Source organism: Dasypus novemcinctus, chromosome 2 (genome assembly GCF_030445035.2).
Source record: "Dasypus novemcinctus isolate mDasNov1 chromosome 2, mDasNov1.1.hap2, whole genome shotgun sequence".
Lineage (NCBI taxonomy): Eukaryota > Metazoa > Chordata > Mammalia > Cingulata > Dasypodidae > Dasypus > Dasypus novemcinctus.
The window spans coordinates 152,214,993-152,287,081 of record NC_080674.1 but is presented as its reverse complement, the minus strand read 5'-3'; the positions used below and the strand labels follow the sequence as shown (position 1 = coordinate 152,287,081).

General features: G+C 38.9%; 1 pseudogene; it reads right to left on the bottom strand.

The window, feature by feature from the left end:
- Positions 1-21,301: 21,301 nt before the first annotated feature.
- Positions 21,302-64,067, bottom strand: LOC101437649 (ras-related protein R-Ras2 pseudogene; annotated as a pseudogene).
- Positions 64,068-72,089: the final 8,022 nt, after the last annotated feature.

Genomic DNA, 72,089 nt, shown 5'->3' with positions numbered 1-72,089 from the left:
GGGGAAATAGGATCTGTTATGCAAAACCAGACCACTCAACTCAACCATGAGTCTATTTATAATCACCTCATCATTGAATGAACTCTTTTGGAACTTAAAGCTATTTTTTTCCCGATTTTTCCTTATTCCCAGCTTTTTAATATTTTCTTACATCTCTTGTCTTTGTCAGTTTCATAGACAGAGTGAAAATAAATTTGGAGAAAAAACATTTCGTGAAAAAGTTTCCTGTGTATTTAAAATAGCAGAGGCCATGTATGATTTGGGCGCCTCAGTGTATTACTTTTGATTTTTAAAGCTGCATCAGATTGGACCTCCTGGGATATTTCTCCTGAAGAATAATCACAGTGAATTATTCAGATGTTGAGCACTGAGGACTCTGACCTAGAGTTTGATATCTCTCTGTCTCTTTCCGTCTGTCTCTCTGTCTGTCTCTCTGTCTGTCTCTGTCTCTCTCTGCCTCTGAACAAAGATTTTACACAGAGCTAGAGAATGTTACCTCGAACAGACTGAAAGATTCTGGGACACATGGGCAATTTTTTCCTTTTTAAAGAGACAGAATATTTGAAGTGTTTGTAGTTTTCTTTAATGTGCCCAATCTTTTCTTCTTTTTACTTTATATTTTTAACAGTTGACTTTGATTCTTCAATGGACATACCTATTCCAAATAAGGCACTAGATACCATGGAAAGCTTAAAAAGTAGAGCTATAGAGCACCTCATGAACCTTTCTTCCCCTTACAATTCCATTGTAATTGTTATTCAGCCCCAAGACTGGAGTCCTGTAGCTTCAAGTCACCATTGCTCACTCCGTCCTTCTTGCATGCTTGATTGTATGAATTTAAGGTGCCATCAAGTCTCAAAGTCCCATTCTTCTGTCCATTCAAGACCATCTCCTTCACTTCTAAACCTCAAAGAGTTCAGGTAGAACAAAAGAAGGAATTAAGCATCCTTCCCCTATGAATCCACAAAGGGAAGGACCTGCCACATAACAGCATTTGACTTAGCCAGTAGAAATATCCCTAGAAACCTCACTTAGATCTTTTGATGGCCTGTACAAATTTCGCATCTCCTTTCAGCTTATAGGGAAGTTTTCTGATAACTGTCCTATGGCCACACATGGTCCTGTCAGATGTAAGCATGTGGATTCAGTTACCTCTATAAGCACTGTAATGAATAAGCATTCTAGGTGTCTGTGACAACACCTGATTTCTCCAGAATTGCATCATTGCAGTTCTCTACCCAAGAAGGTGGTTGTAGAGCAAAGAGAAGTTGAACTAAAGGAACAACACCAAGACAAACTCTGCAAGGCATTGTTTTGACAGCTTGGGAACAACTCGTGCCTTCAGTGATGTGGGCAAGCTTCTGATGGGTTGTCTAGATATCTGGCCATCAGCTGCCACTCTCCTTGATCCATAGTGGGATTCTAAAGGGCTTTATTTATAACTGAAGAAGTTCTTTCTTATTCTCTCTCTCTCTCTCTCTCTCTCTCTCGCGCGCGCGCTTTTACACACACACACACCACATACACACCAGAAAGAATAAAGAAACAGTTCAAGGAATTTTTATAAATGATATTCTTTAATGGACATAGCGCTTCCCGCCATTCTCCAAGCTCTGTTGAAATGGTTTAGTGTTATCAACCGTTCACCAAATTTCCCACATAAAGAGAGGAGCACTCAAACATCTTGTTTAAGAAAGACTCCACAGCTGTGTAAACACAGCCTGCCTGAACATTAATGTCTCTGTCAGGTGAGATTTTCTTCTTCAAATAGAAAAGATTTCAAGTGGGGTAGATTAGAGTCTGCTCTGTAAAAGTGATCAGCTCTGTAAATCTGAGTTGTGGTAATATCCATTCAGGATCCTCTGGGAATTTCCATTCTGGTTTTCCTGGTAAACACTGGACAGTCCTCTCTAAGCTGTTTGGCCCAAGAGCTTCAAAATTATATTTAATTCCCACAAAGCAATGAAAGCTTCCTTAATATTTCTAACCAATACTCACTTATTCAAAATCATTAGGGGCTTATGTGCCAGGCACATGCTAAGTGTCAGGGAAACAAAGATTTTAAGAATCAATAATCGCCTTCAAAGAGCTTGCAGTCAAACAGAAGAACAGACATTTCAACACAATGTGATATACTGTGATACTTTGTGATACTTCGTGATAAAAGATAGTGTTGCTCCTTTTAGGGCAATGTGGTCAACTTTTGGTGGAGAGGCATATTTAAGGATGACTTCTCAGAAGACGAAATACCCAAGCATAGGGGCTAAGGAATAAGGAGGAACTGGATGGATAAGGGATAGAAATTCCAAGCAAATGGGCCACTGTGCATAAAGACATTGAGAGGGAAAGAAATGTGGAAAATGAAACTCTACGTAGTGTAAGAGAGCCAGAGTAAAGGGTGTACTTGGCAAGCTTGAAAGGAGTCAAATCATGTAGGGCCTTATCGTTCATTCTAATGGGTGGTGTCATTGGAGGCTTGTGATCAGTGAGCAACCTGAGCTGATTGGTATTTTAAAAAATTCACTTCTGTTTCCAGTATGGAGAATGGCAAATCACATTTTACTTATTTCCTATATATCAAACAATTAGTAATTTATATAGCTTATCTTCCTTATTAGTCTGTTACAGAGATGGTAAATATATGCTGCCAATTCTCCCTCTTCCTTTCAGCTGAGACTGCTAATCAGTTTTAGCATCTTTCTCCCTAAATCCAGATGCAGATGAAAACTGCTTTTCAACCTTAATATCCAGACATTCACCACAAACTAATTGGAGTTGGTCCTGAGTTGAAATGTGATCTCCATCCCCGGCATACTATTTGCAGGGCCTCATTACTCTGTATTACTCTGTGTGCCATTTAGATCCCTGTCTTCCTCATACATTCATCCTATCCTCAGTGCAAGGCAACTTACTCCTGGTGCAGTATGATCTCTCTCCTTCTCTCCCTTTTTCTCTCTATCTCAGTATTACCTCCTCTCATCCTTAGCTTTCTTTGGCATGAGAGGAGCAAATCCATTATGTTTCCAAAATGCTAGGAGAAGCATATCACGGTGTCCAAGTGGTCCTCTCACCAAGAACCCTTGCTTGGCTTGAGTTGAAGTGGAAGCACTTCTCCACTTGTGTCACAGGCTAGATGCCCAGGAAGCTAATTCTGAGACAGAGTTTACTGTGTAGGATGAGTCTTAAGGAGTGCCCGTGGAATGGACACCTGTGGAAGTGACGAGATAGAAGCAGAGGGAGAAGCAGAGCAGTCCTGGGGGCCCAGTGCAGGGAGCCAAGCCCACAAGGAGATTTCACGCTCTAGAAGTCCTTCAGAGTTGTCTCAAGGTGGTCTTCCTTCATATTCCTGTGTCAATCAGTCCCTGGATGAGGAAGGGGGCATGGTCTTAGACAGGTAGTAGTTCACTGCTGCTGAGGCAATCTAAAATCAATTTCTCTCTCCCTCCTCCAGCCTCTCCAAATTCAACTGTCTGCAGAATAAAGGATAGGATCACTGGGACTGGTAGATCTGGTTGTAGAACTTTTCCACATGCCTCACAGAAGGGGCTTTAATGATAATTTTTGTCAACTTACAATTTTTATTTTCAGGTTTTGGGAACTGTTTTAGTTTTCTAGCCACTAAAACAAATACCAGGAAGTGGGTTGGCTAAAACACTTTATAGGATAATGGTTTTGAGGCTAGGAGAAGTCCAAAATTGAGGCATCAACAAGGTGATGTTTTCTTCTTTAAGACTGGAATTCTAGGACTGGCTGCTGGTGATCCTTGGTCCTCAGCTTTTCTGTTACATGGCAGTATTCATAGCAGTATCTCTCCTGGTCACCACTGACTTCCAGCTTCTTGCTTTACTTTGTGGCCTCCAGTAATAGGATTAAGACCCATCCTGATTCAATTGGCCACACCTTAACTGAAGTAGCCTCATCAAAAGGTTCTATTTACAATGGGTTCATGCCCACAGGAATGGATTAAGATTAAGAGCATGTTTTCCCGGGGTACATAACTCGAAGCCACCACAGAAACTCAGCTAAAATTAATACACAGAGTTCCATTTTACCATCTTGCTACATGTGTATGACTTGTTACGTTAACTAGATTGCCATATCTGGGGAGTAAACACCATAACTTATGTTTTTGTAGCACTCCATGGCACAGCAGTTACAAAATGACCTAAATTTCAAATGATCTTTTCTGTGGTTATATCATTTGCTTTAGTTTGGAAAATATGGTCACTGTACACAAGGGGCATAGCATTAGGCTGGGCACATGCAGTACCCCCCAGATATTTGGTGCTGATTCTGTGGCTTTTCACCTTGGAAGTTGTAATTGAGCTAATTGGTGAATTTGAGTCAGGGATATTCTCCACTTCCAGGAAGAGCCTTATTGCAAGTAACTTGGCTTCTCTTTTTGTGCCAGTTATCATTTATCCCAACAAATAGCAGAGCCTATTACTGCTTCCTTTTTTTATTAGGATAAATGAAACAAACTGTTCTCTTTAGCTCTTCCAGTTAACTTTTCCCAGGTGAATTCCTACATAGGAAATTATGGCTCTCACTGGGGTCATAAAACATACTTCAAGGTTGGGTCTACTTTGTATTTCTGCTATTATCAAGCCAAAAGTTTAAAAAGAGAGAGAGAAAGAAAAGAAGAGGAAAGAAATATGCCAGGAAATTGGTGGATTTCTGATCTTTGTCAAGCTCTGGGATTTTAAGTCAGGAAGTTTATATTTCAGGTTCAGAGACCATCAGGACATGCCACTTCCTCACTCTCTCTGCCTTTGTTTCCTCACCAATAAAACGATAAGCCCATTCCTCTTTTCTCCCAAAGTTCCTGTAATTCTATGCAGGGGTTTTGCTACTGTACCTCATGTTCTGTTCTCATGACAGTGTGGGATATTTCTACCCCTCAAGGTAAAATCATGTCATTAAGCAGTTCAAAGACAAGGACTCTTCAGCTGAGAGTGAGAGGATGATGCTTGTCTTGGGACATTTAATTATTCACATCGGATCTTGTCTGTTTGCAAAACTTACAAGAGAGTTGTCTTTCCTTAAACCAGCCCCACTTCCTTTCACCCACCAGAATCATGCATGCATAGTGCTCATGAAGTATATATGAAACAACCTTAACATCTAGGTACAATTCTATGTACTTGGCAAAATTTGATACTGCATTTGGCTGAGGAGGCTCACAGGAAGTACTATACAAAATGATTAGACTTGGAATCCTGGTTTATTAAAAATTATTTGTTTTGATTTTTGGCTCTCCTTAACTCTCTCCTTACTCCCTCAATTCAGAACCCTAATTCCTGATACTTCTGCTTCTACTTATTCTGATATAGATTTTAGTATAATAAGAATGGTTTTCTTCTGATAGACTTAAATTATTGCCCAGACCAACAAGAAGTAGGTATTCTTTTGGCATAAAAACTGTGAGTCTTTTGTTTATTGATATATTCATTCCTTCAGTTATTCATTTGCTCAATCTTTACCAAGAATACTGTACTAGATATTGAACAAAACATACTGTTCTGCCATCACAGAGCATACTCTCTAGCATGGAAGATGATTTAAAAAGTAATTTCAATTAAGACTGCTAATTGCCATAACAAGGGAAGTACAAGGTGCTATAGGATTATGTAACAAGAATAGTCAGAGGTGGCTTCTCATAGGAAATGATATTAATTATACAGAAATAGCTGTTCCTAGCCAGGTAAAGAAGAGGGGGAAAGTGTCAGGATAAGATAAGCATGGCATATCAAAGGAGCTGAGGAAGTTAACATGGCTGAGCCACGTGATAGAAAGAGTAGAGAGGCAGGAAGGAGGCTTGGGGGTAGGAGGCATGGGAGGGTAGAGAGAGCTCAGTCAGTAAAGGCTTATAAGATATGGTGAACAGCCTGGGCTTCATCTTTAGGACAATGGGAAATCACTAAGTGTTTCAAGGAAAAGGAAGTGACATACTTGAAGAAGATTGCTCTTATTGCAGTGTGGAGATGGATTGGAAGAGAGCAGCATGGGGTCATAGAGAACAGTTAAGAGCCTGCTATAGAAATTCTGCTATAGTAATCTCATGGTAATGGTGTTGAAATAGGTGAATTTAAGGAATATTTGGGAGGTATTTTTTAAATGTAATTAGATAAAGGAAGCTGGCTGATAAGTGTGAGTAAGAGGAGTTAAGAAACTACTAACAGGTATCTGATATGGGCAACTATGTAGAAAACTAGAGGAAAATCCGGTTTGGGGTACAGGGAGGAAGTGATGAATTTTGAACATGAGTCTGGTCAGTGCAAGAAAGAAATATCCAGGGGTTGCTGGGAAAGAGTCCTGCTCCTCAGGAAGGAGGTCTGGGATAGAGTTACATATTTTAGAATCATCAACAAGTAGTTACCAACTGAACAAAATGAGAGACAATGTGAGCATGCTGGAGAGTGTATATTCCAAGAACATAAGGAGCTAGGACTAGAGTGCTCGACACCCGGATTTGTCCTGAGACACTGCATAGGACAGAATCCTGAGGGAGGCAGGTGGCAGAGGCAGAGGGGCATAACCACTACTGGGAAGTAATGACCAGAAAGATAGGAGGGAAATCAGAAAAGGAGACTATCACAGAAACCAAGAAAAAAGTCTTAAGAAGGAAAGATTAATAATGTCCAATATTCCTTAGAGGACAGTTAAGGAATATAATAACTGAAAAGAAATGGATATTTGATTTAGCAATTCACAAGTAGGCTGAAGAGTGATTATATATGAGGTTAGAGAGAAGTGTGGAAGGAAATACCGCGAACTATTATTACTGGTTCCTTTGTGGGGAGAAGGAGAAAATTGGAGAGTAAGGCAACAGCAAATATTAACTTTTTGTTAACTCATATATTATTTGACTCTGCATTCGTTTCATAATTAATTTTTTAAAAATTAAAGGATTTAATGAGTGGTGAAAAAATGAAGTTATAAACTTCACTTCCAAGAAGGTTGTCTAAATAAATATAGATGTCTTACACAAGGTTTTGTGACCAAACAAAAGAAGCTAAAGTAAAAACAAAACAATAGGAACATCAACAGGCAATTTTTCACATTTGATTCAAATTTTCCTATTCCACCACCATCTTTACCACTGATAAGTGTGGGTAGGAGGAGTTAATTCTTAGCTCTTATGTTCTTTAGTTCTCCCAGGTCTTCCCAGCCCCTCCTCCTCTTTTTCCGGGTAAACTCACCTTCCTTCAAGGCCGCAGACCTAGCTGTTCCTGATGACTGGACATCTCCACTGGAATGCGTCATAGACCATTCAGACCCAGTATATCCAAATCTGAACCTGATGCTGTCTCCCAACTCACATCCAACTGAACATGCTTCTCTTCTAGGATTGTTTCCACATCTGACTAAATGGCATCATTTTTCCTCATGTTACCTTATCCACAAATTGGGAGTCATCCTTGACACCTTCTCCCTCAATTCCTCCTATTCTAATTCTTCCTCCAAAATAAATGCTAATTCAATCCAACAGCCACTACCTCCTAATTAACCTTTCAATCCAGCCACTTTTCTCCATCCCCGTTGCCACCATCATATTTCTGCTATATTATTATAGCAGTATCCCTGCTTCTAGTCTGGATCCTCTTTAATTTACCACACTGCAACTCATAGCACATCATAACAAGCCCTTTGTCCAGTTATTCATCCTTAACTTATGAAACTCTGTCCAGATATATTCATCCTCAACTTATGTCACTCTCCTCTACTACTCAACGTTGTACTAATTTTAAGTTCTCCTCATTCTGTGATTCTAAGCTCTCTCTTAGTTTTCCCTCTACCTGCAGTCCATATAGTCCTCCTAGAGGAAGTCGGTCAGGATAGAAGAGTTATCTCTCCCTACTCATTTCTATGTACTCCCTAGTCACTTGTACTTCCTATGTCATTATTCTTACATTTTTTGGCATTATTTAAATGGCATATCTTCTCTGCTGAAGTGTAAGCTTAGAAAAGGTAAGAACAATATTTACCTTCTTTTCCACAGTATTTCCTAGGACTAGAATAGTGTCATATTCATTGAAGTTGCTCAATTTGTTGAACAATGGGTAAACGAATGAATGAATGAATAAAATAAAGGCTAGAAAAGTATTTGCTCATGGAGCAATGGTTTTAGTTCAAGTCATTCTACTAAAATAGAATAAAAGAAACATCTCATTTTTAAGAAAAACATAAGCCTAGAATTTTCCCATCTCAACTAAACACATCCTAAGCCTTTCTCATTAGCTACCAGTCATGTGTACTATATTCTACAAGGGCCGTTGATATCTGAAATAAGTTTGAGCATCCTAGCTCTTTGTCCAGAAATATAGTCTCTGTCTGCTGATACCCTCTGCCTTCCAAACCCTACCTATAGCAATAGAGACTATGCTCTGAAAAAAGGTATCCAGTCAGGGAGATCTTGGGGGTAAAAAATCCAGCCTTAAGCCCTACCCTGATGTAAGGGTATAGAGAATCCAGAGAAAGGGGTACCATTTTGTAAACTGTGTGCCCAGAATGGGCACCTTTTTATAATTCTTGCACAGACTGCCCAAAATGCTAACTGCTGACTTGTGCCATTCTACCCAGAAATTTCTTGAACTCTCAGTTCAAAATTCACCCTGATTCATGGAAATAGCCAAAAAGTGGTCTTGCCAAACTGGCTTTTACCCTATTGTCCAATGTGAATAGTCTAAAAGATTGATTAAATTGATCACTAAGAAGCCTCACTGTTTAAACACACTTAAATCAGACACAGTTAAATATTTTGGATATGGGTTAAAGTGTCATCTTCTGCTCCAGAAAATCATATTACCTCAGCAGTTTTTCTAGGGGAAATTTTAGTAAACAAATCATATCAGATTTAGCAAAGGCAACCAACAATTGTCTATTGATTTGTAAGATCATTTGCAAATTTTTTAAAAAGTTTTTTCTTTTGAAATAATTTCAAATTTACAGGACCGTTGCAAAAATAATACAAACCTTATACAGAGAACTCTAGCATAGCTCCGCTATTCCAGGTATGCAGAGCCAACAGTTTTAACTTCCTTCCTTCCTTCCTTCCTTCCTTCCTTCCTTCCTTCCTTCTTTCCTTCCTTCCTTCCTTCCTTCCTTCCTTCCATCCATCTCTTCAAAATATTTAAGAGCAGTTTACTCACATAAAATGTTTCCTTGTACATTTCCTACAGGCAAAGATATTTACTTTAAGTAATCCCCCTAAGGAGTGCATTTCTCAAGTTCAAAATATTTAACATTGATTTAAAGCTTTAATTCTATATTCCAGTTTTTTATTGAGTCCCAATAAAGCCCTCTTTTTAGAGAGCACATTTTTATAATTATACTATTTACTGTAGTCCATGCTTTAACTTAGGGTTCACTGTTTGCCCTGTTTGTGTTGTGTAATACCATGGATGTTTTTTAAAATGTTTTTTTTTTTCTAGTAATATATATACAACCTAAAATTTCCCCTTTCAACCACATTCAAATATATAATTCAGTGCTGTAAAAATGTCCTTTTTAGCCTTTTCTCCTCTATTCTATTTTTTGTAATTTATTTTTTTATCAATGTTACAAGAAGTTACCGAGTTAAGACATGATACATAATAACTACAAAAACAGTAATTCTGCTTTAGTCAGCAATTATATTCCTCCCTTATTATTGTTCATTCCTAAACCATGAGGGATTTGGGATGATGTCCACTTTTGACTGCTTCAGGTGAGAAAAGGCATAGTTATTGTGGAGCGCAGGAATGGAATTGTTTTGCTTGCAGTTGAAGATGCTTCTCGCTTTCGGGATGGGGCAGTCCATCTCCAGGGTTTTGTTCATTGTCCAGGGCATGTCCAAAGAATTGCAGTAGGTGTTGGCTGCATATCTGCTGGGTTTTGGGTCTCAACCAGCAGAGGATGAATCTAAGGGCTTTAAGTCACTGAGAAGTATACTTACCAAGAACAATGAAAATTATATGTTTGGATAAAAGAAGTAGAAGAATCATGATTAGGTGAGTTGCAAATGAGTGTAACACATCTATATTGGGTAGATAACTTCTCATACATTTACAGATAGTGCCCTCCTAAAGAGTGTTCATTTTATGTGGTCAAGTGACTCTAGGGCCCTCAGTGGCGCTTTTGTTTGTCGCTTTGTTTACTGTGGTATTTTGTGAAGTCTTCCTGAGTCTCCTCCATTCTTAGATCCCATTTAATATCAAGTACTGCATTTAATTGTCATTATTTCTTTAGTTTATATTTCTTTCTCTGTATTTTAGCTGTGGAAACATATATAGAATGTAAATCTCCCATCCTCATCTCTCCCAAGCATATCATTGAGTGGGATTAATTACATTTCTAGTTTTGCAGTACCCTCCCACATCCATTACTTGAACTTTCCCTTCACCCCAATCGAAACCTTGCACTCATTTTGCGTTAACACTCCATTGCCCCTTCCTCCCACCCCCAGTACTTGTACTCTACTTTTTGTCACTATAAACTTGCATATTGTCTGATATTTTCTTTGTAGTTACCATGGGGCTTAAATTTAACATCTTAACTCTAAAATAATCTTGTTTGCTTTGATAACACAACTTTAATATCATACATACACTATGTTCCTATAACCCTCCATCCCTCACTTTTATGTAGTTCTTGTCGAAAAAATTACATATTTATAGGGGAGCTGATATGGCTCAAGTGACTGAGCACCTGCTTCCCATGTGGGAGGTCCTGTGTTCAGTTCCCAGTGCCTCCTAAAAACAAAACAAACAAACAAACAACAAGCAAACAAATGAAAGAAAACAATTCAGGGGCGCTAATGTGGCTCAGTGGTTGAGTGTGGGCTTCCCACATATCAAGCTCCAGGTTCAATCCCCAGTCCCAGTACCTAAAAAAATAAAATAAAATAAAAAATTTACATATTTATAGATTATGAGTCCAACACCATTGATTAATTATTATATTTTATGCATTTTCCTTTTATATCCTATAGCAAGTAAAAAGTGGGATTACAAATCGAAATACAGTAGTACTAGTATTTATATTTACCCATGTCATTATCTTTACTGGAGATTTTTACTTCTTCATGTGGCTTAATTCAAATGTCTAGTGCCCTTTCCTTTCAACCTGCAGAACTCTCTTTAGCAGAGCTTGTAGAACCAGTCTAGTGGTAATGATCTCCCTCAGCTTTTATTTATATAGGAATGTCTTTTTTTTAAATTTATTTACTCCCCCCCCTTTGTTGTTTGTGCTCACTGTCCGTTTGTCTTCTTTTTTAGGAGGCACTGGGATCTGAACCTGGGGCTTCCCATGTGGGAGGGAGTGTCTAATAGCTTGAGCCACCTCTACTTCCAGGAATGTCTTAATTCCTCTCTCTCATTTGAAAAAAAACTTTGCCAGATATAGAATTCTTGATTGGCAGTTTTTTTGCTTTCAGCACTTTAAATAAATATGTATTCCTACTGACTTGCTCTCTCCATAGTTTCTGAAGAGAAATAAGCACAATATCTTATTGCAGATTCCTTGTATGTGACACAGTGCAGCTTTTAGAATTCTCTCTTATCTTCCGCATTTGGCAGTTTGGTTAAAATATGCCACAAGCATGGTTCTGTTTGAGTTTATCTTGTTTGGAGTTCATTGAGTGTCTTGAATGTGCATATTCATGTCTTTGTCTCAGCATTTACCCTGTTATTGCAGTCCTTTACCTGTCTTCTGGAGCTTTGGGAAAGATGTTTCTGTCAGTTTTGCTAGTTACAGAGTCCTGAAGCTTCTCATTCATCCTCTGTTAGGAGCCAGGGTCCATCTGCAAATTTTTGCCTGATTTCAGGGGTAGGATGAGGGGAGCAATGGTGGATTCAGCCCTAGGAATTGAGCTAAATGACCCAGCAAGTTGGGAATGTGCTCAGCCTATTTTAAGGAGCCACCTAAATGTGACTCTTCTTTTCAATTCACCAAAATGCAGTGCAAATCATGAATTCTTTTCTTGATTTTTACAGACTTTTGTTCTTTAGTTGTTTAAATGCATTATCTAAATTGTTCTTCTTGGGATGCTAATATATATTGCATGAATAAAATATGGTCCACAGTGGATTTGAGAAGTGCTGGATTAAACATCATCAAACAGTGTCTTTACTTCAGTACTTATTGAAGTCTTTATGATCTTAATGTAAATTGGTAATCTTCAAGGTTAGGAAATTATAATATGCCATATTCCCAAATGTATTTGGCCAAGAAACCCCCTTCAAAGTGCAACTGTTCAAGGACTGATGTTCAGTACTTACTCTGGAAAACACTGGTTTAGGTATTGGCTTCCAGAATTAGTTCTGCAACATTTTCCTAAATTCCTGGACTATGATCATACCCATCATTAGACATATTTTTCAATTCTCATACAATGGAATCCAACTAAAAGATACTTAAAAAGTTTAATTTCACTAAAACTAGTAGTTGATTCTCTTTATTTGATGGACAGAGACACTTAGCTTTGGGTATTCAAGCAGGATAAAGTTTAAACTCTAGCTGGAGCTAGGAGGACCAATATGAAAAAAAACAACAGATTTGGAGGTAAGTTCCAAGTTTGGTTTAAATAAGATTTTTTTGTTAGCTTGCTTATTTTTAATTTTGAGAGATTTGGGTTTTCTGCCCCCAAATTCTCTATGTTGAATATAATTGCCTTTCTTTATTCTCTTAATTTTAGGAAAACTACCTTTAAGATTTCCTCCAAACTTCGGGTCCTTCGTTTCAAAACTTAGTATATATTAGAATCGTGGATGTGGGAGACAGAGAGGTTTAAAAATGCTGATGCCCAATCTGCATCTCAGACCAATTATGTGGGAGTTGGGACTCAAGGATTAATATTTTTTAGTCTCTCAGTCACTTCCAATGTATAAGCCAGGTTTGAAAACCAGAGTCTTAGAGATACTTTCCCCTACCCTATTCTAGTCCCTCAGTAACTCCTTCCTGCCTTTAATATGTGATCAAGTACCTTACTTACTTTTATCAGGCCCATTGCTTCTCTAATCTTGTGCTGTGTCTTTCTTCTTCATTATGATTCTTGAGTAAACTAACTGTTTTACAAAGTAACACACTGAATTCAGGCAATTGAATCCTTAATGTTTGGGCAAGGAAAAAATACATCTTTATTTGACCAAATTATTTCCTTAATTGGCTTTTCTCTCAGAGTTAAAAGGTATCACGTTGATCTTGAACATTTTTAATAAGTAGATTTATATTAGAGGCCAAGTGTTAAAATTGTTTAAACTTGAAAGGCCCAGATTGCAATGAAATAAAACAGATTCTGGTAGATGTTCCTGAGCTGCCAATAAGGATTTATTGAAACTCAAATGTACTTCATTGTTCATTAATTATGTAATTGTTATGCATCCAACCTTCTTGATTTTCTATGTTAAATAATCAGGCTTGTATTTCACCCCAGTCTCTCTGTTTAGTTAACCAATTAATTAAGGATGGGGATATTTTGCATTTATTAGCATTCTAATAGGCAGATTGATTCCCTGTGTCCCAAACATCTACATATGTTCAGGTTGAGCTTTGCTTTATCCCCTCTTAAGTGATTATCATCCTTAATTGCAAGTGCTAGAAATTGAAAAACATGGCCTTAAACTGCATGCAGCCAAATCCACCTAATTAGAACTGCCCCTTGAAGACTAAGGTCAAGTGCTGGATCAAGCATCAGAAAGGAATCACTCCATGCCCAGGCAAGATGGCATACTAGCCAGGGTTTGCTGCTGTCTTTGCTTTTCCTGCCCCAGAGATCCCAAGGATCAGCAATTTTGTAGGAGCATCTACTGGCCTGAGGATCATGGAAATCCAATTTTTCCGCCCAAAGAGGCTTGTAAGTAAAAGCTTTAATCAACATTTGTTGGGTTGAATTGCATCAAATATTAAAAATCAGGACCTTTTCTCAGAACTAAATACATATCATCTATGTTTTAAAGAGCCTCAAGAACGTCAGCTACAAAACTTTGCCTTACATTCAATTACTCATAGCAAATCAAATACTAGTGAAGGGAGCTCTCTGGTTCCTAACTGGGGGGAAACCATTTTAAATAGTAGTAGGTAGAAGAATGGCTGGTTGCTAGTTACATGTATATTTCCTTATCTCCTCTGCTCAAAAGAATACTCCATTATCTCATAGGACTTTGCTTATAAAACACAAGTTCAAAGATAAAATTAAGATTGTAAGGCAGTAACAGCAGAACATTAAGCTACGTGGGGGGGCGGGGTCCTTCTAAGTGTGAGTTCCTCCAAGACTGCACAGTTCACTTGTCCATGACCCTGGGCCTGGGAGGAACTGAGACTCTTATCCCCTTTGTGTTGGGAGAAAGCTCTGATACCAAACTTTTTTTTGTATCATGATAGGTTTCTTTGGAAATAATGTTTTTTATATTCAAGGATGCCAAAAGCATCACCTGGATAAACTGTCTCCACATTAATACCTCCAAACAGGCATTAATAAGTTAATGCTGACTTTGTATGACTTTGGTTCCCATAAGGGATCACATCCTAAAAAAAGGCTTATTTAAGACTAAGACATTAGAGGAGGTGCCCAGTAGTGAAGCAGCAGAGTGGCATAGTTAACATGGGCGCTGAAATCACACAAAGCTGAGTTCAAGCCAAATCTTTTTTCACTTCTGGCTTAGTGTGACAATAGCAAGTTTCTTAAACTTGAGTTTCCTTTTGAAAAACATAGATAATGATAATATTCTAGGGTTATTGAACAGATGAGACCTAACCTAATGGCCACATGTAATTCAGATACCTTTGGAGTGTGTCAAAGAGCCTTTGAAGATTTAGCTAGGTAGATCCCACCTCCCATTCCATGCCCAGTAGACAGTTCAATGCCCTTTTCACTGTTTCCTTGAATTCTCAGAAGACTTAAGTTTTCATGGTCTGCTTTGACTGTAAGATTCTACTTGTTCTTAGTTCAGTTTAGGTATCACCTCATTTTCCCAGAGTGCTCTGGCTGGATAATCTAGACATAGAACTTGGCTCTAGGTCTAAATTTGTAAACACGTACACAAAACTCACCAAAACCTTTTTGTGTGTAGCCAATAGCAGTTTAGGAAGGTAGAACATATTTATAGTTTAGAACTCTAAATAACTTGTAAAATATTTTTCTCCATTCTCACTAACTTGGCCTCCATTTTAGGAAAAAAGAAAACTCAAAACCACCTTCCTTGTTCTAGTCTTATTCAGACCAGTGGAGGCTTCCTTTTGTCCCACCCTCTAATTTAGACCCACACTCATATGGCCCTGTGTTAGGTGTTCTCTTAAACAAAGATTCTTCTTTTCACCATTTTAAAGGTGAGGAGACTGAATTTGAATATTTTGCCAAAGGTCACACAGCTAGGAATTGGTGAAGTTAAGATTCAAACCTGCGTTTTTTTCTGACTGGGGTGCCCAAGTACTTTGTCACTACATTATGCTTATTATTAAAAATTGAGGATATTCATTAAATGTTAATTTTATACCAGATTCTGTGCTAAGACCTTCATATAATATTTAATCCTGACAAAAACCTTGCTATATATTATTCACATTTTATGTGAAAAATCATAAGAAGATTTATTAACTTGCTCAAGTTCACATAGCTAGTATGGTAATTTGAATTTCAAATCAAGGTCTCTAGGTCTTGGGCTCTTAATGATTACTAAGCCAATGCACTGCTCAGTCATTAAAATCAGGGTTTTTGCTCTTTATTTGAATTGAAAATTTGGGTGTGTATTTACTCACATCCTCATCATTGGTGAATCATAATATCCTCTCTTTTCCCTTCCCTTCTTGCCTATAGAATTTCAGTACTGCAGTTGTGTAACCATGACACATACCAGAGTCCTAATAATTCATAAGGGGAAGAAAGAAAAGGGAAAAATGAAATAAAGCTAATCCTTAAGAAACTTAACACATGTGATAGGGGAAGAATAAAATAAAAGAATAAAATTTGGCATTTTAAATTCATTTGAAAGAATTTTAGTTTATTTTAGTGTTTTGTTTTTTTAAAAATCATCTATATATTTACGTAGGTCAGTAGGAAGGGTAAGAAGGGAAAGAAGGAAAACCACTGGAAAAAGGGAAACAATTTGATTTCTTTCTTTTGTTGCTGGGGATGAACAACTAGGAGTGAAAGACCCATACCCCACATCCTGTGTCACATGAGCATTTTTATCTCACAGAAAATACCTCTTGTATCTAAGGAAGTATAATTTGCTCTGTGATACGTCATGCCATATGATATCCTTTGGACTCAGGATATCTTTTCAAAAGAGCTCAGACACATCATTCTGAAAGAAGTAGATTACGAAACATAATATTTAAGTTTTTTTTTTTATTCCCTACCCCCATGCACCTTATTTGCTCTCTGTGTCTATTTGCTATGCGTTCTTCTGTGTGTCTGTATTTTTATTTTTTTTTATTCCCCCCCCCCCGCCCCCCGCCCCCCGCTTGTGGTTTGCTTGTTGTTTTTGCTCTCTGTGTCCATCTGCTGCATGCTCTTCTGTGTTTTTACTTGTCTCCCTCTTTTGTTGTGTCACCTTGCTGAGTCCGCGCTCCTCAGGGCTTGTGGGCTGGGCTAGCCTGCCTTCACCAGGAGGCCCTGGGACACAAACCCAGGGCCTCCCAGATGGTAGCCGGGAGCCCAACTGATTGAGCCACAGCCATTTCCCTTTAATACTTAAGTTTTAGCTTACATATTTCACTTCCTTGACTTGATCCTCTCTATTTCCCCCACTTCCCTGTCATTCAGTCATTCATTTATTCATTGACTTAGCTGAGCCAAGCACTGTTCTAGAATCTGGGGATAGAGTCTTTTGAGGAGATGACATTTAAGCCAAGATCCAAAATGAGAAGAAAAGGTGAGGGTCTAGGGAAGAGCAATGCAGACAGAGCATGGACCAGGGGCTTAAGGGCTCAATACTGGTGGTTTCCACTTTTCCTTCATGTAATTTCTCCTCTGAAATCTGTTGTGATGTCATCAGACCTGAGAGGTCCTCTGAAGTCTTGGTAGACATAGTTAAGTGCGTACTTGGCTTTACCAATATTCGTATCCTCCCCTTCCTCTCATTAGGTCTTAATGGGCTTAGGGGCTTAATGGGCCAGAGATTAAATTGTGATAATAATAAAATAAAATATCATAATGAATGTTAAAAAGTTATCACAGACCTGACATTTTTATTTTTTATTTTTCAACTCTTTATTGTATTTTCAAAAACTAACAAAATTAACAGGGCTTTGCACAGATGTATATTGCTGGCAGACCTTCTATACAGAAGATAAGAGAAAGCAGTGTGACATTGGCAGTACCAATTAAATATTTTCAAACGTTTATGTATTATCCTACTTACAGAAAAGAAAAAGAAATTTGTATGGGAAAGAAAAAGTTATCAGGAAATGTGATTGGGATGAAGAGAGAACCTGTATTAGTCAGATACATGCTGTCCTGGTATAAGAAAGAGTTTCAGAAACAGAGTGTCTCAACAACAGGATAAGTAATGTCCTTGGATATAGCAATGCAGATCCACTGACTGGGGTTTGTGGATAACACTTTTCCATGAGTTAACCCTGAGTCCTAGGTTTTATTCCATTATTGTTCTACCATCTCCTAAGATAGTGTCCTCTTTTGCATGTATGAAGAGGTTTCACATAGCACTCTCACAGAACTGACTTTTCTTTCTCTGTTTGTGTTATCCAAGCAAATATTTGACTATTAGGGGATTTTGAATCTATCTGCAATGAATAAAGGCATTACTTCCCAAATGTGTATATGAAACAAGCATGTTAGTTGAAAACACATGTACACATACACACACAAACATGCCAAATCATAAGGTTTTAATTCCATAAAAATGCATTACAAAGATTGGATGTTTATATCTCTTCTCCATGCTCTCACCTCTATCTCACTCTTTCTCTATCTGTCTCTCTTTTGCATTGTATGAATAAGAATAAGGGATCTTGGAAGCAAAAGATGATGAGATTGTATGGGTGAGAGTAAGTAGGGCAGTCACCAGGGAAATTGATTAGGGTCAATTATAATACATGTACTGACTTCTTAAAAAGAACTAGCAAGATGTTATAATTCTATGCTCTTTTCCAAGTAAAGTCAGTGGAAATACACTCCTACAGAGAAAATTGAGACCGGGTTAAAGAAGAAAAAATATATATGAATTACACTTGATACAGAAAATGACTCACTCTTTCCAATGCCTACTAGCTGAGTTCTATTCAGAATTACTCAGAAAATCCAAATGGTTTATACCTTAGTCACAAACAGGACAGCCACCTGATATGGCAGCTGATTGCCTATGGGAAAATATGAAAAGTAGCACAGCATATGGGTCACTGCAATGAGCTTCAGATACAGTCTTGTGCAGTGAGCTTTAGAGCTATACTGTGATAGAATGTTGAGCTTGAAACATCTTTCAGGAATAGCTTTGGACAACTTCCTGTTTTACAGATTGCAATCCTGAGCAAGGTCTCCAGTGCATGCTAGGGTGGAGTTGAGAATTCATCACAGGGAAAGGACACATTACAATAAATCAGCATCATTTCCATGAGACATTTCAAAATCTTAAGTTCTGCTTCATTTCTTACTAATAAAACTAATGTGCTGATAAATTGATATACTACTAGAAGTTGAATCGCATTGGTGTCAGCCTAGGAAAAGTTCATTTTGCTTTGTGATTAAACCAGGATTAATATCTCCTCTTTTTGAAACATAAAACATGAAAACAGATTCCCATGATGCTGTCTGTCCTTGTCACCATGCTGGGTGTTCTCTGTTTGCCCCTCCAGATCCACTCTTTGCCCCTCTCTGCTCTGTTCTATGCCTCGAGACTGGTCCCTGTTGGCTGCAGCAACCCTGCTCCCCTGCCCACAGATGTCAGGTTAGGTTTGAGGAATGAGTGGAGCACTAGAAGGAGAGACAAGAGTTGAAGACAGAGATGTGTAGGGGTATTTATTCCCCTGGTTCCTTTCTTCCCTGCAGGGCCCTTTGCCCCTGTTGGAGGACCCCTCTTCTACAACTATAGCTGTACCTCTTCCAGGGTCCCTAACGCCCTCTACTTCCCCCTGGCTAGGAGGGGGTGACTACTGCCTGGCTCCTGCAAGCCTGGGGTGCTTCATTGCCCCTTCTCGGTTTCCCTTAAACTTCTTAAACAGTGCCTTTATTTAAACCTCTTCCATTACCCCATCTGATCCCTATTAGAACCCTGACTGATATACTCACCATTTTATCCCCTGCTACTAATTGTTTGCTGCTGGCCCATAGTAGGCAAACAGTTCAGTCAGGACAGAAACCCCTCTGGATATTTAAAACCAGAAGGAGTTTAATACATTGTTTTACAGAAACTTTGGAAGAACTTGGGAGGGAAGGTCAGGTTCTTCCCCCAAAAAGCTGGCTTTCATAAGATCAGGCAGCTTCGGAAATCTGACAAAACAGCAGCTAAAGATCCTAGCAGCAGGGGAGGGAATGATTGACAGAAGAATGCCTGAAAATATGCAAACCGAGTTTGCCAAGTACCTGCATGTGCCTGTGGCTACTGAAGACGACTCATCCACCTCCTAATCTCACGCAATGCCTCTCTTTGGCAGTCTCTCGCTGTATGAGTCCTGCTTTCAAAGGATATGGGAGAACTATCACTTCCTTCTTCCTTGGGATGCAGGGAGCGCAGACAGGGGCCAGGAGAATCCTGAGCTGGGAAAAAGAATCCACACAATGAGCACGTGATGAATATTGGATTGGCCTTGGAAAATGTCCTTAATATCCTGGTACCTCCGTTTCCTCTTATGTAAAATGGAGGATAGCAATATTAATAGTTAATAGTACTTACCTCATAGCATTAGGAGGACACAGATTAAGTTAGTAATTCATATAAAGTACCTTTAAATGAGTGAGATGAGCAGGAGTTCACCTTTTCTAATGCCATTGATTTTTTTGTGTGTGTGATAACACACAAATTTTAATTCTGACACCTGAAGCTACACAAGGGTACGCTTTATAAACTTCACGGGACTGTTGTACACATTCAATAAAGTGACAACTAAGCAATACCACTTAGTATCTCAAAATCAGGAAAACATACTTTTGAATCGTTTAAACACAATCTATGGACTTCAAAACAAAATCAAAAGTCCTTCAGTTATTCTAATTGACAATTAAAAGTTTTGCATTTAATACTTGACATAATAGTATGTAGTAGAGGATACTGAAAGTCATTTCAGATCCCATCCTGTAAACTGTACTCTATTGAGAAGCTTCGAGTAGGTATGTGACTTGCCAGAGGTGGGTACAACCAGGACAAGAATAGCAGGAAAATTCAACACAGTTTCTGTTGTTTCCACTTTTTTCCTGCCTGTTAAAACTAAACAGGGAGAATTAAATACTTATCTTTACACATTCACAAGGTATGCTGTAAAAGAATATTTGCTTACAAACATAAAAATATATAACTAGTTTGATAAGAAAATAATGTATAAAAGTATATAGCAAAAACAATCATCTCTGATGCTGGAAAGATCAATTCCATATTTTATCGTACATTAAAAAATAGTTTTTATTTTGAAAAGGAAGACAGTCAGAAAGTATTTATTTCTACCCACCACATGGCTGTAAAGAATTAAATTAAGAAGCCAAGATCAATGAAATGCTTAAGTTCAAAATGAACCCAAATATTTGGCCACATAAACTATTATCATCTTCCAGAGTAGGAGTAATAATCAAGACTTTAGAAGCAGCTTTGAATCCATAGATACAATAGGCATTTTGGTATTTTGGCCACTGGAAAACAAAAGTTATAGCATCAGAAAAGGGCTGAATTGTCTCACTTTTGTAGATTCAATTCAGAGCATTTAAGGTTAATTAAAGCTAACATCAAAACTGATAAACATGGGCAAAAATTTACATGGGATAAAAAAAAAAAAACTCTCTAAGTTTCTATTTAGAGTGAGAAATAAGCAATATATTTCCAAAAGTTAAAAATTATTTCACAACCTAAGACTTCAGCTTAGCCAACAACTTTGGTTCCAAAACGGATTCATCCCTCTTAAAATGTAAGCCCTTATAAATGTGTCTGTATATATAAATACCTATTTTAAAGGAATTAGATCATCTTAGAAGCAGCCTGAGTGTTTCCTTGGAATCTGTCTTAAAATGACCATAGCACATCTTCATGGAAAGGATTAGCCAGCTTCTTGGTCTAAGGCTAAGGTGGTGAACATTTGTTAGACTTGCTTTCTAAGGCTAAAAAGGTACCAACAAGATGTAAACTGTAAAAAGAGGAAGAGAAAAAAAAATTAAAATTAAAAAAAAAAAAGAGAGGAGAAGATGAGGGCTTTCCTGGCAATTGGCAACTAAAATTCATGGGATCCTTAGAAAATGATACAATGGCAGCCTTTCTTGTCTTTCTTTCCATGTTGGTTCTGGTGAAAGAGGACATTCCTGCTCTTGATATTTCCTTATAAGCGGGACAAGTTCATGAGAAGCTTGATCTGCGTTCGTACCAATCTTTGCTGAGTCCTCCGTGTTTGCTCCCTTAATTTGCCGCTAAAACTGGTGTCCTTTTTGTTACCTGTGTCTGATGATCTAGATCTGCTCCGTTACCAAGTAAAATAATCGGAAATTCATCACGGTCCTTTACTCTGATAATCTGTCTTTGAAACTTACAGATTTCTTCAAAACTGCCTCTGTCTGTGACTGCAAAGACCAGCAGGAAACCCTCGCCCGTCCTCTTACTCTGTTCTCTCATAGCTCCAAACTCTTCTTGTCCTGCTGTGTCCAGAACACCTGGCCGGGCTGCTCTCTCATCTACCACACACTGCTTTGCACAGGAATCTTCAACGCTTGGATCATAATCCGTTCCAGAATAGGACTGGATGAACTGGATCTTGAGCTCCGACTCGCCCACGCCGTCCCCGCGACCACCGGGAGTTGTTCTGCCAGCCGGTGGAGGCCGCCGGGCGCCGCGAGTCCAGCCGGGTCGCGCCGCGGTCGCCGCTGCGCTGGGGCGGGCTCCCGGACCTGTACGGCGCGGGCGGCGCGCAGGCGGCGCGCGCTGCCAGGAGGGCGGGTCTGCGCTGAGCGGCGCCGGCGTTGGCGCCTGCCCAGCGCGTGAGCCGCGGATGTCGGCGGCGCCAGCGCGGTAGCGCCAGAGGGCGCACTGCCGGCATCATCCGGTGCCATTGATTTGTGTGTTTGTTCTAAATCATTTAATATCTATACATGTATACATAACAGAAATTGTGGACTTAAAAGCAAACATGTACATGTGTAGAATTCCTGTACAACAACCCTTCACCAACACGCCACACCGCAGTGGAACATTTGTTGTAGATTATGAGATACCATCAAATGATTACCTCTAACTATGGTCCATAGCGTATATTTGGCATATTTTTTCCATACCCCCGCTATTATAACACAGTACGTCTTTGGCATTGATGCAAGAATATTGCAGTGCTGCTGTTAACTATAGTGTATAGGTTACATTAACTATATTTTCCCCATGCTTCTCCACATTCCCACCGCCCTGCAATAGTGACATACATGTATTCTAGCTCACAGAAGGACATTCTTGCATTTCTACTATTAACCACAATTCTTGTCCATCTCTGGGTTCACTGTGTCATTCAGTCCCTAGATTATTTTCTAGGTTTCTTTCAATTGACATTTATATCCCAAGACTACCCTTTTCATTATAAATGGGGTTCATTTATAAACCAGTTGCTACTCTCTGTAATGCTACCATCAACTCTATCCATTGTTACACTTTTACAGTCAATATAATTAAAACTTGTACATATATTAAACATCAGTACTCCTTCTCAGCGCTCCTCTTATATCCCAATAACCTACACTCTAGGTTTTAACTCCATGTGTTTATTCTTCGTATTTAGTTAATATTAGTGAGAGCATGCAATATTTGTCCTTTTGTGTCTGGCTTATTTAATTTAGCATAAAGTCTTTAAGATTCATCCAGGTAATCATAAGTGTCCAATTATATTTCTTCTTACTGCAGCATAATATTCCATCATATATATATATATATATATATATATATATATATACATACCACATTTTTTAATCTATTCATTGGATGATGGACACTTGGGTTGTTTCCATCTCTTAGCAATTATGTGTGAATATGTCATGGATTTTTCATCACTTTGGCCATCTGGTGAAGCCTATAGTTCCTGTCTCAAAAATGCCTTGAAATTGAAGGAAAAAAAAAAAAGGACTTAAAGGAAACTAATTATGTTTAAATACAGTTATCAATATTTTTTAAAAATTGCGATAAAGTATATATATGTGTGTGTGTGTGTATACTTTAAATAACACTTTAAATACACTTTAAATAACAAAATCTAGTGGCAGATCTAATGACTTCCATAATTTGGAAGTAGTGTTTAGATTAAGCAGGGTTTAGGTGAAGTAATGTTTAACTATGTACATCTGAAAAATGATATGGAAGTATCTGGTTTATGTTGGTGACAAAATTACAGGTACTGTTTATACTACTGTGATTTTGTTGTCCACATCTATGATGGAAGGAAATGCTAAATTTCAGTAAGGTGAGTGTGAAAACAAAGGTGTCATTCTTTTTTCCATCCAAGTCCACAGGTTAAGACCCCAGAATCAGAGAACTCAATGCTCCTGGATTTATGGGGCTTCCTTAGACCCCTGGGAGGGCAGAACCACAGAAGGGAGGTGGTGTAGAATATTCCACCCATTGAACTCACCCTCTCCTTTGGCTCTCCCAGGCTTGGTTGTCCTGCTAAGGACAAGCAATGGAAATCAGTCATTCCTCTTTTCCCACTTATAACAATTTTCTTAACCCCACAGAGCAAGCTTCCCACAGGGAAAAGAATCAAGAAACATTACTTAAAGACTCTAAGTGACCCAAGTATACCAACTGGCAAAACTCCTGGGCTGCATCAACATAACACTAAAACATTTGGAGACAAGTGGGAACAACCTAATGTAATTGAGACTAAGAAGTGAAACATCTAGAGCAGAAGTACATTCAAAGATTCCCACACATTTTCTTGGCATATATAGATAATGGTGATGGTAGGGTCTCAAGGTTAAGAGTGCAGGCTTTAGTGTCAGATACATTTGGATTTTAATTCTTGCTCTGCCACTCAGGAACTATGCCTTGAGGCAGATGACTTCATGTCTCCAAGTCCCAAGTTCATTACCTGCAAAACAGACATAAAAATAGTGGCGACCACATGAGGTTATTATGAGGATCAAATGAGGTAAATGATATTAAAGGATTTAGCACCCAGTAAGTGCCCTGTTAATGTTAGCCTTTAGAAGTGGCTCTACTCTGTAAATTCTTATTTCTTTTCTAGGTTTCTTCCAGGCTGTATGGGCAACCCATCAGATGTAGCATTTCATCTGTGCAAACATGCTGCTAAATCATACCCCCAACTATGCAGATGGGAATTGAGTAGTGGGCTCATGTTCTCTCAAATGCCAGGCTATGAAAGGAGAATCAGTGGGGTGTCCCTTCTATAAAAGCAGTGTCTAACCAAAATAATGGCCCCTTGCAACACTTTCGTTCCTGGGCTGAGCTGACTCTGTTTTCACTCTGTGCTAGACCTGTAAAATCTTGTCATAGCTGTCTGCTCTGCAAATAGAGTATGGTCCACTGCCAGACTCTGAAATAAGATGCTCAGGATCTTTACCCAAGCTGTTCACTTCAGTTGGCACATGTCAGTACAAGAGAGGTCCATTATGGTTCAGTGATTTTCTATCACTTTTCAGTCAGCGCAGCTTTCTGTTCTGTCTCCCTCACGGCTCCTGGGCTTCTTAAAAAATTTCTTACCACTTTGCTCTGTTTCGATTTCCCTGGTGCCTTCCTTCTCATTTTCTTTTTCAATGTTTTATGAAAAACTGGCAACAAGTCTGAACATGGGCCAGAAGATGAAAGGCTCACAAATGTGGGAACAGAAAAGTACACATGGGCCCCCCAAACACAGAGTCTCCAGACTAAAACATTAATGCCTTAGAAAGTATTGTTTACTTTTCCCAGCATCAATTTAGCTAATAACCTACCAGCTACCCAGCTGACAATTTGTAGACCAAAACAAATTTCAAGATGAGATGAGACATTTACACGCTCAGACCAGGGACCCACACCTAGCTGGTACATCAAGGAAACTGAACACCTCTGCTATAAACACACAGCAGGGCTTAGAGTTCACTTTGAAATGATATGGGGGACTGCTGATGGAGACAAGGGACCACATGGTAGCACCCCAAAGTTTCCAGAGTGTAAGTCTAAGAAAACTCAGGATACACAGGAAACAAATAGGATCTGGAGGCTCACAGGTTTCCACAAAGAACCATGTATTTGGGTATCAGAACTACATAGGTTTTGATGAGATTTTTTATTTGATCCCTTAATGATCTTAAGTAGGCTAAAATTATTTTAGCCAGATTAGGGTTGAGAGAACTGAGGCTTAGAAAGTTATGATTTGTGAAAAGTCATATGCCAAAAATGGTAGAACAATCTAGATTTCTTTAACATTGCATCAAAGAGAAAGTGAGAATCCTTTTGAATTTTATTAGCCTGGATAGTTGAATAATTCAATTAAACCATTTTCCCAAAGCTCCCATCTATAGCACTTTGCTTTTTTGTGTGTCAAGAGTTGATCATCCATTGGAGCTAGAAAGCCTCAGAACTCATGATCACTTATCCAGCCACTTCCAAACAGGGACAGAGCAGACGTGCAAACTTGGATTTATTCTTGGAATATCGCTCACCTAGTTCCTCCAGTCAGCTATGAGGCTTTCAATTAAAGTTGGTCCACATGTTATAAACCTATTTACTATTTGCTCTTTCTAACTAGTCCAGTGTTCTTTTTACCATGCACTACTGAGACATGCAAATATAAAGGAAAATATCTTTTAAAAAGGGACTACTTCAAGGTCTGCATAAAATGCTTCTATCACCATTTTTAAAACAGAAACAGTCCTTAAGGGTACAGAAAACTAGCTATCAAGTTTATAGAATCTTAACTATGGGCCAGGTGACCATCTTCTCCTTTTCCTGTATGATTTTGTCCTCTTTGTCTATGATGCCATGGAACGGGCTATTGTGGGATGCAATAGTTGATGATTTATTTAGTACCTACTATGTGTCAGGTACTCTTCTGGGAATGCAGCATTGCACAAGATGAGTTTCCTTTTCTCATGAAGCTGGTTCAGAGGAGCAAAACAGAAAATAACCAAGTGAAAAAATAAACAAGATAACTTCAGTTCTTGAAATGTATTGTAGAGGAGCTAAAATAGGGTAGAGGTAATAGAGTGTGCTTGGAAGGCTTCTCAGAGGACATACTTGAATGAAGATCTTAATAATGAGACAACCTTAATAATGAGTCGAGGTGATTACTTGAAGATCATGGATCAAAGCTTTTCAGGCAGAGGAGACAGCTTGCAAAGGCAGTGAAGCAAGGGAAAGCTTAGATTGAGGACAAGGAAGAAGGCCATGATGGCTGGAACAGAGTGAGTGAGGTGAGAGCAGAAGGAGGTAAGGTGAAGAAGTGGGTAGGACCAAATTATTTTAGGGCTTTGTGGAGCATAATAAGGATCCTGAATTTATTTTAAATTTATTTTAAAGTCACTGGAGTATTTTAGTAGATGTATTACCTGAGGATATCTACATGCTTAAATAATAAGTATAAGCAGATGCTGCCCTCAAGGAGCTTGTAAACTACGTCACTAATTATAATACAAAGTACAATTGAAGGATGTGTTACAAGTGCTGAGCATAGATTGTATACAGACTTCACCAAGCTCAGGGATCCAGCTGGTAAATGGTGTCCCTAACTGTACCACATTTATAGCCTAATACCAGGAGTTCAGCGTTAAAGGGTAAAATTAGCTGGAATCTTTAAACTTGAGGGGAAATAGTCATCATTTATATTTTCATTTTGAATTGCAATGACTAACTTTCAGAAAGTACAATAAAACCTTTTCCATATCTTCAGAAAGGACTTATGTGGTACAAGCCCTGATATCCAATCTTTCATCTCTTTGATGTGTAGAAAAGGGGAAGCATAATCCCCTGAGCATTTTATACTGAAAGCAATCTCTCTCCTTTTGTGTTTGCAAATGGGGATATTTGCAAAGCAATGTAAAAAAAAAACAAAAACAAAAAAAAAACCACAAAAAACTTCTCTGGTAAAATACAAGTTTTTTAAAAATTAAATCTAGTTAATAAAAAGCAAAACCATTATTGACTTAAAGTCCTCCACCCAGGAGTTTGTAACATCTGCATCTTTGAAAAACAGCAAGATGACATGTTAAAGGAGGATAGTTCCTGGGGTTGGGATCTTTAGGTTCTCCCAGTTGTTCTGTGACCTTGGGCAAACATTTTCACTTTGGGGGTTGGCCTTGGTTTACTCATAGCCAAAATGAGGGAGTTAATTTAGACCATCCTTGAATTCCTAAGCACCCCCTTTCACTTGTCATGATCTGCTAATCTCTCTGCTCTTGGGACGATTTTTAAATTTACCATATTGGCAATGATCCCATGTATCAAGAAGCAGAATAGAGGGTAACTAGAGTTTGGGAACTTTAGATATGCTGGGCTATATAAGGGAAGATACGTAATGCCCCCAGTGGGGTCTGGGGGCCCCTTTAAAGGGGAAGTGGACAGTAGTTACACCAACTATTAATATTTGAGGTCTTTATGAACATTGTCATTATCTTATGCTACATGGGTGGCTTTGAGTTTTTGAGTACTGAAGGAGTTGTAAAGGAATATAAGACTTGCTTCAGAGAACTCATGGTCCACCTTTGAATATAAGATACAAACAAATGAGAAGTTAAATAAACTCAGTGCAGGTTGAGTAATATGAAATGCCATAAGGCATTACATAGCTATTAAATAAAAAAGTAGTGAGCAAAATGAATGTAGGGAAAACTAATATCGTAACTGCTGAGGGATACATTCATTTGTTGATTCAGGCATTTGACAAATAGATATTGTTTGCTCATTTTGTGCCTTGAACTCTGCCAGGTACTGGAGAAGAAGTGGTGGGCCAAGATGAACACTTTGGATAGTCAGATAAATCAACGGAATCTTTGAGAGGGACTCTTTGTTGCTGAAGTGTCTGATTTAGTTTCACCTGCAGTATGTGCATAGATCAAACTGTCAACTTAGGATGGCAGAATTTCCTCTAGCCTGTCCCAAGGTTTTCGGAATTAGAGAACTACTCAATTGTCACTTTTTAGTTCTCTCTAGTGTTCCTGCAAAGACTGCATGCCCTCCATCTGAATGCCTCTGAGGACAATGAGCTCCTTTCTGAGACGTCCATCTCCATTGTTAAATGGCTACCACCATTTACACGTGTTCTTCATCCTGAGTCAGATTCCTTTCCTTGCCCCTTTCATATGACCATTTACCAATTGATAGGGAAAGTTGTTTTCTCATGCCCCAAAGGAGACTCTGCAGACCTTTTTGGAAGGAAAAAAAAAATTAAAACAGAGCAATATCCTAGAAATACTTTGAATTTTTCAACTCAGGCCAGGTATTTTAAATATAACTTAATTAAGCTACCTCACTATCTTTCAACATGTATGATTACACAGTAGGTAGGATATAGACAGATTGTTTCAAGTTTCCTTTGGCTTTGTTCATTTTGCAAAGTCTACTACTTCATTCTTCATGTAGCAAGCAAGGTCACATTTTAATTTAATAAATAGAAAGTATTCTCATATGAAAGTCAAATTTCCAGGTTTAAAAGGTGACTTTGAACTTTAGAAGATAGTTCTTGTACATTTGGCTCTGATCCTGCTTTTATTAGCTAGATCAGGATGACTTTGGCCAGTCATTAAAAGTGATTATTTGCGTAGTTATTTTCTAGTGAGCCATGTTTCCTAGTTTTTAGTGACCTCTGGGGCCCTAAAATATATCAATAAACCAAAAAATTACTTTTCACACTTCAAAACCTTTTCATTTTGACCCAGGTTGATTAATGTCTTCCATGCAGTTGGTTATTCAGTTTTTGTCATGTGGCAGACTGTGTACCAAGGATCCAACCATGAACAATCTCTATTCTTGTCAGTAGCTTTCTTGGTTGCAAGGGGCAGCCACCCAAATCAATGGGTTCAGGAGTGTTGTGGCTCCCATAACTGATATGTCCATGCTGAAGGGAAAACAGCTGCTGTTCAGGGATTCAAAGTATGCCTTCAGGACTTAGTCTCACTTTCTTACCTCTTAGGTGATCTGATTGGCTTTGTTCTGGGGCAGATGTCCTCTCATGGAAATTAGGTGATTGCCATTATCTCCAAGTCTACTGCCTCCTATCAGCAGTGCTAGAGGACAGAATTCCCATCCTCAACCATCCACAAAAATCCTGTAATCAAACCCCTTTGGCCTTGAATACACCATATACCCATTTCTGGACCACTCACAATTCCAGGGAGGTAAAATATGGTGATTGTTCTGGACTGGGCCATAAAGCAGAGGCAAAGGGGTGAGGTAAGTTCTGTCCCTGAACTTAGTAACTGCTTGTATAGAGAAAGTGAGAAGGGATAGCTCTGGAGGAAAATTGGGGAATGGATGTTTGGCAGGTAGTGGCATCAGGTGTCCTCTATAAAACCCTTTTGCTAAAGCCAGAATGCTTTTGCATGACTTTTTGAACTAGAAGACAGGATCCTTCAGGTGGGGAGATAAATAAGCATTGATCATTGGATTTAGCTAGTTAGTGGCAGAAACCAGGGGAAGAACTCAGGTCTTCTGACTTCTTATCAAATTGACTCTTTATAAACACTTTTCTTTTTAAAAAAAGAAAAAATTATTTATTTTTATTTCTCTCCCCTCCCCTCCCCAACCCACCCCACCCCACTTCACCCCACCCCAGCTGTCTGTTCTCTGTGTCTATTTGCTGCATGTTCTTCTTTGTCCACTTCTGTTGTTGTCAGTGGCACAGGAATCTGTGTTTCTTTTTGTTGAGTCATCTTGTTGTGTCAGCTCTCTGTGTGTGTGGCACCACTCCTGGGCAGGCTGCACTTTCTTTTGTGCTGTGCAGCTCTCCTTGTGGGGTACACTCCTTGTGCGTGGGGCTCCCCTGTGCGGGGACACCCCTACGTGGCAGGGCACTCCTTGTGCGCATCAGCACTGCGTATGGGCCAGCTCCACACGGGTCAAGGAGGCCTGGGGTTTGAACCGCGGACCTCCTATGTGGTACACGGATGCCCTAACCACTGGGCCAAGTCTGCTTCCCAAATGTTTTCCTTTTTAAAGTCAGCAATAGGGATGGTTACATAATTTGTGGGTTCCAGTACAAAAGAAAATATAAGACCCTTTGTTAAAAAATAATTAAGAATTTTAAGATGACTGCAGAAGAGTATGCGGGCCACACTCTCATGAAACCCTGGTCAGCCAACACCATTTCATGTTTGCTGCTGTGTTTATGTAGCACTCAATACATACATCTAATGAATAAGAGGACTACTCAGAGGAATGGGGTAGCATTGAAGAAAGAAGACCTAAAAGAAGTATTACCAGAGTATTTGGTAAGAAAGCAATTTGCAAAGGAAATTATCAGAACTGAACTGGACTATGAAACCGTGGCCTAAAATAAACTAATTATAAGGCAAGTTTTCATAAAATATATAGTAGCTTAGCAAAATTTACCATTTACTTTGCTATATTTGGTGTAGTTTTATTAATAGTTAATAAAGAAAACTCCATATAATGTTGATGTGGGTCAATTTCTACAATCACATGCATGCTATTGGGATAATTCCCTGTGGGTATTTAGCTGTTAATCCTAAAACCCAAGTCTAAAATGCTGTCTTATCTAAGCAAGCACTATCTGTTCATCTGATCGCCATGAACAGAGCTGAGGTTTGAGTCCAGAGGGAATATCAGTTCATCTCTTTAGAATCTTTTTCAACCATCAAATGAAAATTAAAATATCACACGAACCGCTATAGATGAGTACTTTACCTACATAAACAGGTGACATAGCCTTTCATATGAGGCCAGCGCTTAACTTGCAAGTGACTTGGCTTAATCCCATTGTTGCTTAGTCCAGAAAGTACAATTAATCAGTCTTTCTGTTTTTCCTATCACTCCATCAAATCCACTCAGTCAGCTCTGTCCAATAGATGTGCAATATGAACCACATGGGTAATTTTAACTTTTCTAGTAGTCACATTAAAAAGTAAAAAGAAATAGGTGAAATTGATTTCGATAATATATTTAACCCAGTAAATCGAAAATATTATCATTTCAACACGTAATCTGTAAAAAAATTATTGAGATATTTCACATCCTATTTTTTAAACCATGTCATAGAAATCTGTTGTGTATTTTACATTTACAACACATCTCAATTCAGTCTAGCCTCATTTCAAGTACTGAATAATCACATGTGGCTAGTGGCTACTGTGCTGGAGAAGTGCAGAGACAGAGCAGTGGACTCCAAACTTGTCTATGGCACATGCCCATTAGGAATAAAATGAACATGCACCCCAAATTATGCATATTTATTCCTTTAAAAATTCTACTGTACATATGGATTATGTTATATAGTATATACATGCTAATATATACCAAAAATAAAATAAGATGAGATACTGATGAAATAATATTTTTGTAAATATTTATTTCTTATTAATTGCAATTTTTTTCCTGTAACTTACCTATTCGTAAATACAGTGTGATAAAATAAGCCTCATTATATTTGAAAATCTTGATTTAATACTTGAAATTCAGTGATTCAAAGTTCCATCACTAAGTTCAGTTTATTTTGATCCTGGGTTTTAGTGGCTGTCAAAACTGGGAGGAAAAAAAAGATCTCTCCCAAAGATAAATAGATCTAAATTAAAGAAGTGCATTTTTTTTAAGGATTTATTTATTTATTTATTTATTTATTTATTTCCCCTTCCCCCCCACCCCAGTTGTCTGTTCTCTGTGTCTATTTGCTGCACCATTGTCTTTTTCTGCTTCTGTTGTCATCAGCAGCGCGGGAATCTGTGTTTCTTTTTGTTGCATCATCTTGTGTCAGCTCTCCGTGTGGGCGGCGCCATTCTTGGGCAGGCTGCACTTTCTTTCGCGCTGGGCGGCTCTCCTTACAGGGCGCGCTCCTTGAGCATGGGGCTCCCCTACGTCGGGGCACCCCTACGTAGCACGGTACTCCTTGCACTCATCAGCACTGTGCATGGGCCGGCTCCACATGGGTCAAGGAGGCCCGGGGTTTGAACCACAGACCTCCCATGTGGTAGACAGATGCCCTAACCACTGGGCCAAGTCCGCCACCTAGAACTGCATTATTGACTGCACTTGAAATCATGGTGCTCATTTTTCAGTGCCACCACCAATGATACAAACATCTTTTTAATGATCCGATGAGTAAATGCCTATTTCCTGATGTCAGACAGCAGTTGCTGAGTTGCATTCTTTTATTTTTAATAAATGGATTCAAAGCCCACTGAAATTCTTTCTTATGAACATTTTCAAAGTTATTGGAAAAGTTTGCATGTCAGACAGAACTTAAGGTGACCCTTAGTGATTTTCTCCCTCCTGGGGCAATCCCCTTCCCCTGAGTGTGGGCATGACAGGTGACCTGCTTCTAAACAACAGAATATAACAATGGTGATGAGATGTCACTCTTCATTGCATTCTGTTATATAACTCTGTCTTAGTAGACTGGAGGGAAAGACTCTCTTTGAGGTCTTGGAGAAGTAAGTAGCCTTGATGGAGAAACCTACCTGGCAAGGAATGTGGGTGGCCTCAAGGAAAGGACCTGTAGGCAGCCTCTAGTTAACAGCCAGCAAAAAGCTTAGCTCCTTAGCCAAACAGCCACAAGGAAATGAATTCTACCAGCAACCTGGATAAGCTTGTGAGTAGATTCTTCCACAGTCAATCCTCCAGGTGGGAATACATTAAAGCTGAGACTTAACCGGAGCCTTGTGAGATCCTAAACAGAAGAGCCTAAAGAAAACCATGAGATAATAAATTGTGGGGATTCTTTTAAGCTGTTAAATTTATGGTAATACAGCAATAGAAAACTAATACAGTCTGTTTCAAAAATTTTCAAACATATGCATAGAAGGGTTTTTATAGGTGGGACATGATCACGTTTAGCTACAGAATCAGAAAACAATGGAAACATTTCTAAATATCTATTTTCTAAATGCTCTATCCCAAACAAGAATTTCTTTTGCAAAATTGTCTCTTCTCCATACATTATTAAAATGTAATTTTTATGATGAAGGTATAGACTATTTATATCTCAAAAATGTCTAGGGAAGTGGACTTGGCCCAGTGGATAGGGCGTCTGCCTACCACATGGGAGGTTGGCAGTTCAAACCCCAGGCCTCCTTGACCTGTGTGGAGCTGGCCCATGCACAGTGCTGATGCGTGCAAGGAGTGTCCTGCCACGCAGGGGTGTCCCCCACGTAGGGGAGCCCCACGTGCAAGGAGTGCGCCCCATAAGAAGAGCCGCCCCACACAACAAAAGTGAAGCCTGCCCAGGAGTGGGGCCACACACACAGAGAGCTAAGGGAGCAAGATGACACAATAGAAAGAAACACAGATTCCCGATGCCACTGATAAGAATAGAAGCTGACACAGAAAAACACACAGTGAATGGATAGAGAGAGCAGACAACTGGGGGGGGGGGGCGAGAAATTAAAAAAAAAAAGTCTGCTGGGAACCTAAAACTGATAACTCTTTGTCACTAAAGAAAACATTCAATTTTGCACCTTTGTATTTCTATAAAAGAAAAATGTATCTCTTATCTATAAATTCCACAACTCTTAAGTGAACCTCTGATTGGTATAAATTATGATGGTCTTTCTCCATCTCATTACAAGGTGGTATATAGAGTGATACATAGAGTTTACTCCATTTCCAAAGTTTTTTTTAGAATATTAATCATGTCAGTGTGTAGTCATTTATGCATCTGTGACCTTTGACTTCTTAGTAGTATTTGCTACCTATGAAAGATGCAATTTGTGGATTTCATGTTTGGTGCTCTCTTTGCAACATTATCCTAATAGCACACATCAAGACATGTTTGAAATATCCATGCTTTTACCTGACTGAAGAAGAAAACTACCATCCTATATCATCTGTTCTAAAAATTGCTTCTTCCAATCTTCAGCAATGTATTCTATGTATGTTTCAAAAAGTATTTGGGTGCAAAGAAATGTTTTCTAATTTGTCATCATATTGCTTTTATTGCATTATTTCAACCAAACTTAAAACAGCAGGAAAAAATAATTTCATCCAATAGCATGTAGCTTTTTGTCTTTGATTATTAGAGCAGGTAGGATTTGGATTGTCAGCATAAAATAGTAAAAACCCTAAGTCACAGTGGTTTAAAGTAGGAGAAAGGTTTTTTTTTCTTATGTCAAAGAAGCCCAGAAGTAGACAATCCAGGGTTGGTAGGTAGCTCCATAGTCTTCTATAGGAGGGCAACATTTAAATTGATTCCTAAATGTAAGGAAATGACTAAGCAATACAAAAGTTCAAGAAATAGCACAGATGAAATCACAAGATATAGAGATCTACTAGATATGAAGGAGATAGTTTTAATACTGAGATAGAGTGGCAAACCAAGAGATAATAGTATCATGAAAGTCAAGAGAAGATAGTGTGTCCAAAAGAAGAGAATTTTATGCTGTATGCTGCTGGGAGACGAGGACATTGCTTTGGCAAAATAGAAGTCACTGGAGTCCTTGACAAGAGCAGTTTCAATGGAAGTAATATGGGAAGAAGCTAAGTTGTTAATAGATTTGATTGAATTGAAGGTTAGAAAGTAGAATCAGTATGTGTAAGCAACTCTTCTGAGATGTTTGATATAAAAGGGTACAGAGAAATGGGGTCATACATAAAATATTTGGGGTCAAGGGAAGGTTTTTGTTTTGTTGAGTTTATGATGAGAGATATTGGAACATGTTGGTTTGCTAAAGGAAATGAACCAGTAAAAAGGAAATAGAGGTACTAATGCAAGGAAGGGAGATGAAATCAGGAGCACAAGGAAAGGTTTGGCTTTGAGAGGAAGAGGGACTCCACCTCCATTGTGACTAGAGGGAAGTAGGAGAGAATCCCTGAAAGTTTGCAAGTATTGGTAGGTCAGTCCTTTTGTTGTTAAAAGATGAGGACATTTTCTCTGATGACTTCTAATTTCCCAATGCAGCATGAGGAGAGTTCATCAGTAGGAGAATAAAGGGAAATATGAGGAAACAGGAGAAGACATGAAATAGTCTTCTCAGTAAATGGGAACTCAAACCTACCTGAGAAACAGTAGGCTTACTGGCATGCATTGAGTGCCTAATGGAGGCATGAAACCACGAATTAAAGTGGATAGAGCTCAGTTTGTGAGTTTATCTGGTAACATTCACCTACTTAGCGGAAAGCCTGGAGAAGGCAGATGATGTTAAACTGGGTTGATATTTTTCCAGGAGAATATGGAGAAGGAAATTTTGGACAATAGAGCAAAGTGAATTTGTAAGGGAGTTATTATAATGCTGGATCACAGAAGCAGGACGTTTTGTAGGGGGGAGGGGATAATATGTATGTATGTAAAATTTCTGAAATAAGAAGGGTCTGGCCTTACTCAGTTGACAAACCAAAAGCTGAGACAACAAAATTGTAGGTTTGTCTGTTTAATCCAAGCAACTAGTTTGTATTTTTCTTTTCACTGCAATGATTGACTTGAACATTTGTTTACATCTCACATAATCATATCAGTGCTTACTTAACTAAAAATTTGGTTTTAGTCTCCTCCAGTCACTTCAAGGCGAAGCCTTCTCATTTTGTTATATGAGCACCAAGAAGTGCTTCTGAATCAAGATGTTTTTCTTTGCTTACAAAGAATACCAATTCAAAATCATTTCAAAGTCAGTCATTTTAACCTGTTTTATGTCATCTTTAATATGGGGAACAGACAGAGCCAGGTAAAGGAAAGTAGAGTAGCCAAGTAACTCTTTTATGCTCTGTATTATTCAAGATAACTTATCTCTTTAGTCCTTTTACAGTCTCTATCAACAAAGTGTTTGAGGCATTCCAATGAAAATGCACACTTGTGACCAGCATCTAAATGAAAACTTCCACTGCCATATGGCTTGTTTCTTAGGATAAAACATGTCTAGCCACTCCTATGCTTTGAAGGCCAACAAATTCTGTAAGAGACAGTTGAAGGTAAGAATAGTTTGGTGATCAATTATTTCTTAAAATGCTAGTTTCACAATCTCCCTGACCTGAACTTAAACTTCATTCAAAACATGAGACTCAAAATTTATTGAAAATTATAAACCTCAATTTAGGCCTTATCCTACCTAGTCCCTATGAACCAATGGGCCCACTCTTGCACCGTGCTATTGGTATCACATAAAAATCATCCTCAAATATCCAGTTGATTTGGTCTTTGTCCCAACTTGACTCTGCTTGCACTTTGCTCCCTAGATAGCCTAGCTTCTCACCCCTTTCTTTTTGCATGACGTCTGGAACTATTTACCTGTCTTCGTCCTTTTTGCTTTTTCCCTCAGCCTCAATTAGATTCTTCCTCTGGCCATATCATATTGTAGATATCTCCAAAACTAAACACAATCCCTGCTTTGGAGTGGCCACTTGGACCATAGATGTTGACTTAGGCTCTCACAAGTGCCGTACTCCCTGGGTTTGCCTTGACCACAAGTGCAGATCATTTATACCTTATCAATACTTATAGCCATTTGATGAAATGACAGGTCTTACATGGCTTCCAAGAGCAAATCTTCTCTCCTGAAGAAGTCACATCTCTCCTGAAGAAGTCCCTAGAGCAGTTTCTACAACACAGAAAACACTCAATGAATATTTGAATTAATAATATGATAGCTAATATATAAAGTGTTCACTATGTGACAAATATCTGTGCCTAGCATGTTGCATGATTTCAATGATTTAATCTTCAAAACAACCCCATGAAGGTGACACTATTATACCCTATCATTTTGTTAATAAATTGTTGGGGAAGGTTTTGACTCAACCTCCTCTTGTACCCACTTGTAGTCAGTGAAGAGACTGAGTATCATACAGCTCTGTGTCTCATGACTTTAATTGTAGCATCAACTAAAGTGGCATAAGCACTGGACTCTGAAGTTGGACCAAGTATATCAGTACCTGAGACCTAATCTGCATCAAGCACTTTCTGTAAGTCTGGCTCTGTGTAGACACTTTGCCTGCATTATGTCATTAAATCCTTTCTACCTCCTTAAGGTATTATTCTGCTTCCAGTTTTTTAGATGAGTCTGGTGAGGTTCTGAGAGATGACTCATGCAAAGTTATCCAGCTATTAAGTGGTGGAGTTAGACTCGAAGCAAATGTGTCCAGTTCTGAAGTGAGTCTTCTTAACCACTGTACTTTATATACCAAAGGGATAAAACTTTATATTGCAAAGTCATGTATCAGAACTGCTTCATCTTGAACTTTTACAAAAGCTCTGTTGCTCAAATGTCTACCTAGGATATATTATTAGATCTGCTCATTTGGGCCAAATTTGAAGAATTGACTAGAAATTGTCTCTCCAGTTAATGGTTCCCTTTCCTCTCCCAAGTGTTGTCAATTCTGAGGGAAAAGGAAGAATGGAGTTTTGCACACAAAAAGGAATCCTTCTCTGGAATGGAAATGGGGCATTGTTTGGTGTGAATTACTAATTTGTTGACCATTCTTACCACTCTGATAGTGAACTCTGTTGTGAACCAAAAGGGTTGAAGCAAACTCTAAACCATTGTTAGTAAAAGTAAAGAAAAGCCACTGCTCTTCTTGAGTCTTAGGTGTAAAGGCTTCCTCTTGGGTGAATGGTATGCCTGACCTTCCTGTCTTAGGGGTATGGGCTCCTCTGCTGGGATTTCATGGCCACCAGGACCTGTCTCTTGCCAATCTGTCCAATTCCATTCCTCATACTCATTGACAAGACAAGACAGTCCCCATTTCTTTGCCTCTGCTCATGCTGTTGCCTTCTTGTCTCCTCCCTGCCCTCTTACTCAAATCAGCCTACCAACTTGTCTAACTCCAGCCATGATTCCATCTTCCCCATAAATCTTTACCTGATTGGTATAGTGACCAAGGGCACAAATGCTGGGTTCAGAAGACCTGCGTTCAAATCTCAGAGACTGCACTTACTATGTGCCTTGGGGTAAAGGACTTAGATGTCCTAAACAAAAGTTTCTTCCTTAGTAACATTGTAAATAATCAGACCTACCTCAGGAGTTGAATAATTATATGTAATAGTACATGATTATTAAATGTTATTAACTTTCTGCTTTCTACTAAGAAGACTTTTTCTAAACTGCCCTCTCAAAATCAAATGAGTGATTTGTAAAATTTACCTGGGTGTGTGTTGTAAAATGAGAATGGTTTTAGGAGACAGTCTATGGGAGTTCATCTCCAGGATGGCCACCATCAGTACCTCTCCGTATACTCACAGGCCACAGTTCAGAGCAGAAGTCCATTTCTCCCCCTTGCCCACCCTTAGAGACTGAGCTGGCCTTAGTGACTTACTGGAGCAACAAAGTGTAGCAGAAGTGACATCCTGGCGCTAACAAAACTTCTGCCTGGGTTTCTTGGAATACTTACTTTTGGAACAATGCTCTTAGAAGAAGTGACCACCAAGTAAGAAGTCCAACTATTCTAAGGCCACTGTGCTATGACAGGCCCAAGCCACATGGAAAGGCCCTGACAATAAGTAAACAATGAGCCATGTAAAGAGAAAAAGAGGGAGAAAAGCACCAAAGAAAACTGTGACTTCAGACATGTGAGTAAAGAAGGCATCTTGGCTCTTCCAGTCCCAACTGCCTTAACTGACATTCAGTATATCTGAAACAAATCACCCAGCCAAAGTCTTCCCAAATTCCTGACCTACAAAACCATTAGCAAAATAAAATGTTTGTGTTACGTCACTATGTTTTTGGATAGTTTCTAATGGAGCAATAGGTAATCAAGCCCAGTCATAGGCTTTGAGAATAACCTAACAGAGGCTGACAAGGCCTCTTCTTTGGTGTCGGTGTGAGAAACTAAATAGAATTATGCACTCTCTTAAAACTTTCCCAACCCAGCTTTTCTCCTCTACATTATGAATGGACTTGGAATTATCTCTTTTTGTTTTATAAGGAGATCTTAATATGTTGGTTAGTAGCATATGAAATTGTTAGCAAGGCTTTGAACTCCTAAAATTGTAAGTGTAAGATGCAGCTTTGCCACTTATTAGCTATGTGGCCTTGGACAAACTACCTACAAACATTTCTGAGCTTCTGTTTCCTCATTTGTAAAATGAGATGGTAAAATTCAAGATTTTGTAAAAATTAAATAAGGTGATGCATCTAAAGCACTCAGGAGAAAGCCTGGCACATAGTAAATACCTAATAAATAGTAACTATAACTATTAGTATCCAACTATTCACCCTGTTGATTAACCTTCTCTCCATGATTCCACAACAGAAAATTTTGAACTTGATTCTGACCTACCAAATCTTTAAAAACTGTAGCTGAACTTCTGCTAATTAACTTGTTCTACAACATCCAGACAATATTTACTCATAGATAATATTTGTTCTCAGACAATATTTTTCCAATGATGACAAAGGGGATCTGAGTCATTGGGACATAAATCATTGGTAATGGGTTGAAATCAGAACATTCATTTTATTTGGGAGCCAGGCTGCCATTTTAAGGGGAATGTTGAAGTAAGTAATTTCCACATATTTTTTCTACTTCATACTCGATTTGGACTATTTTTGTTTGCACTTAGATTTTGAATTTCTGTGATCATTAAGGTGTTAGTGATCACAGAGTGAAGAGGAAACATGATGCTACATGATGTTTCTTACATTCTTATTGCCTTGTTGCATCCTACAAGTGCAACTCTGCAGCCATTTTCCAATCATTTGCTACATCTCCCGAAGTCCACTAGAGGAAAGAGAATCCATCCAGGGTCTGAGAGCCCAACAGCCCATAAGGCCTACCAGTTCACTGATATCACCTAGCCATCCTACATTCATGCTGGCTTGTAGCCTTGCAAGGTTAAGATGGAAGAGACCTCCTTTTCAAAGCCTGGGATAGAATCATTTCTTAGGATAAGGAAAAGAAAGCGTCCAAAGGTAGTATTCATTTACTTAATTATTCATTCATTCCACAAATATTTAGGCTTTGTTGTGTGCCAGGCACCAAGCGAAGTGCTAAGGATGCAACAGTGAACAATGTAGGCTTTAAATAAATAACCACAAATAATTTTTATTAAGACAAACATTACAAATAATCACACAAATAACCTTTAAGTAGGTTAAGTAGGAAAAGTACAGGGTGGTGTTGATTAACCAGGAACTAATTAAGACCAAGGGTCAGGGAATGTCTTTCTGAGTAGAGGACATCTAAGCTATGGATTAAAGGCTGAGTAGGAATTAGCCAAGAGAGAAAGTAAAGAGCTAAGAGTCAACAGATGTGCAAAAGCCAATCCCTATCACTTTGCTAGGTCTAGAACAGGAACAAGAGTGCCAGTAGGGGTCCCAGGTCCAAAGTCTTCCTTTTTAGCCCCCCACACCTGGTTCCAGTCTGTACTGTGAGGAAACTTGGGATTGTATGTGGACATCCTATCCCAAACATCCAAGCTCTCAACTCTCCCCCAAGGAAAGCAAACACCCAGAGGTGTGCCTGCTGATATGTACACCTCGAGACAATGAACTCTAAGAAGAGGCCTATAACCAGCTCAGGAAGTAGAGTCCCAGGTACCCAGAGAGTGACCTAGAAATAGATACATGACATGGGCTCCAGGTAGACATAACTTTTTGCCCTATTGTGGGGACAGAGCAAGAAGAGGGCCAGAGAGGGGCCTTATGAAGCTCATGGCCTGACAGGACCCTGATTGCCTAAAGACAGTCCTGGCACATCCTGCAGGTAGGAGATCTTAACCTGTAGACTTAGAAGTCTGGGGATGCATCAGTGAGGGCTCCTGGAACCATATTCAAAATTGTGTGTGATAAATGCAATTAATGCCACTGAATTGTATACTTAAAATGGTTAAAATGACAAATTTTACATTTTTTATCTATGTATGTTACCACAATAATTGTTTTTTAATTGTTGAGGCAATTGGAGGGTTGTAAAAAAGATACTGAAATCTTTTCAAGTTCAGAGCTTCCATGATCCCACACACACCCCTACTCATGAAACTGGCTCTCCAGCCCAGGTGTGACTGTAAAAATCTCAGGGAAGGAGGATGGGCAAGGAAAGATTTGAGCAAAAATGAAAAATAGTAACTTCTTCACACTCACACATGACTTCCAAATATTTCAGAAAAGCATATGTCAGCCCAGTGGAAAATTTAACCATTTTCCAAGGCACTCAATTTCTCATCAACTAAGAAAGGCTGTCACCAATATTATAGTATATCTCTCACAGACTAGAAAGAAGCCATTTTAAGAAACAGAAATTGTGTGTGTGTGTGTGTGTGTGTAGAGTGGGAACTAGAGAAATATGTGAAAAGTGGTGGTAGAATCTAAAATCAAGGCATCTATTTCAGCTAAGAGAGAAAATAATTTATTTTGTTGACCAAAAGAATCTTAAAATTTCTTTTTTACTTCCTTTTGTAAATGGTAAATACTGCTTACCTACATATTTTCATTCCTTACCAAGAAGGACTGAATTGGAGCTGTTCTCTTTGATTTTATCTAAAAGTGAGAGTTAAAGTTATTTTGTAAAATTAAGAGATTATGAGATTGTTCCAAAAAGCTGAAGTGGCATTAGAGTTTTAGAATTCACTTATCCTACATAGAGACTAAACAATGTTATATATAAGGATATTGGGAGAGTGGATGCTCTTTTTCTAGGTCTGTATCTTACAAGAAAGAATCATATCATCACAGTTGACAGTAGCTTTTCCAGAAGTCCAAAGAAAATTATTGTCAAAATCACTTCTTAATCTGTCCACTACTGCTATTTATGAAGCAGACTTTTAAAATAGAGTTAGCATGTATTGAGTGTTTATTATTATACGCTAACCCTCTACTTAAGTCTTTACATGTTAGTTTCCCATTTCACCGATGAGAAAGGCAAAGCTCAGAGAAGGTCAGCAAGTAAATAACAAGGGGACACTGGGGATTTGAACCCAGGTCTAATTGACTCCAAAACCATCCTCTTTAGCCTTTGAGGGAGATACACAAAAGAAAGAGGCCCTCTTTTAAAAAGGCAAAGACTCATGCAAAGAGCTGTATGCAAGCATAAATTCATACCGTGCTCACAGTGTACATGAGCACGCAAAGGTCAGGAAATGGGATGATTACTACTCATAAGAGAGGGTTTCATGCTCAGTTCTGCAGGGGGTGGAGAGGTGTTCCACCCCTGGAGAGTTTCTTCCTGAGTGCACTCCTCTGCTTCTTCCCTTTCTGCCCTGCACTATCTCCTGGGGAACTTGCCAAGGGCAGTTTTCAGGTAGAGGTGAGGTTAGTGTTGGGTTGTGCTGTGTTTTTCTGCTCAGGCATAATCAGGAGGCAGTGGCTCCTGGCGATCTCTTGGATGCACTGTGATCTCCATTTGGACCTATCTGACAGATGGCCATTTTAAAGAAAGATGAACTAGAAAATATAAGGTTGGAAGAATCCTGTTATGATATTAATAACATTTGACAACCATTCATTTCAACAGTACAAAGAAAAAGTAGCTTGGGGGTAGTAGCTAGTGATTGCACAAATAATAATGATTGCCATTTGTTGTGAACTCATTCACATTCTATGTCTTTACATTCCATAACTTACATTATCTGCTCAGGGAACCTGTATGACAATAATCCCAGGAGGTGGCTACTGTTATCCCATTTTACAGGTGAGGAAACTGAAAATTAAGGAGGTTAAACAGCTGGCCCAACTCCATATGCTAGCAAGTGGCAGATTTGATATTGGAAGCCAAATCATTTAATTTTTAGAATTCAGAATCTTGAGCACAAACTGCTCTGTTTTATATTGTTCCTTTCCTGACTCTTGTGAAATTAATTTATCTTCTCTCATGGAATCACAAGGCAGGGTTGCCACCTGTGGCATATAGAAGCCTGGGACCACAAGGGGCTGCTTATCATTAATTTCACCAGCTTCTTTTTCAGGTATTGCCCCAATTATACAAAGAAAATAGATAAATAAATCCCTAAAATGTACTTATACACAGGAGATGATGTTTGAAGGAATTATTTAATGGGATTGGGGAAATTGTAGGTATTAAAATGGGCCATTGGGTCTCTCATTTTATATTTATAATGTTAAGTGTTTTCAGTTACGCTAAAGCAGCAGTCTTTGGTACCAACGTCCTATATTCATTCCTCAAAGAAGAAAAACAAGAACAGAAGAAGTGATGAGCCTCCACCCTATGAATTCCCACTGGCATTTCTTCAGTATATTTGAAAGGGGAATCTTGTGAAAACATTGTTGCTGAAACTGGTTCAGCCCAGAGTCTTAGTATATTTAATATGTCACTAAGAGATGTTTCTATGCATAGCACTGAGGGTGTCACTTCGGGGATACATAAAACCATTTACATATCTTGCATATGTTTTTCCACTTAATTCAATCCTCCCATCCACCTTTTGAGGTAGTTACTATTGTGTGACACCTTTTCCAGAGGAGGAAACTGAGGCTCAGAGAAGCTAATCAATGAGCTTAGAGTGACAAACTAGTATGTGGAAGACCTGAGAGTAGAAACCTGGTCAGCAGCCTTTAGTGTCTGCTCTCATACCACCTCTACTCTGTGGCTTACTCTGTCTATCTCATACACCTGAATGCTATCTAGTACCAAAGTGACTCGGAGAGATCCACCCAGTGACTGGACCTTAGCCCCAGATGACTCTAACCTCAAAGCTCTTCCCTTTAGTGGCCCTTCTGTTGGAGATTAGTGGACTCTGTGCAATGGAAATTGTGCTCTATTCTCTAAACAACCAACTGAGGGCCTGGGTTTTCCAGAAAATGTGCAGGGTGTGAAGCCTGCATGGAAGATACTCACCTAAAGACTGAATGGACAAGCAAAGTGTTCTTCTTTAGCACAAAAGACCATGTTTCAATTCAACTTTAGATCTGAGGCTAATCAAGTTTGTTCATTTCTACTGAAAGTCCAATAAGTATCAAGTTGGATACTTAACTTCGGTTTTCTATTAGACAAAAATATCAACGATATTCAACATTCCAAATCAACATCCAAACCAAAGCAAACATAGTTAGTTGAGCTTTTGCAAACAGAGTCAAAACAGCATTTGAAAAACCCCAGGGTTGGCAGTATATCATCAATTTTAACTTCTCTGAGGCAGAACAAATAACATTTTATTAGATGCTCCCTGATAAGAGCTGTGCCTGGTTTCCATCGTTCACAGAATCTGTCATAGTGCTCACAACCAAATATTAGTCATTACCATCATCACTCTTTTGTTTATCTATTGACATCAATGCAATTATTATCGTTCTTAATAACTAGGTCTCTGACATCATCCAGAGCAGACTCCAAGGAGACTTGACAAACATTGCTGTTAGAAAGATACTCTTCAGTTGAGTTCAGTGAAAACAGTTTCTGAGACTTAATCAAAGGGCCAAAAAATCCCCCCTACTTTCAGCAATAAGATCTGAGGAACCCACTATAGGAGGCATTGCAAATGGGTTAGTGCAAAGGGTTCAACTGGATGTCCTCTAAAATTTCTTCCATATCGTAGATCCTCTCTTTCTTTCTAAGTACTATTTTGGGGCATATGAAAAGTATCTTAAATATCCATTTCACTTAAAATTGTCTCCCATTCTCTGTTCCTGTACTGACAATATGTTGAAATCCTCCTATGAATTAAGCACATTTTGAGATCTCAATTTTAGAAATTGGATTTTAAAATGCCTGATTATAGCAAATACTGTAATTTTAAACAATTAGAATTCATGGGAAATTATGAGTTGGTCTGATGTTGCATAGACCTAACATTGTATTCCAGTTCCTAGAAAATATGTTGTACAAAACTTACCCAATTCCCAAGTCCACCAAAAATTTGTACCCAGCCCTAAGTAGGGTCTTAGCATCCTCTCTTAAATCAGGCAAGATTTGCATCCTAATCTAGCAATTATGAGCTCTCATTTCTATTGTAAGTTGAGTATTTAAGGTCAATGAAAAACAAAAAAGCAAAATAAAAGGAAATACTACCAATTTGAAATAATCAGTGCTCATAAGAGAAACATTTGCTTATAAGGCATGGCTGCAAAATGTGTATCTGTTGTACTATTACATAATAAGTACCTGGAGAGTAGGTGTTCTGTTTCAGTGGTCCCCGGCCAGTGTTTGCTGGATTAACCATTCCACAGTGCACGTTGACTGGCAATTAACCAAATTCTCACAATGTTCACCTATTCTCTAGGAAGGAGGAATCCACCAAGTACAACACTAGGCACAGAGTAAACATGCAACAAGCACTCCTCAATAGGTTGTTTAATTTTCTGGAAATTGCTTTCATTCTTTCTGGCAATGAGGATGCCAGTTAGCATAACATGCTAGTGAATTACCAAACCTTTTTAAAGCTGAAATCTACTTTATCTGGATTTCACAAGTTCTTACCTACCTGCTAAAGGTGAGCACTATGTGTCTAAGTCAGTATTAAATTGGGTATGTTAACTACTTCTGTGTGTGTGTGTGTGCATGTGTGTTGTCACCACAAGTTCACTTGTTTTGTAATTTAGAGTCTAGTAAATCCAGAATGATTGTGAAGAGCCATGACTGGGAAAAGGTGAAGGAGTTTAAAAGGTAGAAAATGTCTAGGTTATTTCTAATTTTGAAATAAATATTTCACCCCCTCCCCTTCCCATGCCTCTTTTGGTCAATCTGTACACATTAAATTTGCTGAGATCCAGTTACGAACCTTTCCAAGAAGAGGTGACATTTACTGAGTGCTTACTATACAGAGAGCATTACATATATATTATTTCATTTGATCGCCACAATAGCCCTGGGCAGACATGTACTAGCATCTGTGTTAGATGAGGAAATCACACACAAGACAGTTAAAAGATAGAGAATGGGTGGCTGAGCAGCTTTTGAGCCCATGGCTCTCTGGCTCCCAAGTCTGTGCTCCTCATCACTGCAGAGCTTTACAGGACCTTCCCTGGCTCAACAGATCATGCCTTTATGCCACAGCCCCACAGAACTGTTTTTAAACTAGAAACCACAGTTATGCACATATGACTTTGAAAATACTTTCTACACATTTTGTACTAATAAAGTTGGCAGCCCATGTAACTTTTAAAATCTTCAAGAACAGAAACTTGACTTTCTGCCTTTTTGGTAAAGCAATTTGGTGGCTTGATGGGCTGTTGAGCCAATTAGCCTGAGCTCAAATCCTGCACATACCACTCACTAGTAGAGTAACCTTGGGCAACTTGCTGGGCCTCATTTCCTCATCTGCAAAATGGGGGGAAAATGTAAACCTCCTTTATAAGTAGTTCTATTACATGAGGGTAAAATATATTAATGCATATGAAGCCTCTAGAATAGGATATAGTAAGCATGCAACAGATTTTAGCTACTATTTTCCATTCCCTAAACACAAATGAATGCTGGGCACATAACAGATATTCAGTTATACTCCAATAATTGAGTAGTTATATAAGTAGGTAGGAATTTTATTAAAAGATATGGGATCTTTTTTTATTTGGGTCAACCTTATGCTACCACATAGTATAACCAACACCTGATTCAGTGCCTGACCTATTGTTATACTCAATAAGTAATTGTTGAAGGACTCAAATAATGAATTAACCAACCAACTTATCAACCAATTTTCTTAGTTCCCAACCAATCATAGTACTGAGCAAATTTCAGTCTTCTTGCATGGAGATTTCTTTCAGGACATGATAGCTCTTCAGTGCCTACCGGTTCACTTATTTTTCAGAATTGTGGCAGGTATCCTGACTAATGTAAATTTCTTCACAGCAAAGCAGCTGTCATCTGTCATCTGTGGCCAATGAATAGTTGCCCTTGCTTTATACCTACAATGAGCAAAAAGGGATGTTATATTCCATACGTTTTGCAAACTAAACATTAACAGCCAAAAATGGGGCAGGGTAGGAGGTTTAATTTATAACTTCCATGCAAGTACTATTTAGCACTTAAAGTTAGGATTTTCTCTGGGGTAAAGAAGATAAGTGTCTACAAAACTGATGGTAATTCCTGTAGACCTTTAGCAAAATATAGTCAAGATCATTGTGCCTGTCTTTACAAACTTCCAAAAAACCATGATTTCTTTTCAAATTATGTGAATTGTATGAACTATAAAATCCATTAAAATGGCATAGCTTATTGAATATGCTGATCCTAGAACTGATGAGACTGGCCTAATGTTTTGATTTGGTTCACAGGAATGATGCAGATCAGTCATCTTGCCATGTTTATTGTGAGGGTACAAGGATCAGAGGGGTATTCCACTGGGAAGATATAATCACTGTAAACAGAATTAGATACATCTAAGAGGTGGATATTCAGACAAAGAAGTTTATTTTATTAGTCTGTGCAGGAAATTGGTTTCAAAGACCACAGTTGCCTGTGTGTAGTGAATTGGCTTTGCTAGGACACTGTTTATTTTCAACAGTCAACACAGCTTCTTAATTGTTTTGCTGTTAATTAGTTAAAGATGCAGTTTAACTGAGATCAAAGTATTCAAGATGCAAGGCAGATTTAAAAGAGAAAAATGCCTAATTAGCTTCCACTAGTACAGAACTCCATTCCTTTCTAGCCAATGGGGATAACAGAAGGTACAAATCATATGTGCTTACTTTTTGCCTAATTTGATCAGAATGAGGAGGCTAAAAACCATCATTGGGTTATTCAATAATTAGAGAGACTGAGGGATCATGAAAGCAGTGATGCAGATATAGGAGAGTTTGATGCAGAATGATAAAGGATTTTGTGAATGAGGGGACTTTCTTAAGTTACCTGAAGTGGGACTTGAAAATAATTTTCCCCAAATGGTACGAGTTTCATGGAATATTCTTTTTCCCACCTTTCAGTTAAAAGATGGAGATGATAGAAGTCAAAATCATTAATTACATCAAAGAAATATGGTAAGTTGTGTTGTATTGTGTTTGTAAATTACTTTATCACTCTGCATATTATATCTGAGTGAAGAAAAAGCAAACAAAAAAACAACCATTACCATATCCTGCTTTGGAAAAACTCTGAAGGCCACTTATACACATTTGCTCTAAGTTTCCTCAACAACCTTTCCAGAATAAGCTCTTTCCTCTTTCATATTTTCCACACACTTGAAAATCACACACCATATATTGCAGCTATGAAAATGAGCTCAGAGTCACCTTGTTAGAATCTGAACAGGATAGAAAAAGAAAAGAATAAGTAGAGTTTTTGCCTCTAAAGCAAATGCATGTATGCCCATATGGACCAAGATATGGCCCCATGGAGTAAACCAGTTGGAGTGCACATTCAAATAATTCACTGTTGAGGGAAGGATAACACCAAACCTGTTCTCTGTGTTTCTAGCTCCTAGCAAAGTTCATGGCACACAGTATATACTCTATAAATGCTTGCCAAATGGATAAATATTTTATCAAGTAATGACTAAGTGAATGAAGGAATAAAATAATTTGGGGGTCAAATGCAATATTTAAATTGCTTACTTTTTAATGATTAAAAATAGTAGTTAAGGTCACTATTTGTAGAGCATGTCCTATGTTTCAGGCTCTGTGCTAAGAGCCTTACCTGCATCATCTCCTTGGTAGGCATGTTAAACTCTTGGCAGTACTTGAGCTGGAATTCTTTGGCAGTGAGATTAAAAACTCTGTAGAGTAGAAACAACAGATGAAAGGAAAAATGGAGACTGAAGTAAGAGAGTTGGAGAGTGGGTGTTGGGGATTGAAGCATGTCCTCCCTAAAAGGCATGTTCAGGTCCAAATCCCTAGGCCTGAGAGTGTGAACCCTTTTATAAATAGGACCTTGGAAGATGTTATTAGCTAAGGTTGCCCAAAGTATGTGAGAATGAGCCTTAATCCAATGTGGTTGAAGTCTTTATAAGCAAAGGAAATTGGACATAGAAAGAGAAGCCACAGGGAGTCACTAGAAGCTGGGAGTCAATGAATTCCAGAAGAGAAAGGAAAAGATGCCTCCACATGCATGATGGATATGCCATGTGACAGAAAAACCAAGGAACCCCAAAGACTTGCTAGCCAGAAGACCCCGACCAGGAGGACGCAAGCCTTCAAGCCTCTGAAACTATAAGCCAATAAATTCCTGTTGTAAGTCGGTTTATTGCATTATATTTGTTTTAACAGCTGGGAAACTAAAATGGAGAGTAAGGAATAGTGAGGTAAATCCAGTAGAATTCACAGATGCTGATCTCTCACCTCTCTGAGTAGTTACTAGGCTACATTAACTCAGCTTTTCCTTGATATTCTCTCTAGATTGAAAGACCCAAAGAAACAGAATAATTGATTCAGTTGTGCTTCCTTCAGTCAGTCGGTCATTAAGATTCATTTCGTAATACATTTGACAAAAAATATTATTCAGTGCTTGCCATATGCTAGGCATGGTTCTAGGTACCAGAGATTTAGTAGTGAACCAGACGGACATTACTTCTGCCATATGTCTGTCCTCACAGCACTTCCAGTCTAGAAGGGAGATTTATACATTAAACAACACTCAACAGTGAAGCAACCACAGTTATCAAGACCAATACCATGTGGTATTGGTGAAGGGATAGACCCAGAGATCCATGGAAGAATAGAGTACACACAATTTACGGCCAATTTATTTTTTAAATAATAAACTTTACTTTTAGAGAAGTTTTAGAATTATATTTATAGAAAAATGATACAGAACATATAGTAAATCCTATATAAAAAGAAAGGAAAGTAATTCCTATATAAACCCCCATGCTCCACCCCCACCCATACATATAGTTTCCCTATTATTAACATGTACATTAGTGTGATGCATTTGTTACAATTAATGAACCAATATTGAACCATTGCTACTACCCAAAATCTATAGTTTATGTTAAGGCTTACACATTATGCTGTTCAGTTCCATAGGACTTGACAAATGCATAATGTCATGTGTCAATCATTGCAGTATCTTACAGAACAATTTCACTGACCTAAATCTATCCTGTGTTCTACCTATTAACCATCCCCCTCCCTTCTGAACCCCTGGCAACTACTGTCTTTATATCAATGTTACAAGTTCTTCGGTTAACACAAGATAATAACTACAATAACAGGGAATCTAGTTTAGTCCATGATTATACTCCCCCCTTATGTTTGTTCATTCCTCAATATTGAGGGATTTGGGATAAGATCTGTACAGACTGTTTCAGGCTGAAAGGGAATTTAGATATTATGGGGCAGGTAGAAGGAATTGTTTTGATTGCAGTTCTAGATACTCCTTGTCTTTTGGGGATGGGATTGTGCAACATCATCGTTCTGTTGGTTGTCCAGGGTAAGCCTGAAGAACTGGAGAGTAGGAGTTGGCTGCAACTCTGCTGGGATTCAGGTCTCAACCAGCATATGAACAGACTGAGGATTTAAATTGAAATAAAAGGAGTAGAAGAATCACGAGTAGGGGTATTATAAATGAGTGTATCTGTGTTATATTGGTGAAATAGATGATCATATATTCCCAAATAGGGCCCACTGAAGGGGTGTTGATTTCATGAGACTCTGTGCCTTGCCTCTCGGTGTCCAGATATCCCTAGAGCCCTCAGGATCACTCTTGTTTGAGGCTTTGTTTCCTGTGGCAATTAGTGAAATCTTTCTGACACCTGCATAAGCTTAACCTCTGGGATGACCTCCTGACTCACTTCAAAATCTCTTATCCATAAAAACTCTTTTTTATGTAATATTTCTGTCTTTTGGTCACACACACACAGACACATATCTATATATAAAGAATAAACCTCTGCCTAAATCTCATACTTTATACAAAAAAAAAAAAACACCTCAAATTAGATTATAGAACTAAATATAAAATTTTAAAGTATGAAAATTTTAGACAGAAAACATAGGGGAAAATCTTTATGAGCTAAAGTTAGGCAAAGAATTCATAGACACAGCACCAAAAGCATGATTCATAAAAGAAAACATTGATAAATTGACTGTAATCAAAATTAGAAATGTTTATCTACAAAAAAACTGTTAAGAGAAGGAAAAGTCAGGTCACAAACTAGGAAAAACTATTTGCAAACTGCATATCTGACAATGGACTTGTATCTAGAAATGAGACCTTAAAGCCCAACAGTAAGAAAACCAACTATCCAATTAGAAATGGGCAAATGACTTGATCAGACACTTCGCCTAAGACAATATAGGAATGGAAAATAAGCATATGCAAACATGTTCAGCATCATTATCCTTTAGGGAAATGAAAATTAATATCCCACCAAGAGATATCACTGCACACCTATTAGAATGACTAAAGCTAAAGACACCAACAGGACAAAGTGGTCATGAGGGTGTGGAGCAACTGGAAAATTTGTACATTGTTGGTGGAATGCAAAAGTATACCACAGCCACTCTGGAAAGTAATTTGGTAGTTCATTACAAAGTTAGTAATAAACCTATTGTTTAACTCAGCAATTTGCAATCCTGTGTATTTACCCCAGGGTAGGGGTTGCCAGACTGTTTCTAGCAGTTCAAATCCAGTCCACCTCTTTTGCTTTTTAAATAAAATTGTATTGGATCACAGTCATACTTATTACTGTAAGTATTGTCTATGGCTGCTTTCATGCTACAACAGCAGAGTTGAGTAGTTACAACAGAGTTCATAGGACCCAAAATATCTATAATACTATTTACAGAAAATGTTTACTATCTCCTATCCTAGAGAATTGAAAAGATATGCTCACACAAAAACCTATACATGGATATTTATAGCAACTCTATTCATAATCACCAAAAAACTGGAAACAACCCAAATGACCTTCAACAGGTGAAAGGGTAACAAATTGTGGTACATCAATTTAATGGAATGCTATCAGCATTAAGCAGGAACAAACTGTTAATACAGGCAACAACCTGATGACTTTCAAAGGCATTGTGCTGAGTGAAAGGAGCTAGTCTCAAAAAGTTACATACTGCCTGATTCCATTAATGTGACATTTTTGAAAAGATAAAACACTAGTGTTAGAAAACAGTTATGGGGGCTAGAGAGTGACTATACTGGGGAAGCATGAGAGAGGATGATGGAATTGTTCTCTATCCTAATTTTGGTGGTGGTTTTATGAATCTATACATGTGTTAAAATTCATAGACCTGCACACCAAAAAAGTTCATTTTACTGGGTTCATTTAAAAAATAAAAATAAAGACTTTTTAAAAGGTGAAGCTACTTGCCCTCATCCACACAAATAATTATCCACACAAATAGGGATAGACTTGAGATTCCAACCAAAGTATGCCTTTTAACCCAATACCCTAATTTTCCACAGGAATAAACCAAGGCTCAAAGGGGCTAAGTCACTTTACTTGCATCATATTCTGAACAATTCGTGGTGGCTGTAGTGAAACTTGGATGTCCCTTGTTTCTTGGCTTGATTACCTATTAAGTGTTATACCTGGAGCCACAGCACCTTGCCTTACATGAGGTTTCTAGTTCCTTCAAACTCTTCCTCTGTGTGGTTTTGGGGAAATACTTGTGTACTAAAACCTCTGGGTACCCCAGTAGCCATGTCATCATCATCATCATCCCCATACTCATCATATCTTATATATTATAGTCCTTTATGGTTTTTGTGTGGTTCTCATTTTTAAACTCACAACCACCCATAAGTCAGGCAAGAATTATTTGTTCACAGTTTATAACCAGCAAAATGGTGGCATAGTGAAATGAAATGATTTTTCCAAAGTTACAAGGTAATACGTGATGGATCAGTGCTTAGGATCTAAGAACTCCGATGCCTAGCACACACAACTTTTCCCCACTACTTAGCCTTTCATATAGATCATTTTTAATCTTTGCCAAAACATTTGCTGGATTAAAATTGTTGAACTGTGGGATGAAGGCACTAGCAAAGCTGCTATGTGAAAGGTAGCTTAGAATGAAATCTCATTGACAGATGGGCGTTTTCTGAGTGTAACAAATCAACTGCCTGTTTCTGAGATCTCCTGAGGCTAGAATTCACGTGTTTTACCATCAACTGAAGTCATTTGAAGCTTTGCCCCATCTTACTTTTTGGATTCTTCTCTTGAGCAAACACAGACCACAGCAGATAAACTCTCTGTGACCCACTGTTCTAGAAGAGTAAAGTTGGATCATCCAGGTGAATATCTCTCTGATGTGCGTTTTGATAAAAACCTTCCTTCAAATTCTTCATTAAATTTAGTCAGCATGTTAGGTTCAATTGTTAGTCCCCCTTCCCTTCTGAATGTACCTTTGAAACAGGTTTTCACAGAGCACTCAAATCTTGAATTACAGAGCATATATGTGTATTTAACATTTAATAGTAGACCCTGAGATGAAAAAAAAGTATAAAATTATTTGAAGGCAAAAAATAGTATTGACTATCATCTAAGGACCCTAAATGCTTTTTACTGTGAATAGAAAATAAGGTCCAGGACATGAAATGCTAGCATAATTAATGGGTAAGCTAGGAAGAGTAGATGAACAAATCTAGAAGGATGTCATTATTTCCCACCCTTACCCCTCTCAGTTCACTTAGTTACCACTTTTCATATGCAATAGAGAAGGGTGAACAGATACAAGGGGAATAGTGTATGGACAATATGTTATGGTGTGCATTTGAGAAAAGCAGTTTTTCTCTAAAGAAAGGCTGGCACAACCAAGTGATGTGTGCTTATTGAGCCAGACTATAATTCTATTAGCTCACTGCTGTCTTTGAAAGTGCTAAATGTCTGCAGCTGCCCCTGGGCAGATGATTCAGCACCTTCTTCATGCAGGGCCAGAAATGATTGAAATTTCACTCTTGGGTAGCCTCATTACTGTTGCTGAGTCAAAAAGAGACAAGATGCTGTGTCTAAGTTTGATCGTGGTTCTACATATTTCTTTACTGGGCCATTTATTTTTCACATGTGTACATTTCCTTCTCAGCTTTCTTTTTGTGATGGCATATGTTGTAGTTGTTTCTGCAAGATATTGGCTCATTATTTCTGACTCTTGTGACATTCATTCTTATTACTCACCCTTAAGGACCTGTTTCTAGCCACTGCTGGAGGTGGAACTAGAGAAGAATAACATACAACAAAATGATTTCTGGTTTTAATTTTAATGGCAGTTGAGGTCTCTTTTCCTGTTCATTTATTTTTCTTGGAAATGCCTAGTTTTAGGGAGAAACTATCACCAAATAAACATAATATCAAGTTTATATTAACGTGAAGAGATGACATTTAGCACCAACAAATCTTGTTAGTATGACTTAGAGTGGCAAAGAAGAGAAGGAATTCTAATTCACTATTATTAGGTAAATGGAGGAAGAAATGTTAGTTTGGGTAGATATAAAAAATTTTGTCTATGCATATATAAACACCCACACAGGGCATGCTAGCAGGAAAATGAAAACCCTTGTACATGCTCATTCACCCAGTCACTTAAGAGCAGAATCTGATTAGGCATGGTTCCCTGTGGTTGGACATGGCAGCATGAGTGGCTACAGGTAGAGCTAGGTTGTGGACTGCTAGCAAGTGTCACAAGATAAAAGTTGTATTCCTCCATTCAACAATCACTTTTTGAGCATCTACCCTATACCAGATACTGAGAACACCGCAGAGGGAAGGCAAGCAATTTCTTGATCATCCTGAAAGTTATATTCTGATGGGAGGTATTTATTACACAAATAAAAATAATTGCAGAGCATGATTACTGCTATACAGGAAATTAATGGGGGAAGAAGATTGATAGGGAGAAGGAATGCTTTTGATAGAGTGGATATTGAAGACCTCTTGAACATGTAATATGTAAACTAAAATGAAGAAAGAGAAAGAGCCATCCACAAGAAAAGTCCAGAAAAGAATATTTCAGTAGAGACAACAGCAAGTACAAAGGCATAGTCTGGGCACCACACAGGAGGCACAGAAAAAGGATCAAGTTGGCCAGAAGGTGGCGAGCAAAGGCGGCCCTGGTATGTGACAAGACAGGAGTGATATAGGAACCTTGGACAAGGTTTGAGTTGAATGTGAATGCAATGAGTAGGATTTTAAACAGGACTCATCTATGATCTGACAGCAGCTCATTCTGGCTGCTGGAAGGAGAGAGGATTATAAAGAAAAGGAGGAAGAGAACAAAGATAGGCATTAGAATACTACCGCAGTCATCCGAGAGAGAGCGAACAGTGCTAGTTAGTAGCAGATGAGGTGGAGAAACAGTAGACTAATTACAGTTTATGCCATGGAAAACAAAAGGGCCTGCTTATTTATTGAATGTGAAGGATGGGGGAAAGGGAAGAAATGAAGATGGGTTCCTGGGTCTACTGCAGACATTTAGATTAATTTTAGCTGAGGCAATGAAGAAGTCTTCCTCAGGTAAGTAGCATTTTATGGTGAGAATCTTGATTTTTCCCTTGCAGAAGAAAAGTGGTCTGCAGGTGGCTATCATATAGGACTTCTGAAGGCATAGCCATACTTTTAGCTGAGTGATCTTCAGCTAGACCCTGCCCCCTCAGAGATTCTGAATCACCTCAACTGAGCTCCAAGATCTTGCAACCATTAAAGACCCTTCATTTTTCATTGATGCAGACCATACCTCTAATAGCCATTCCCTCAGTGGAGGGGGGACTATGGCAGATAAAAGAAACTGAGCACAATTGGTGCAGCGCATACCTCACCACACTTTGTAATCTCCACAGAATCTCCTTATTGGTGCTCTTTCTCTAGTTTATCTTTGTAACTTTATGTCAGTCTTGGGGAAATTCTAATGAAGGGGTGGGGCAGCCTAAAAAACCAGCACCAGAGGGCAGCATAGAGCCATGCACACACAGACCAGCCCCGAGGTCAGAGGCACACTTACAGGAGCCTGAGACCAGCCTGCTCCTTGGTAATAGTGGAATTGGGGTTGGCAATCATGCTGCTGAAGCAACCGGAAAAGAAAATGTTCCTTTTAATCAAGTTATCAGGAAAAGTATGAGTGTGTCATTGCTGCAAATCATGTATAGAGCACTTTGTCTCTGGCCTCAATAAATTGTTAATCTCATTTAAGCTTTACATTAACCCTATGAGCTATATCCTATTTTCATTCCTATTTTATGGATGAGAACATTGAGTAAGAGATTGAAAATCACAAGGCTGGTCTGTTTTAAGTACAAAACTACCCTCAAGGCTGCTACAAATCTAAATATTCTCCTAGCATGGAAACAAAATATTATATAGGACTTGGATTTTTCCCATGAAGAAGATACACTTTCAAAATGGAAAGAACAAACTAAGCAACTAAAGAATAATACAAACAATGGTATATAATCCAGAGCTTAATAGCTTGGTGAAACTATGTCTTCAAAACTCTGCAATGTCAAGTGTTTTTCACCTCTACCACCCAACTGCTATAGGCAGAAACATCTTCAAATTTAAAAGGGTGGATGAGAAGCAATGAAATATTTCTGATTATGGAAGATACTGGGTATCATACTGAAACATACCTAAACTCTGTCCTTGAGGAGATTATAATTGTTTATGGTGGTGAAAATATAGACAATAAACAAGCAAACCAACAAATAGCTGTGGGATGACAAGTATCCGTGCCATTAAAGGGCCTGATGATTAGTATTGTTCCTGGTGTCCTCAGCCCGCCACCCAACAATTTCTTGACCTTGAGTCCCATGACTCTTCTCCACCCCAGCCACCTTGCAGCCCTGCCTCAAGCAGTGATGCTGAACTTTCAGAATCCCTCAGGGTCACAGTCCCGTGAACATGCATCTCCTATACTCCCCTACTTCCTGTCTAGCCTTTCCTCTGCCCTTAGACGGCATCCCCTTCTTTGACTTCTCTTGGCCTCTATCCTGGACTCCATGGAAGGCCATTCCAGCAATGGCCCTGTTCCTGCCCTAAAATCCTCCTGACTGTCCATGTTGCCCACCCCAATAAATCCTGAGTCTTCCTACCCCTCTTTCCCTAGCACTGCCCTGACTTTCTGCCCAGTCATCCTCTTGGCCCCCACAGCTCCTCTGCAGAATATTTATGAACTTTTAAGAGTCCTTTACTTTGCTTCTTGCTTCGTTCACCACGGGTCCCATGTCAGATCCCTTCTACTCACCTCAGATCCCAAGTCCATCCTCCCTTCTAGTAAATCATCTTATAATTTACTGGAAAATGTGAACATCCTCAGCTTCTTTTGTTTTTATCTTAGAATCTTTCTCCATCTGTAACTATTTGTCCTTTACTCTCCAAGCAGAATAGGGACTTTGTTGCTCAGATAGGCATTCCATGATGAAAAGAGTGAATGGCATTTGATACGAACCTCGTAGAGGTGATTAGTTCATTCATCCATTCATCCATCCATCCATCCATTATTCATTCATTCATTCATTCACTCATTCATTCATTCATTCATGCTTGCATTTCCTACTTCATTTCAGAGCCATGTTTTGACACCTGCTATTTTTGGTACCACAACTGGCACATGGGACCCCACAAAGCAGTCTAGGATCAAGGAAGAACATGTCAGTGGGACCACAGTTTTGTGGGAATAAAGGGGTGCTATGGTAAAAAATGAGGCCAGAGAGGTGGGGATGTATCCTACAGGGCCTCAGAGTCATATTCTGATTTTGAACTTATTCTAAGAAAAAGGGGAAAAAGGAAACATTCTGGGCAGAAGAGTGACATGTTTTGATTTTCAATTTCTGAATATCACTCTGACTGTGGTACAGTGAATGAATGAGAGGAGGCCCAAGTGGGAATGGAGAGACCAGTTAAAAGCTGGTAGAGTAACCTGGGTGAGAGATGATAGTAGTTTCCTATGGATAAAAGTTCTAATACTTGAACACTAGCTTCCTTCAATTTCTTCAGTCCTTGGACTCTGTGACCCTCATTCCTCAGCAAGGTAGCCAAGTGCCTCAAGGCTCTGGCCCCAATCTCTCTCCCCTAATTTATCTCATGCAGAGAGCCTTCTCCCCCACACTGTATGCTATGCTCTAGATGGAATGAGCCTCCCACTGTTCCCTGAACATTCTGGCACATTTCCCCCCTCAGGCCCTTTGCCCATGCTATTCTTTCAACCTTAATATCTCCATCTCACCCACTCTGTTCCTAGTTCAACTCTTTTATAAAGGCTACTCTGATCACCATAGAGAGAATGAATCTGACCCTCCCTGCAAATTTATGTTTTTAACTTTATTGTTTCACATATTACAGGGTGACTTGTATTTTGGTTAGCTTGTTCCTACTGTCCCCTCAATTGTGAGTCTAAAAGGAGAGGGTACATGTTTTATTAATATTTTTACTCTTCTTCAAACCCATACAAGCTTGTACTGTGAGATCCTTTAGTGGGTGTTAAATGCTTGTTGTATTGAATTGCACAGAATTCAATCCAATCTAATCCAAACCAATCCAATGTCTTTGGTATTCATTATTTTCTCTTTTTTTTTTTAAGATTTATTTTATTCTATTTATTTCTCTCCCCCCCCCCCATCCCGTTGTCTGTTCTCTGTGTCTATTTGCTGCGTGTTCTTTTGTCCACTTCTGTTGTTGTCAGCAGCATGGGAATCTGTGTTTCTTTTTGTTGCGTCATCTTGTGTCAGCTCTCCGTGTGTGCAGCGCCATTCCTGGGCAGGCTGCACTTTCTTTCGCTTTGTGCGGCTCTCCTTACGGGGCACACTCCTTGCGTGTGGGGCTCCACTATGGGGAGGACACACCTGCGTGGTGTGGCACTCCTTGCACACATCAGCACATCTCATGGGCCAGCTCCATATGGGTCAAGGAGGCCCAGGGTTTGAACCACACACCTCCCATGTGGTAGAGGAATGCCCTATCCACTGGGCCAAGTCTGCTTCCCTCATTATTTTCTTTATAGATTGTAAGCCCCTTAAGGTTAGGCATTTTTATTATATTTCTTTGTATATCCCTCCTGGCTCATAGAGTAGACACTGAATAAATGCTTATTGATTGATTGACTTAAAGACATTCCTTGCTAGAAGAAGTATAAGTTCACTCTTGGGCCCTTATTTATTTCTACTTTATAGATACCAGCAATTGCTTCTTGAGTCAAATAAGGCATATTAAGCTTAAGTATTATAATCACACAAAATTAAATGGTCGGAAAATAAAATATGAACTTTTAAGGAATTTCAGCATAGGCCTAACAAGATAAATTGGTTTAGGGAGCTAAATACAAAGTCATTAACATATTACATTATACTGGGCTGGCTCAGCTTTATAATGGGAAATATTATAGTAATGGTGATATGATTGAGAAACACCAAACTCCACCTAAAAAAACTTCACCAAAGGGAAGCTTCCATGATGTTCATAGTTTAAGGTGACTTTCAATCAGCATTCTCCAGAGAAACAGAAAGAGTACGATGGAGAGAGAGAAAGAGAAACAGAAACAGAAAGAGAAACAGAGAGAGAGAGAGATTTTTAGGAATTGGCTTAAGCAATTGTGGGGGCTGGAAAGTATAAAATCCCTAAGGGGGACTACAAACTGGAAATTCTCAGGCAGAAACTGACGCTGCAGTCTTGAGGCAGAATATCTTCCTCAGGAGAATCTCAATTTTGCTCTTAAGGTCTTTCAACTAATAGACGAGCCCACACATTATTGAGGGTAATCTCCTTTATGGTAAATCCTCTACAAAATCCCTTTACAACATCTAGTTAGTGTTTGATTGAATAGTTGAATACTAGAGCCTAGCCAATTGACATGTAAAACTGACCAGCACAAGAACCCTTTTCTCATAGGTTCTGGAGGACATCATCTGTTTCTCTAGGGGGCTTGCAGCATCTAAATCACTGGCTCAGCTTCCAGGGCATTTCACAGTCAGGCCCAGGCTCCCTTGCCAGCCTCAAGGTTGGCACAATCCTTAAGATTACACATGCCCATTTCTTAATAAGTGGACATGCCCTTGGGAAGGGCAGTACATTTATTTTTTAAATTATAAAATAATAACGTCTAATAGTAGGAAGTTCAAACAATATCAAAGAGTAAAGAAAATATGAGTTTTCTTTCACCAACCATCCCAGACCACATTTATGCACTCTGAGCAGTTTTAAGTGCATAAAACACATACAAGCACAAAAATCTATAGCAACATGTTGTTTTCTTTTACAAAAATTGAATCATAGTATATGCGCTATTTTGCTTCTTTAATGTAAATGTGTATTATGGACGTTTTTCCATATCCTAACATATGGGTGTAACCCATTCTTTTTTTTTTTTAAGTACTGGGACTGGGATTGAACCCTGGACCTCAGGTGTTCAACCACTTGAGCTACATCTGCTTCCCCCCATTCCTTTTACTAGTCTCTATGAGTGTATCATAATTTATTCAACATTGCCTAATGATGGACCCTTATCTCCTTTTAAAGTTTTTGTTTTTGTTTTTAGAAACCAGCATTACAATAAAATAATTCTTGGTGCACTAAAGCAAGCATTTCTGTAGGTCATGTTTCTAAAGGTAGATTTCCTAAACATAAAAGTTTACATATTAAAATTTTTTTATGTATACCAAATACCAGATTGCTCTCAAAAAAAGCTTTTTTTTTTTACAGTTTTCCATTATGTCTTTATTTACCTTAGTTCATTAAAGATCCTATAAATAGACAACAAACTAATATGGGCTAGAAGTCAGCAGGGTATTTGTTATTTGCTTTGTTTGTTTTTAAAGCAGCATTTGTTATAGGAATCTTATTGATCACACAGTAGTTTACAAGAGTGTCAGATATAATGACATACACAGTCTAAACATGACAGGCTGATTGAGAATTTACATAATGTGGTAAGGATATACATATTCAAAGTCAGCAATGTGGACAGAGGTACGAGGCAAGAGGAGGCAAGGAGGCTGCAGATCCATTCCAGGCTGGACTCAAGAACCTACAGGATCTCTGCAAAGCGTGTAACTGTTTATGCACCTCAGTAGTATGTTGGAAGAAGGGCTCTCAGTTTAGCAGCACTTACTGACTCACATCTTACTTAGTGTGGATTTGCTTGATGTCACTTCCCTCTTTGCCAAGACTCTAGATGCTACAGATGAGAGGAGAGTTAACAGAAAAGAAAGCAGTCTCCATAGAAGGAGTTAACTCACAGATCATAGCAGATTGTTTGGGTTTGGGAAAATGAGACACATACAAACTCTTATGTGCACTTTTTGCTTTACTGTGCAGAGTGGAGGCAATGGGTAACATTCCACTTCCTTCTTTTAACTCTTTCTCACGATTCTTTATCCCTACTCATCTACACCAAAACTCTGGGCTTCCAGTTATACCCCAGCTGTGGTGTAAATCCATCTAAGTGGAGGAAGAGCTATGCCTTGGATATGCATAATCTTCAACTATGATCAATTCAGATTTTTTCAAAACATACAGAGAAGCTATGGAAAAGAAAGGCCTAATTTAGAATTGAGCCTGAAACTTCCGGGCAGATTTTTTCTGCTTAGCATTAGCAAAACCCCAAAGCAGAACTGTCATCAACAGGGATAAAAGATTTGTGCTAAGACTTTTTTTTTAAAACTGGTGATGAAGTACACAGCAATTGCATTAATGCATGACTCTTCAGTATTTGCATGGCATAAGCTTATATTCATTAGAAAAGTATGTTATTCATTTAATTTTCCACTAAAATCAGTGGTTTCAATTAAGCAGAAAATTCATGAAATCTAAACCTTGAAAAAAGGCAACTGGTTATGCCTATAAAGGACCGTGCTAAGCCCTGAAAAAAAAATCTAATTTTCTATAATTAGCTCATATATAATTCATTCATTAGAAAGGCAGTCATGTATATAGGCAGAAAATGTGACTGCTGAGCTGGAGTGTTTCTAATAACTGGACTCCAAGAATAGCTTTTGAATAGCAGAACCATTAAGTCAACATTTTCCCTGATATAGAATATTCATGGCAGTTTTCCATAGCAATGCCATGAAAAGGGCCTCTTATTTTAGAGCCAAGCCTATCTGAAATTAGATGATTCTCCGAAGAACAGTTTTTCCATAAGTCCAGGTTTGAAAGGCAAGAATATCTGATCTAACCAAACTCACGACTAAGCCAAGAAAAGAGAGTTGAGAAAATGTGTTCTGTGGCCATTACTCTAGGTGTTAATTGCATCCATCATCCAAGTGGAATCTAAGTCCCCTCTCAATATAGATGTGGAGTGGACATAAGCATCCCAGGGCCCACAAAATAGAGTATGGATTAGAGTGAACTTACTGATATTCAATTCTGGAACTGTTGTGATTAGTAATGGAAGTAAATGTAGCACTGGTGTGGAGAAAGTGGCCATGGTAGCTGCTGACGGTAGGGAGTAGGAAGAAGAGATGTGATGTGGGGGCATGTTCAGGACTTGGAGTTGTCCTGGGTGGTACTGCAGGGACAGTTCCTGGACATTGTATATCCTCCCATGGCCCACTGGGTGGACTGGGGGAGAGTGTAAACTGTAATGTGGAGCATTGATCATGTGGTGCAGCAGTGCTCAGAGATGTATTCACCAAGTGCAATGAATGTCCCATGATGATGGAGGAGGTTGTTGTTATGGGAAGAGTGAGGTGAGGGGGCTGGGAGTATATGGGGACCTCATATTTTTTTAATGTAACATTAAAAATAAATAAAGACAAAAATATATAAAATAAATAAATAAATATATAAAAGATCAACATGGAGCTTTGGAGATGGAAAATTCTAAATGCTCAATGTATCAGCACTGAGACACAGGCTTTTGCCACTATGGCCCCTCTCTAATCTATGAATTAAGCTGGAGGCCTTTCAAACGTGGACACAGATTCTGATCAGCGTGTTGTTGTAGACATTTAGGGGGTCTTTGCTCAATTCACATTGACCCCTAAAACTAGTCTTTTCATTTTGAGTGGTGGGTCCCTGGCAACCACGGTATATTATTTGATTTCACTGACCCCTCCTTACCCTGGCCCATCAAAGTCTCTTTTCCAGGAAGTTGGGAATGGGACTAAAATATTATGATTGTGTCTAGACTGGCAAATGGAAGAAAGCTGTTAGGAGCTATGGGATGGCCGTCTCCTATCACCAGATGTGTGGAGAAAGAGAGAAGAGAGAAAGAAAAGGAAGCAGATGGAGAGAGACTCAAGGAAGAGAGATGGAAAAGAGAGGTTGCCTACTTTTTTTTTTTTTTTTTTTAGTTTCCATTTTGGTGATTTCCTGGAACCTCACTGAGTTCTTCGCTTTGGGGTCTACACAGTACCCCTACATCCTAATAGCAGATCACCTACTTTGCATATTTAACCTAAATAAAATTCTGTTACTTACAGCAAAAGTTCTAATTAATGCATGTTGGAAAAATAGTTAAGGAGAGGTCAGTGAGATGAAGAGAACAGAGAGGGAAGGAGGAAAAAGAAAAAAAATTACTGAGGACACTCTATGGGTCAAACAATCTGTTAACCAATTTCAAAAGTATTATTCCTCATAGTTTCTCTAAAACATAGATGTTTTTCCTCCCATGTTCACTGATATAGGAACCTTGAGTTACACAGCTAGTTAGTGGCAAATCTGGGATGTGAGTTCAGATTTGGGACCCTAGGGCTGGGTTTTAGTCCTTTCATAAATACCAGTCACCCTGATGCTTGTGCGATCTTGAACAAGTATCTGCATCCTCTTTTGCCTCAGTTTTCTTTTTTTAAACATTAGGAGTTTGGGCAAAATATAATATTCTCTAAGATCCCATCCATATCTAATATTACATAAGTCTTGAGGATAGGGATCTAAGTGACGATATATATTCTTGAGAGCACAATGATTTTGCTTCTTCTCAGGAAAAAGAGTATGCTTTTATTCAACCTAGAGAGACATCTGCTGGGGGCAACCAGCAGTAGGCTCTTAGAATACTACACAGCTACCCTGGCGCCATCCACCACCATTTCAGCCACCACCAACACCACTTTCATGGCCACCACCACTGCCACTCCAGCCTTGCTACAGCCACCACCATACCACACAACCCCCATCATCTCCCCTTCTACTGCTGCCCTCTGTCAATTTTCATTTGAACACAACGTTTTAGATTACAATGAGGTCATTAATTTTTTTAACATTTTTCCATTGGAGCTTAAAACCATAAAAAATAGCCTCGTTTTTCTTATTTTACCAATGTGGAAACTGAGTACCAGTGAGATTTTTGTCTTAAATGATTTCTTTGCAACAGTTCTTCTCTATCCAGGTGGTTGAGGGCTTTAGAGACTTATAGCCAAGCCTCTTTGGGTACCTTTACAAACTACACATGTCCTTCACCTCATGCTCCTTCTCCAAAAGATTTTGATAAGCATTTCTGGGTGGGTAGAAGGGTTTATAGGTAACAGGGCTGTCATTCAAACCCAGAGCTCCCTGCTCCCTGCTTCTAGACCGGCCCCCTTACCACTTCATTATGTTCCTATTCTCTTTTTTATTATACCTATTGGAACATAGCAGAAGTCCAATTTTTTTTTTCAATCTAATTGCTTTGATATTGATCACAAACAAATAATGTGTCCCATTTTGAAATGTTTTACTCATCATTAGAGAATTAGAGATGAGTCCTTGAGAACAAGGATTGCTTAACCTCTGGTCAGTCAACTCCTGTTCCCAAAACTGATATTGTTTGAGGCTTAGATATTGCCCCAGCAGACTAGCTAAGGAAAGATTGTCCATGTTCTCCTGTTTCCCATCTACTTTGTATATGCACACCTTCACTGTGCAGGCCCCTGACAAAAGGGAAGCCTTCAGAACAGTCACTGGTATCCAAAGCTGGAGAGCATCTATCAGATGTTGGCTCTACCTGACAGGACGTACTATACTCTGTAATCAGAAGGATTATAACTGATGGCTGAGGACCCATGAAAGCAGTCATTATCTAAAAACAAGTGATGAAATCACCATGATTATACATAGTCATGGTGCTCTGCTACCAGGGTTTGTCATAAGAAAAACCAAAATGAAAAACATAAAATCCTCCTTTGTGAAGTTTGTGTGCTTGGAAGTAGATGACGACTATAGGAACTGACCAGTGTAACCCTCACCCCAAGTGAGTTTGTCTACACACCAAACTATCATTCTTCCTTTATTTCAACAATTATTAATTGAACTGTCATCATAGGTCAGGAATTATGTTAGGCCATAGAGTTGGAGATGAAGCAAATAAAATGTCTACCCTCCAAAGGCTCAAATTCAAGTCTCTTCCATCTTCTTTCTGAGCATCAGGTCTCAGCAGTTATGTTAAGGTATGCTGCTATGTTATAATCAGTTTTGAGCTGTGTGCTCATACATTAATAATAGAAATAGAACTTGGTGGCTGACCTGGGGTTTAGACTGCTATCATAGACAGCATTTCCCCTCTCCAAGTTCTCCCCTACAAACAAACTCACATGTACTGTCAAAATGTGTGGGAACTTCCACCTTGCTAAATGCAAAGTGAGAAAGTTGATTAACCTTCTTTAATTGGTAAAATGCACAAATTTTAAGTGTATTGATCAATAAATTGTTTTTTTCAAAGATTTATTTTATTTATTTAATTTCCCCCTCTCCCCTGGTTGTCTGTTCTTCCGTGCCTATTTGCTGCGTCTTGTTTCTTTGTCTGCTTCCGTTGTCGTCAGCGGCACGGGAAGTGTGGGCAGCGCCATTCCTGGGCAGGCTGCTCTTTCTTTTCACGCTGGGTGGCTTTCCTCACGGGCGCACTCCTTGCGCGTGGGGCTCCCCCACGCGGGGAACACCCTTGCGTGGCAGGGCACTCCTTGCGCGCATCAGCACTGCGCATGGCCAGCTCCACACGGGTCAAGGAGGCCCAGGGTTTGAACCACGGACCTCCCATATGGTAGACGGACGCCCTAACCACTGGGCCAAAGTCCGTTTCCCTGATCAATAAATTTTTACTTATGTATACACCCTTGTAACCACCACCCCATCAAGATAAATTATTTTTATCAGTCCAGAAACTTCCTTCATGTCTCTTTCCAGTCTAGAGCTTGCACATCCCTCCACCCCCATCCTACTCAGTGCTAACACTTTTCTGACTTTTAGTTCCATAAATTAGTTTGGCTCTTCTTCCTATGAATGGGAGCATATAACATATAGTCTTTTGTATCTAGCTTTTTGTATCATGCCACTGCATGTATCAGCAGTTCATTCTTTTGTATTGCCAAATAGAATTCCTTTACAAAACTATACTACAAATTGATTATGCGTTATCCTGATGATAGTCTGAGTTTTCCAGTGTTGGGCTATTTATATTGAGAACTGCTATGTGTTTTCTTATGTAAGTCATTTTGTGGATTTGTGGTTTTACCCTTTTATACTTCCGCTAGCAATGTATAAGAAAAGTCTAGTGCTCCAAATCCTTGCCAACATTTGATATTGTTGAGTCTTTTCAAATATTAGCCATTCTATTAGGTATATAGTGGTATCTCATTATGGTTTTAATTTGCATTTACCTAATGGTTCACAATGATTTTGAAGACATCTTCATATGCTCACTGGCCATTCAAATATCTTCTTTCATAAAGTAACTGTAAAGTCTTTTCTCTTTTTCTTCTTGACTGGTACTCTGAATAGTCTAGACACCAGACTTTTGAGAGATGCATGTCCTGTGAATATTTTCTCCAGTTTGTAGCTTTTTTGTTTTTTAACTTTTTAAATGGTGTATTTTGATGAGCAGAAGTGTTTAATTTTGATGATGTTTGGTTTATCAGTAATTTTTTTTTAAGGCAATATCGGGAATTGAACCTGGGACTTCATACATGAGAAGTAGGTGCTCAACCACTGAGCTACTTCCACTCCCATCACTATTTTCTTTTATGAAGAGTGCTTTTTGTTTCCTATCAAAAACAGTCCTTGCTTACCTCAAAGTCCTAAAAATAGTCTCCTATTGTTTATAGTTTTATGGTTTTAGTATTTCCATTTTACCTATGATCCATATCTAACTAATATTTGTATATACTGTGAAGAAGGGTTCAAGATGCTTTTCTCATATGACTATATAGTTTCACTAGTTAGATTTACTGAAGAGATCTTTCTTTCCTGCATTGACTTATATGGCATCTTGGTGAAAATATCAAGTAACTTCATAGGTCCATGTCTATTTCTAGATCCTCTATTCTGTTTCATTGATCTATACACCCAATGCTTTCATCAATACCACACCTGCTGATTTCTGTAGTTTTATATTAAGTCTTTAAATCAGCAGTGAAGCCCACCAATTTTGTTATTCTTCAAGTTGGTCTTGGCTATTCTAGGTACTTTCAATTTCCATGTATATTTTAGAATATGCTTGTTAATTTCTAATAAAAATTCTGTTATTTTTATTGTAATTGTAATGAATCTATACATCATTTGGGGGAGATTGCTATCTTAATAATATTGAGTTTTCAAATTCATGGGTAAGGTATACTTCTCCATTTTTAAAGTCTTTAATATCTCTCAGCACTGTTTTGCACTTTTCAGTGTAGAATTTTTGCATGTATTTGAGTTATTTCTAGGTATTTGGATACTATTTCAAATGATATTGCGATAAGTTCACTTTCTAACTGTGTGTTACTAGTATACAGAAATTAGAATATATTTTTACATACAAACTTTATTTCCTGTGACCTCATTACTTCAGTAGTTTGTTAATTAAGACATGAGTCATAAAAAAGCCTGCTTGGAGTCCAAGTGACAAAGTATATGTGGTAGGCAGCATAAGGCCTCCATCCCCTAAAATGTCCACATCCTAATCCTCAGAACCTGTGAATATGTTTTAAGTTCCATGGCAAAGGGTAATTCAAGTTGCTAGTCACTGATTTTAAAATAGGGAGATTATGCTGGATTAACTGGGTTTGCCCAGTGTAATCATAAGGGTACATAAAAGTGAAAAAGGGGAGCAGAAAAAGAGAGTCAGAGGAAAATGTGGTTATGGAAGACTGGTTGGAGAAATGCAGCATTACTGCCTTTGAAAATAGAGAACAGGGCCAAGAACCAGGGAAAACAGGTGGCCTCCAGAAGCTGGAACAGGCAAGGAAATGCCTAGAGCTTCCAGAAAGGACCTATAGCCCTGCTGCTTATCCGGATTTATCCCACTGAGACCCCTGTCAGATTTCTGATATCCAGAACTATACAATAATGAATTTGCATTGTTCTAAGCCACTATGTTTATGGTAATTTGTTACAGCAGGCATAGTAAACTAATACAGTGTAGTTTAGAGTCAGGGAGGAAACACTCTTCCCACCTCTCCATTCACGGAGACTGCTCCCCAACTGGAATCCTGCAAATTGTCAGCTTGAGGAACAGCAGGAAACAACAACAACATTTGCATTTGGGGCACAATCCATTGCTGCAAAGCTGAGGGCCTTTCCTGGGCAAGAGGGATGAGAGCAGAGAGCAGGTTTCAACAAATGGGAGCGCGATCAGGAGAGGAAAAGCTGATAGCTGTCACATATGACTGCAGTTGACAGAGGCATGTGTGGGCACAGTTGAAGCACCTTTGAAGGATGATTTTTAGTAGGGACAAACTCCACTTTGAGAAATTAGGAGGCTGAAATGCAGTATAATATTTTATAATATGACCCCATTTGTACCCTCAGGTTGGGGAGGCCCAATGGTATTAGCCCATTAGACTAACAATCATTGTATTTTGGAAGTTTATGATTGAAGTACTGCTAAAAATAATTAGAGGAGATTGAGGTTTGCCCTTATAATGGGTTCACTCTCTCATATTTTTGTTCCAGAATCCTGAATGGGAGACAAAGAGGTAGAATTCTCAGAACTGAACTAGGATTTGCACAGGGCACTCAGACTGTCTTCCTTCTGCCCTGTAAGTCAGAGTGAGCTGCCGTTATGGCTGAATCATTGATGCTTGTGACAGCTTTGGATTACTGTCGTGCCTCTGGGTCATGATTTTAGTATGCTTTGCTGTTTCCTTCTTTATTGTGCCCACTATATATCTTTAATAAACAACAAGGCAAGGATAGATGAGGAAAATATAGTGTATTTTTATCTTTGGTGCCTGGCAGTGAGCATAGCATCATTATGCTATGAAGTTTCAGTTAATAATGAAAGAGGAGCTGCAACAACCAAATCAGAAACAAAAGGACTTTGTAATAATGCTATTCATAAGAAGCTATAAAATGTGCCACTATTACGTGTTCTATATTTACCTCTATAACAAGCCATGTCTGAGCTTATTCTTCAGTAGATTATAATTGGTCATCTCTTATCTGTTACCCATGGAGCAAAAGTCTAAAAAAAACCAAAGGTTCAAATAAACTAAGAATAACCAGATATATATTTTTTCTTGCAGAATGACACTTTAGAGATAAGAAAAGGTCAATTGTATAGCGTGCATCTTATAAAATACTTTTAATAGTTATTCTCCACAAGAAAATAATAAACTAGTTTATTTTCTCAGCAATAGGAAAAAAATATGGATACACTTGTGGGAATGAGAATGTCTTCTTTATCTGAGTATCTGAGTTAAGGGAACGAGGTTGGATACAGCTGATTTATAGTAGCCTCAACAAGTGCCCTTTCCAATTTTTGCTTTTCAATTCAGTAAACATTTATTGGATGCTTTCTCTATGCCCCACTCTGTGCTAGGCACAGAGATTACAGAAATGATAAAACACAGTTCCTTTCCTTAAGAAGCCCATGCTCTGATGGAGAAGGCAAACAAGTGCTTTAGGCCAAAGTGCAAAACTCTAAGGCACCTGGCAGAAAGGGACTTAGTTTGCCTGGAAAGGAAAAAACCTTCATAGATGGGGTAACATCTGAGAGGGGCCTTGAAGGAAAAGAAAAAGGCCAATTATTATACATTGTACACAAAGAAACAGCATAAAAATTCCAAAGGAAAGTTCTATTTGTATTTTGCGAGCTGTCTGTAACTGGAATTGACCATTCGCGGGGCGGGGGGAGGAGAGGGAGGATTGTTGGCCAGATTTGAGGTTAGAAGAGCTCATCTTCATAGGCCAGCACCCCTATCTGCAGAAAAAGAGAAAATACCAGGCCCCTTCAACACCAGTTACTTACACCTTTTCTAAAATCTGTCCAGCACTCCATAGTTCCTTTTTAAGTGGGGAAAAGTAAACTGAGAGCAGGGTCTTTCTGCCACTTCCTGGTTCTGAAACCTTAGTCACATTAGTCCAGTCTCAGTTTCTTTATCTATGACCTTAGGGACGTTTATGTGAGGATGAGAGACACACATGTAAAGCCTCCAGCTCAGTGCCTGGCCCAAAGAAAAGGTAGTCCTGATGATGATGATGATGGTGATGGTGGTGGTGGTGATAGTGAGTGGGGGCTGGAGCATTTCCAGGCCTGGTCTCTGAGCTGCCTTGGGAAGATACTGAACATCCCAAGAGGTAGGCAAGAGCAATGTGCCCTTGGCTAGCCTGGCTCTGACCCAGAGAGACTTCACTTCCTGCCCATCTGCACTTCCTTGCCGTTGGGTCCTGTGGCTCGGGTGGCATGGGCAGCTGCTCCAACTGCTGCTGCTGGTTCCCTGACAGCTGCAGTGAGCCAAGTAATGGTTGATTAAACCAAACCTCAACTGGAAACCATCAGCCTTAAAAAATCCCAACAACAAGGTCCCCTTCCTCTCCTTCACTCCTCACCCTATCTGCACCATTCCTTAGTTCAACTAGTTTCATTTTCCTCTCATTTCATCTTGATTTCCTTTCTGTTTCTTTAACCCTCCACTGTCCCTTTCTCTCCCTCATCTCCTTCTTCCTCACTCTCTCACTTTCTTTTACTTTTTCTTTACTGCATTCTTTTTTTTTTTTTTGAGGTACAAATGTTTTATTTTTGTTTCCCAATTTCCCTCTTGAAACTGTCCCCATCTTGTCAACCCTCAAAACTGTATTCCTTTTTTGAGTGGTTGCTTTCACTGAAGTGATTAAATTGCCTAATAGTTATCACGGGTCCTAACTTGTCTCCTCTCCCTTCTACATAACTTGAGCTACACACAATCCGGGCCTTGATGTCTCCTATTTTTTACTCATTTCTTTGTTTCTCTTTTTTTTTTAAAGAAACATAGATCACACAAAATGTTGCATTAAAAAATATAAGAGGTTCCCACAGACTCCATTCTTACACCCCCCATTCCTCCCACTCCTCCCACATCAACAACTTCTTTCATTAATGTGGTACATTCATTGCTTTTGATGAATACATTTTGGAGTACTGCTACACAGCATGGATTATAGTTTATGTTCTGGTTTACACTCTCTCCCAGTCCATTAAGTGGGTTATGGCAGGATATATAATGTCCTGTATCTGTCCCTGCAATACCATTCAGGACAACTCCAAGTCCCCAAAATGCCCCCATATCACACCTCTTTTTTCCTCTCCCTGCCTTCACCAATTCCCATGGCCACTGTCCCCATATAAATGATATAATTTCTTCTGTTGCTAGATTCACCATAATTCTATAGTAGAATACCAGTAAGTCCACTCTAATTCATATTTTATTCCTCCATCCTGAGGACCCTGGGATGGCGATGCCCACTCCACATCTAAATTGAAAGGGGGCTTACATCCCACATGACTGATGGATGGGATTCTCCTGCTTGCAGTTGTAAACTCTCTTGGTTCCTTGTTGTGGTAGTTGACCATCCTCATCTCCCTGTTAGCTGACCTGGGTAAGTCCAACGAACTGGAGGGTAGGTGTTGCAACTCTGGTGAGGCTCAAGGTCCAGCTGCACATGGACAGTACAGAGATTCGAGTCTCCTGAGCATATATCAACCCCAGTACCAACCACAGTTTCAGTAAAATGGACAAAAGAGGCATGCATAGAGAAGTCACATCTGAGTCCAACTCCATCACACTCAGGAGCACAAATTCCAAAGTAGGGCCCACTGGCAAGGCACTGAATTCCAGAATCATCTGTCATGATGGAAGGACCTGGATATCTCCATAGCCCTCAGAAACACCACTACCTGGGGTTGTATCTACTTTGGCTGTCTCTGAGATCCTGCTGAGATGTGCATAAGCACAACCCCTCTGATGACCTCCCAACTCATTTTGAAGTCT